The 70,642-nt window shown below is 35.9% G+C and overlaps 9 protein-coding genes across 10 annotated transcripts; 5 read left to right on the top strand and 4 right to left on the bottom strand.

The window, feature by feature from the left end:
• The first annotated feature begins 2,594 nt into the window (after window positions 1-2,594).
• On the top strand, window positions 2,595-4,036 carry LOC107606378 (glycine-rich protein). The gene is made up of 4 exons (XM_016308445.3): window positions 2,595-2,752; window positions 2,854-2,898; window positions 3,078-3,110; window positions 3,483-4,036. The coding sequence occupies exons 1-4, from the start codon at window positions 2,713-2,715 to the stop codon at window positions 3,653-3,655; spliced, it is 291 nt and encodes a 96-aa protein (XP_016163931.2). The 5' UTR covers window positions 2,595-2,712; the 3' UTR covers window positions 3,656-4,036.
• Window positions 4,037-4,266: 230 nt separating this feature from the next.
• LOC148554385 (cytochrome b5-like) lies at window positions 4,267-5,014 on the top strand. The gene is made up of 2 exons (XM_088493210.1): window positions 4,267-4,482; window positions 4,608-5,014. Exons 1-2 carry the CDS (start codon window positions 4,399-4,401, stop codon window positions 4,959-4,961), a joined length of 438 nt encoding a protein of 145 aa, XP_088349336.1. The 5' UTR covers window positions 4,267-4,398; the 3' UTR covers window positions 4,962-5,014.
• Window positions 5,015-5,270: 256 nt separating this feature from the next.
• On the bottom strand, window positions 5,271-8,046 carry LOC107606377 (uncharacterized). 2 transcript variants are annotated; one of them, XM_016308444.3, is made up of 5 exons: window positions 7,515-8,046; window positions 7,243-7,357; window positions 6,577-7,152; window positions 6,310-6,493; window positions 5,271-5,754 (listed from the first exon to the last, which is right to left on the bottom strand). In XM_016308444.3, exons 1-5 carry the CDS (start codon window positions 7,589-7,591, stop codon window positions 5,729-5,731), a joined length of 978 nt encoding a protein of 325 aa, XP_016163930.1. In that variant the 5' UTR covers window positions 7,592-8,046; the 3' UTR covers window positions 5,271-5,728. The 2 variants fall into 2 exon arrangements, with proteins under 2 accessions (XP_016163930.1, XP_016163929.1); XM_016308443.3 differs by lacking the exon at window positions 5,271-5,754 and having other exon boundaries at window positions 6,134-6,493; window positions 7,515-7,967.
• An 8,034-nt stretch (window positions 8,047-16,080) lies between these two features.
• Window positions 16,081-18,013, top strand: LOC107606376 (ankyrin repeat family protein). Its single transcript, XM_016308441.3, has 3 exons — window positions 16,081-16,467; window positions 16,722-17,117; window positions 17,548-18,013. The coding sequence occupies exons 1-3, from the start codon at window positions 16,194-16,196 to the stop codon at window positions 17,859-17,861; spliced, it is 984 nt and encodes a 327-aa protein (XP_016163927.1). The 5' UTR covers window positions 16,081-16,193; the 3' UTR covers window positions 17,862-18,013.
• Window positions 18,014-18,793: 780 nt separating this feature from the next.
• Window positions 18,794-21,565, bottom strand: LOC107606375 (subtilisin-like protease SBT1.7). Its single transcript, XM_016308440.3, has one exon. It carries the CDS (start codon window positions 21,351-21,353, stop codon window positions 19,047-19,049), a length of 2,307 nt encoding a protein of 768 aa, XP_016163926.1. The 5' UTR covers window positions 21,354-21,565; the 3' UTR covers window positions 18,794-19,046.
• Window positions 21,566-36,125: 14,560 nt separating this feature from the next.
• LOC148554384 (uncharacterized) lies at window positions 36,126-39,654 on the top strand. Its single transcript, XM_088495136.1, has 3 exons — window positions 36,126-36,191; window positions 36,372-38,243; window positions 38,335-39,654. The coding sequence occupies exons 1-3, from the start codon at window positions 36,126-36,128 to the stop codon at window positions 39,652-39,654; spliced, it is 3,258 nt and encodes a 1,085-aa protein (XP_088351262.1).
• Window positions 39,655-43,154: 3,500 nt separating this feature from the next.
• LOC107608524 (uncharacterized) lies at window positions 43,155-44,397 on the top strand. Its single transcript, XM_016310292.3, has 3 exons — window positions 43,155-43,374; window positions 43,672-43,733; window positions 44,011-44,397. The coding sequence occupies exons 1-3, from the start codon at window positions 43,275-43,277 to the stop codon at window positions 44,176-44,178; spliced, it is 330 nt and encodes a 109-aa protein (XP_016165778.1). The 5' UTR covers window positions 43,155-43,274; the 3' UTR covers window positions 44,179-44,397.
• A 1,821-nt stretch (window positions 44,398-46,218) lies between these two features.
• LOC107608523 (LOB domain-containing protein 39) lies at window positions 46,219-47,320 on the bottom strand. The gene is made up of 2 exons (XM_016310289.3): window positions 46,945-47,320; window positions 46,219-46,857 (listed from the first exon to the last, which is right to left on the bottom strand). The coding sequence occupies exons 1-2, from the start codon at window positions 47,291-47,293 to the stop codon at window positions 46,490-46,492; spliced, it is 717 nt and encodes a 238-aa protein (XP_016165775.2). The 5' UTR covers window positions 47,294-47,320; the 3' UTR covers window positions 46,219-46,489.
• Window positions 47,321-59,202: 11,882 nt separating this feature from the next.
• LOC107606374 (zinc finger protein ZAT10) lies at window positions 59,203-60,362 on the bottom strand. The gene has a single exon (XM_016308439.3). The coding sequence runs from the start codon at window positions 60,175-60,177 to the stop codon at window positions 59,392-59,394; it is 786 nt and encodes a 261-aa protein (XP_016163925.1). The 5' UTR covers window positions 60,178-60,362; the 3' UTR covers window positions 59,203-59,391.
• Window positions 60,363-70,642: the final 10,280 nt, after the last annotated feature.

Here is a 70,642-nt window from a genome sequence, read left to right as displayed (position 1 = left end):
ATCCAAACAAATGTAGAAAAACCTTTTAAGTCACTTGCTCAAAGTGTGGTCAGCTAGGACATTACTACAAGACTTGTACCAATGCATCTCAAGACCCGAATTGAAAACTCATGACAAAGAAGGAGAGAAGGGCAAAGAAAGGGCCTTTGCAATTTGTAGAGTTAAGCCAAGCTAACACTGAGCAGGTATAATTCAACAAGTGATGATTCAATTTCAAAATATATTTAATATGCTAACTGTCCTATAAATATATAGTTAAGCAATTAAGTGTCCTAATTGGTTGAGCCTTGTTGTGTTCCAATCTTGTGATTTGACGATTAAACAGGTTCAGCAAACAGGACAGAACAACTCAACTGCCAATGCTGAGAAAACTACATTAGATGCTGCTGTGAGTTTATGCTAATTTAGTGTCTTTATTTGGCATAACACTAATTTATTTGTTACCCTAACAGTTACCATTTCTGATAGGCTAAGACAAAGAAGAACAAAAAGAAGCTTCCCAAAACATCTGCAAGAGGACAATCAGTGAACCATAGTCAAGGGGAGAAAATTAATGTCTCTCAGTCTGCACCCCAAGCAAATGAGGTAAAAAATAGTCCTAAGTTAAATTTGTAATCTCTATTTAATTTAATTATGACCTTTGCTATGATCTTTTTGAGGATAGCCTGCAACAAAATTCAACACCAACTCTGCACCATACTTTAGAGAGAAGCAACCAATTGTGAGACCCACTGCTCCAATAGCATAAGGCTCAATCGAATGAACCTACGGCCAATCCTGTCTGTTGGTTCAGGTCAATCTACTTCAACTAACCAAGGTGTATCAACAGGAGTATTAATTGAGACCATGGCTACAACAACTTCAGAGATTAGGGCTCCCAACAAGAATTGAATTGTTGATCTAGTTTTAAAAGTTTGAGACTAGGAATAACAGATAATTTAGACAATAGCTTGTTAACACTGTGTCTATTTTAGTTATCAAATTACTTGCTACGACAACTATGTTGATTAGAGACCTTGTGTTGCCCTTGCTTTTGTTATAATATAATTAGATGCTAAGACATGTAACCAATGATATAGTTGGTTGAATACTCTTTTGGATAACTATATAAGTAAGGGTTGTTATGATGATTCCCTTATTCTATTATTATGGATGTGTTAAGTTTCAACTTTCAACAGATGGCTTCTTACTTTGTTCAACAAATTCATAATGCCTTATTTTATTACAAAATCATGTATACTACTGCATTCTTTAAAATTGAATAAACGAACATATAAAAATAAAAGCAGCTTAATTATATTTATATTCATTCATCAAAAGTGATCAATAGCAATAAATACCATAGCCTAAACAACTTAACAACCCTGATCTCCATGTTTCACAATACTCCAGAAGCAACATTTGATCTCTCTAAACTACACCACTAAACAGGTTTTCAACTACAATTCCAGCAACAAATGCCAACATAACACATTCAACACTAGTACATTTATTTTGCAAAAAATTCAATCTAGCTTTCTTCAAATGAATTTCTAAGCCAACCAATCTTTCCTCTAGCTCCCTAACTTTGTTATCATCTGCAGAAGAATAACCTTCTTTAAGATTCTGATTCAGCTTCAAACCTCCGAACAAAAGAGTCTTCGCAGCATCCTCATTGAATAATGCAACATAATCATCAAGCCAACAAAAGTATTTGCAATGAGGTGTTGGAGTTTACAAAATAATATTCTTTATTATGAATCTAAGGGAAAACAAAATTAACATAATTTTAATTTTTGATAAACCTGCCTTGAAATATGAGCATCAATGAAAAATAAAGTGAACAAAATTTTAATTGTTAATAAACCTACCTTAAAGTATGAGCATCGAAAGAATAGTCTGTTTGGGTTCATATCGGTTTCAGACATGAACAAAATTGCATAAATTCCTCAATTACACCCTGGGACAACCCACTTCTTCTTCCACTTTGATCCCACACTCCCAGTAACTTTCAAACTCCAACCTAATTCGTTTTCAACTCTCCCACTTCGCTGATTTGATATCGACCCACGTTCTTCACTATCAACCATGTCGTCCTAGGGTTTACAGTCGAACACATTGATACATTTTCAGAATATATAGTGAAGCAGTACAACATTTGAACCTCTCATCCCACTTAAAACGACAGCATTTTTGTTTGGGAGGCAGGAACAGATCGACCCCTATCTATTTTTAAATTGACAGATTGGCACTTAATGGACACCTGACAGCCAGCTCATCACCATTAAGTGAAACGTATACTTATTTCGTTTGTTTTTAACGCCGGAAAGCACAGAAGAGCCACCATGTCTCACGGAATACAAAGACAAGAGTGGGGACGTACCTTTTTTTTAGGCAGGAATCGCTTTGTCCTTCTGAAAAATGGACAGGGATCGAGTTTGGTGTTTACTCATTAGATGAGTAACTTGCCCTTTTTTGTTACGGGCAGGGCCGGAAACCCGACCCGAATGACCTTTTTCTTTTAGGTGCATCGATGCTAAAATGTTGTTCTCGTTTTTGGACACATGGTAATATGTTATTAAAGGATGAAGGACCAGCCTAGTATGAGAGTCCAAATGGGCTTTCCACTTTTGGTACATAACGGGCGGGTCGAAAAGAACCATATAGCAGTGATTTGATTTCATTGCTACGGTAGGTGCGGTGCTGTGCTAAGCCAGAAAGAAAGAAAGAAACATGGTCATCACTAATTTCAACGGAGTTGGCGTCGGATTTGGTATGCTAGATTTGTCTCTACGATTCTTCATGAATTCTTCATTGAATTTAGTTTTCACAAATTTCACTCACTCGAGCTGATCTTCATTGTTGGGTTTTCAGGTTTCGGAGTAGGTTGCGGTTTCGGTGTAGGATGGGGTTTCGGAGGTCCTTTCTTTTCACTCCTTCCAAAACCTCTGATTTCGCTAATCATTCTTTTAATTTCATGTGCTTTGATCGTAATATTGTTGTAACTTGATTATCTGAGATCCCTTTTTTGTAATTTTGTCAATTTCAAGTCTCAGTCTGCTAATTTATCTGATCTGTTTATTTTGTGTATTCATCAGGTATGCCATTGAACTTCTTGGGTCTTGGTGCAGGTATAATTAGTTAATTACCATCTCCCTCTTGCTTTTTTCTCGCTTTTTCAGTTTCAGTTTTCATTAGATGGAAATAGCATGCATACCCTTGCTGTTATACAGGTTCCTGTTATAATCTTGTTGCAAATGTTGATCCTTCTGGTTCTGGTTATTCATATTATATGACATTGATACAATCAAGTTATGTGACATGGTTTCTGTAATCCTGCCAGTGTTCCCAAGAGAAAAATTCATAATGATTTTTTAAGACATGAACATGGACAGCCTCAAAATTGTAACATTTTGGTTCCAAATTCATGACTTTTAGTTCTTGTGGTATCTGTACTTGGATTGTTCGTTCAATCTTTCAAGAACAATATTATTATTGGATAGGTGGAGGCTGTGGCGTTGGAGTAGGACTTGGTTGGGGGTTTGGTACTGCTTATGGTAGCAAGTATCGGTCATCACGGATCACATTTCAGGGAATGGAATTTGACAATAAGGTGGAGAAAGGCAACCCCAATGAGTTATCTAAAGCTAGCACAGAAATAAAAAGTTCTGGGTAGCCTCTGTTTCATTTCGTGTGTGTGCGTTCGCACGTGCTTCCCCGTTCAACTTAGTGTAGAGCTACCTAAAGCTGCTCAGCCATGGTCATCTATGGCATTTGCAATAACAAGAAGCATGTAGAGATTCAATGGTGTCTTAGTTTCGTCCTTTTCTTCCTTTTTGGTCCTTGCATTTCATAAATAGAAAATCATATTTAGTGTTAGTCTGTCTATTTATGAAATGAATTGATTGGTACGTGTGAGTAGTTTGGTTTAGGACGTTGTCAATATCATCTTCTGCAATTCTATTTTGTTTTTGTTTAAGAAAAGCGTGTATTAGTGTTAATGAACCATACTTTTGGTTGGAGGGAGTGAAATCAATCTCGACCATTCTTTTGACTATCAGTTAGCTAATATGTGTTTGGTTATCAATTGAATTTCTTTTTTTATATGGAAAACATATAAAGTTTAAGTTTCAATATATATCTTGTATGCATTTATTAAAATGAAAATAAAAATAAAAATTTTTTATTAATAATGAGCCTAACATATATCCCATGTCAGCTGAATCGTTTATTTAATATCTATGAAATTATTGACAAGCTACTTTCCTCTCCAACCCACGGATGAAGTGAAAAATGTGGTTGTAACTTGGAAGTAGCATCGGTGAGTGAAGCAATCAAATTAACACTCACCATGCTAAAAAGTTGGGAGTCTTGGAAAGTGTTTCAAACTACAGGAACTAGCCTCAAAACTCTTGAATCATGGAGAATCAGAGGGTTTTCACACGCTCACAGGTTGTCCAACACAAATCCAAGAAAGCTTGTTGGCTTGTGATCAATGGCAGAGTATATATTTCTATCCATGCCTCATTGCCTCTCTAATTTGACACTTCCAAAATTAATTTATTGTTGGTGCGAACAAAACTCTAACTTTAAACTGATTATATATATAACTTCATTTTCTTTTAAAGGTATTGGGTGTCACGAAGTTCTTGGAGGAACACCCCGGCGGCAAAGAGGTGTTGATGGAGTTAGCAGGCAAGGATGCAACGAAGGAGTTCGATGCAATTGGACACAGCAAAGGAGCACAGAACTTGGTCCTTAAGCACCAGGTGAGTGTCCTGCAAGGTGCCACCATAGAAGAGGTAGAAGCCAAGGACCATGTTGCGGATACGGAGTCCAAGAACAAAGAGATGAGTTCGTTCGTTATAAAAGAGGATCCCAAGTCCATGTCTGAGACACTTTACGAGTTCTTTGTTCCAGTTCTTGTTGCCACATTCTATTTTGGCTACCGATTACTTACCAGAGCAAACCCACACATTTAGTTATTTACTGGCTCATTTAATCCAAACACCACTCTCATTTTTCTAATTAAAAAGTTGGTCATGCATCGTATATTTTAATATTTTCCATAAGGAAATAAATATAATGGCAATAGTGAAGTAGACTCAATTTTGTTCTACAAACATCTTTCTGTCTTTCCCTTGCCATCCAAAATGAAAAGCAATACACCCTGACAGTATCAATTATCACTTTTTCTCTCCTAGATTGTAGACTTGACAGTTAGTTAATCAACTGCCTTGTATGATTGTATCCTCAAAAAAGGGAGCATCACATAAGCTGAAAGAAATATAGATAAGTCTACCCAGTTTTACTTCCATGGTTCCTTGTTACTTTCCAGCAATTTGATAGTATATGATCCTGAATTTTTACATGCAGGGCTAAAGCCTAAAAGCTTTGGTACACAATACAGTTCTCAATTCACTAGACAGACATACATGAAACGACATTTAGTAGGTTATTCCCCCTTTGTCTCGAACACACTTTAGTGAGACAAAATTGAAATGGAGGGGCTAGAGCAAATAGTACAAAAAGGTCAGGATGTGCTACTGCTGCCTAGGATTAAGGACCACTCTAAATACTACCTAGTGATATCAAACCACCTTGTACATCGACACGGGGTATGTTAGTGAACCAGAAAAAACTCTCACCTGCTTAAGCAACAACATATATGAGCTTGTACTGAAAGAATGTTTCTGTTCCCCTTGGCGCCAACCACAAATTGATAGATAATGTATCTAAATCTTCCTTACTACATTGTGCAAAAAGCAATTAAAACTGCAGAGAAATCAGCATTGTAAGCAAACATGTAGGTGTATTCACATTATAAAATGGAGGAGAAATAAAATGATAATTGAACAATAAGTCAATAACATTGGTATAAGCAACAATTGACACAATTACATCATCCTTTAGTCTATAAGGTGCGAGCACAACACAAAACTATATACACCAAGATATATGGTTGGATGCTCACAGAAACCCCATGATAAAAGCAGCCAACTACAGAAGTTTCCTACTGAAACTTAAAAACTGGAAACATTACAAAACCTCCCCACCTCAAATATGATTCTAGCACGATATTTGAGGTTCATCTTAAAAAAATGCATCTTATATAAAAAAGTTCTGTAAATTCGAAATAGCTTTGTGTCTATGTGTCAAATATACACAGCAACAAAATCACAAACAGGGAAAGCATGAAAAACTCAACAGAATCATGTACAGTTGTACAAAGCAGTGCCTAAGGCTAAGAAATTGCAGAACATGCAAATGCACACTTTTTTGTAGGAATAAAGTTTCATACATGCAAACAAAGAAAGATCCAGAGCTTACCTATCATGCAAAGGAGAATAGATATCCACACAGTTAACTGAACAGGCCTACTGTACTGCATTTGGTATTGAGATCTTTGAAGCTGTCTTTGAATAGCCCCATACCATCCATATAGTTGCTTATCATAACATTCATCACAGCTATCAAGGTAACTCTTACTTCTTTCATAGCATGAATTCAAGCCCTTTTTTCATCAACACAAAAGGTAGTATTAATGATTTGGTTAATTAATCGAAATACTCATACTAAATCAGACTCAAAACATACCCCATTCAATTGCGCTGATGGTAGCAGTGCATTATCACTTTCTTGATGATGATTTCCTGCTTTGAGCTTTTTATAACCATTCTTGGCCCACTTCAACTTAGAGACTGATTCCATGGAGCTAACAAACGCAGAGAGACTGGCTACCTTATGCATAGCACCAGAAGAACCGTCGGGGGTATTGCGTTGTTGAAGCTCATCAGAAACAGCAATTTTCCAAGAACTAACATGGGCATCAGCACTAGCCGCCCTGCGATGCCCAGGTGATTTGTCCTCCACTTCTAGTGTGGAGCCCCAGCCAGATGTTGACTGTGAATCCTCATGGTCTCTACCAACAGATTTTCCTTCAGCCTCTGGCATACCGGAAAGGAACAATGCGAGCTCGTCTCTTTCTCCTTCATCTAGCCGCACCCAAGGCAGAGGCACCTTGTTACCTGGATGAAGGGACTCATTTAAGGAATGTTCAACTTTTGTAATCTTGTCAACAATGGCAGAAATGAAATCTTGGTGCCTATTTCTTGCATCCTTAGTTGAGCTATTGTTATAACTCGATGTAACCGCTTTTTCAAATTCATCTAACTGCATTGGCCTCCCCAAAATGCAACCAAATGCTCAGCATCATGATCCAACAATCCAAATCACAATTACAACAAGAAGCTAAGCAATTACCTGCCATTTAGCAGTGCCAAGAGCAGTATGCACATCCCGGCATATTTCATCAGAGTTCCAAGGGCTGCACGCATCTTTCTTTGCATGAATCCATGCCCTAAACGCAGATTCCATCCTTCAAAACACCATCACAGCAAATCAATTACCCAAAAAAAAAATGGCAGATTCATGTGTAAACATATTAATTAATTATAAGGATTTTAATTTCCTATTTCCCCCGCCAGACAAGCTATGAATTCTTAAAGGGAAAAGAAAAAGGAATAGGGAAGTACCTGTCTGCGGACTCCTGAACTTGTTCGGCAGCGGTAAAGAAAGGATCTTTCTCCCATCGATTAAAAGTGGATGCCATGGATATTGAATAATAAAATCGATAATGGAGAAGAAGGATGAATCCGAGATATGGAATCTGTGTTGCAAGCTTGCAGCTATGGAAGTTGGCACACAGGAAGCTCGTTTGGTGGATCCGGTTACTTTACACCATACACGTGATCGCATTCACGAAGCTAATTAATTTTCTCTTTTGTTTCGCTAAATGTATTATTGGCGATTGGTAAAGCGAATTTATGGATTGGATATAGAACACGTGTCATAGCCATCATGCTTGTCGGGTGGTACGCCGTCGTTTTCCAGAAAGCTGCAACATGAAGCTACAACATGGCTTTTCCCTCAAAGTTGAAAGTAGAAGCTTCTCTGTGTTTTGACCTGGCCGAGATAATAAGATAAGCAGCATAGTTGTCAGAAGGAACCAGTAATTGAATCCATCGGATTATTAGTTGATTGATTTACTGGTTTAATGAGTAAATTATTGATTGAAACATAATTCAGTCCTATTTAAATAAAAAATATAAAATAATTAAAATTTAAAATAATTTAAAAAATTATTTTTAATTGTAATGATTATTATTTATTTTATAAATTCAATAATAATAATTAATTTATTTAAAATTTAAATTCATATTTTACTTATAAAAATTTTAATCAAACATAATAATCTATAATATTTTACTACATATCAAAGAACTATTTTGACCAAACTTACTAATAATTAATCTAATTACAGTCTCCGACTCAAAATATAATTAACCATGACTTTCGGCCCAAAACATAATCAACCATGCCTGCGACCCAAAACATAAATCAACTACGGCCTCCCGAAAATCTTTATCATTGTTATTCTATCATAAGTTATTGAGGTTTTCGCGACATTAATGTCTTAGGATTGAACTACGATTCTTGTATGTTGTGTTTAATGGCTGTTGCGGTTGCGGGGATGATCGGATTTTGACGTCGCTCCTATAAAATAAAAATAAAAGGGAGTTTGTCACGTAGTTAAGTCACGTTTAAGGTAGGAGCTTTTTCTTAAACCCATTTTATTTCTAAAAATTGTTATAAATCGATATTGATATGAAAAATATATATTTTGTGATTATGTGAGTCTTATGGATTAAACTGAGCTATTTTGAATGAATGTGATTGTTTACTTGATTGATTTATTAATTGATTGAGAAGGCTGAAAATCCTGATTTTAATTGATTATGTTTAGTTGGTTGTTGTTGAAATGGTTGCTTGATAACATTGTATTAGTCGTGAAATGAAAATATGATGAGTAATTAGTGAATGGAGTTGGGTTTTGTACTTGGTTCAGAGTTATTATGATGATGATTGGATTGCAGTTGTTTTCTGATTATTGAGACTGGGTGCTTGCTGTAAATTTTGGTTATATTAATAATATTACTTTGGTTAAATTGAATGGATTGAGAACCTTGTTGTTTTTATCGTTGTTGAGAAAAAGATCAGTCAATTGTTGTGATTGATGGAACCCTTGAAAGGTGGTAAAGTCCGAGTTTTAGGAAATGTGCTGTCGAAATTTTTATAAGTTTGGACTAAACTTAATAATAAGGAAAATGAGATTGGTTGTTGCCCCCTAAAGTTTAGAGACTTTGCCGTGGAGTCTAATTTAATAAATTCTTATTTAAGGTAATTTAAGTGATTAATTTAAGAATAAATGATTATGACATTTTATTAAAGTTGTAATTTGTGAATAGGATGATTTTTGAGTCTTTTGAAAGAAGTTTAAACTTGAAATGGTTTTGAAGTTAGTTTGAAAATTTTGGTTAAGTGAAAAATGAGTTTTATGAAAAAGAACTTGTTTTAAGTAAAGTTGCTTTAGAGGATTCCAGAAAATATTACAATTTAGAAGATTTTGGTTAAATTCGTCGGGCTATAACTTGGCCCTCAGATCTCAAAAATTTGTAAAACTTGATTTGAATGAAAACTGGGTTTGTCTAGTTTATGACGTTCGAAGAACGAACGAAAAATAATTTTTATAGCAAAAGTTATGAAGGTTTGAAAATTGGGCTTTAAAACTGAATTTCAGAATTTTGCAACATACTAGAGTTTTGTTGTTGTGCACATGCATAGAGGCGTGCGTGCGCACTAGACAGGGGTGTGTTGGAGGTTGTTTATATACACAAGGTGGTGCGCATGCATGCCAAGAAAAAGTTGCAAGTTGTGCGTACACACAGGGTAGTGCATACGCACCCGTCAGAAAATTGGTTCTGATCTGTGCATGCGTACAGAGTTGTGCGTGCGCACACGTTCTGTTTTCTTGAAAGAACTCTATTTTTGACTCTTTAGCCTTTTTGAGAAGCTTGTAACCCTCTGTAAACCCCATGTGATGCGTGATAACTAATTCATAAGCTTTGAAATGAGTGTGGAAAAATCCAATGAATTGAGTTTCTAAATGGTATGAGAATCAGACTGTGAAGTTTAGATTAAATGAGAAATCAATGTGATTCTTGGCATGATGTGAACTTAATATATATTGTTATTAAAGTAAATGGGTCAAGTATGATTCTTAAAAAGGAAAGGTTCCAATGTGTGATTTTGAATTGTAATACTTATTAGTTGCCTGACAAGGATGGTGGCACGGTCCTACTTGCTCAGTGCGTTGTAGATTCGTAGATATGGTGGTTTTGTCTCGCCCACGGTGAGGACGGTGGTGTTATCCTTCTCACGGTTTGAGGACGATTATCCTCGTGATAAATATGAATATAAAGACTTATGATTTCGATATTGATTTTGATTATGAATAAGATTGACTATGCTTATGATTGAAAAGTGTGACAGACACTATATCTCAAGAGTGTGCATGGACATTATATCCCAGATAGATTGTGATTATGATAAAAAAGTGTGCATGGCCTATATTCCAGACTAGGACCATCCTCTCGGATGAAAGGTAAGACGACACTCTTCATTGATGTGAGACAGCACTCTCCGTTGTTTGGCACGGTTAATACCTCCATGGAGAAGGTGAGACGGCACTCCCTATTGAGATAATGGTACTATGACTTGTATAATTTCCAAGGTTCTAAAAACCGAATCGGTCATCGAACCGCTCTAATTACTGGTTCATTAGTTTACTGGTCTAACCGGTTCAACTCTGGTTCAACCGAAAAAATTGTTTTATAATAAAATAATAAATAAATTATAAATAAACATACATCAGAAGAATAAAAAATGTTTCTCATATATTCTAATTGAATGAAAGTGTTTCTCATTCTATAGCAATTACACTCATGAATAAAAACCACATCAAAAGAACTAAAAATGGAATTATCTTACCCTAATAAGTTTGTACTTAGGCTCATACTTCTTAGCATTCTCAACAGTATCATAAATCAAACTAAAACCAGTGGATTTGCCCCCTCCGAAATGGGTGCGGAACTTGAACACGAACGCAGTGTTGGGGTCCTTAACATCATAGATTCTAGCAAGCTTCTCTTAAGCTCATTCTTCATATTCCAAACAGAACAAATTAAAAATCCTAAACACCATAATTGTCCAACCAATAATTACCAGACAAAAATCAATTAAATCTAAAGTTTTCACCTCACAAGCAATAATAATGTTCTCATAATTGTCCAACCAATAATACTCAGAATTGAATTTACTGATAATACCTGCTTCTTTTCTATTTCTTTGATTTTTTATTTTTGATTCCTGAGAAGCAAGAAATTAGGGTTAGTTTCAAAATCCAACATTAAAACTAAAGGAAATAACATTAACTTGCAATCCATTTACCAGGACATGGATAGCAACTCGCACAGACTTGAAAGCTCTGCTTTTATATCTGCTTCCTATTGAATTACCAAGATTAACAATGGAAGAAAATACTATTAAACAGCAAGTTTATTTTTAACCTATTGAATTACCCAAAAAAATAATCACAAACACAGTATAGAAATAGTACACAAACAAAGCAGAGCATCCAGTGCTAATCAAGAATCAAATAATCATTCAACAAAAACACAAAACATTTAATAATTTCTGAACAGAGCATAAAAAACCGAATTTAGGGGAGAAAAATAAAAAAATCACAGTTCACAGTTCACCGTTCACACTTCACAAAACTTCAAAGTAACCTTCGAACAGGCTTGAACAGAATTGAACTAACAATAATTATAAAAAATTATTCAATTAATCATCCTTCAACAATTAATCAATGCTTCAACAATTATTATTACAAAAATAAAAATTCATACCTAGGGTTAGAAGCTGAAAGTCTGGAAAAATGCAGAGCTGGCAGGGACAGGGACAGTGGCTAGCAAGAGGTGGCTGAAGGGGTGGCAGGGTTGAACAGAGCTAGCGCCGACGGTCCCTAACTGCGCGATGGAAAGTGGCGCTGGCAGTGGTTGCAATTTTTGAGGGCTGACTTGGCGATGGAGCGTGCCTGCACGAACAGTGGTGGTGGCTCCACGGACGTTGTGATAGCAGGCTAGATGGAAGTTGCGCCGGAAGCTCGAGGTGGAGACCGGAGACGTGAGAACTGAGAGCGAGAGGTGAGAGTGGACTATGGAGGCTCGAGAGGAGAGGTGTGAGTGGGTCTGTGGGTGAGACAAGGGTTCATTCTCCTTTGGCCCTTTCTTCAGCATGCAAAACGCAGCGGTTTGCTAGCCAATTTCAAAAAACCGGCCGGGTCACAGTTCGATTCGACCGACCGGTTTGGCAGTTCAACTCTGGTTTCTAAATTTGTCGGTTTTGCTGTCTATCCGAGACGTATTTGCTAACGGTTCACGGTTCGACCAGTTTGATCGGCCGGTTCGAACCGATTTTTAGAACATTGATAATTTCTCCTGGGGATGCGTATCGAAAGACCGATCCGGGGTGTTAACCAGATTCTGTGTCGAGTTTGGCAGATAACCGACACTGAGCTCATGACCAATAGGACAGTCATGCATCATACTGCATTTGTTTAAAATTATTTGGTTTATTTAATTAACATCCTGTTAATTGCTAATTCTACTACTTGTCATAATTGTTCTCTAAGTATGAGTGTTTGACTGTCTGTGTGATTTGTAACTCGTTGGTTTGGATTATAGTGGTTTGAGTGTTGGTTGATTTATGTTCTGGGCCAGAGGCCATGGTTGATTATGTTTTAGGCCGAAGGCTATGATTGGATTAATTATTGGTAAGTTTAGTTAGAATGGTTCTCTAGTATGTAGTGAAATATTATGGGTTATTATGTTTGATTGAAATTTTTATAAATAAAATATGAATTTGGATTTTGGATAATTAATTGTTGTTCGAAAAGGTTCACAAGGCGAGCGATGACCACTGCGGTTGAAAATAACTTTTTTTTATATATCCTCTTATGACAATTCAAAACTTCTCTAGTGAGACCGCGTAGTTAGGTTCTCACCCCCTACAGCCCTATGTTTTTCATAAAACGGACGAGAAAGCCTAAGAAGATTTTGCTAAATTTTTTAGCTATGCTGTATCTGTTTTAGATATCTTAGTTATTGTTTTCCTTCGCTATTATTATATTTTTGTACAGAGAGATAGGAGTCGTGATTGTAATGTTATAAGTTACTTGCATAAAGAATCTTTGTTTTTATATATGTACATGTGAAGTGTTGTGATCAATTTGTATGTATGCATGTTTGTAAAAAGAAAGAAAAAGTATTTCTAGTTTTTCAAAGAAAGCTCTACGTGTTTTTTAGCTAAAGACTCCTACTATGTAAAGATATATGTAAAGGATGTCGTAATATCCTCGCTATCAGAGTTGCACAATCGGAAGCGTGACATTCTGGTAGTAAGGGTGTCACAATATGGTATCAGAGTAGTATTTCCTGTAGAGCCTGAGAAATGGACTGTCTGTTCTCCAATTGTATACTCTGAGCGTCTATCATGTTGTAGGTCTTGTCCAGATGACGAGAGTTAGAGCTTTATGCACATGACCGTCTATTGATTAATGCTATTAGTCTACCATTGCATACCTCATGGTATTAAGTTTAGTCAACTTAATACTAATGGTTTATGTATACGAGAACACTAATGGATTATCATAGACGATATAGGAGTTATAGGTAATGCGAATCGTGAGCTTTGGGAAACGTTAGAAGTTGCTTCTCGAGGTTACTCGATTACGTATCTTGAACTCTACTGGTGTCATGTGACTTGTTCTTTCATGATTTGCCTTGAAGTTCTTGTTTGAGATTTCTTTCTTAAAAAATAATTTGATTATTTCCATCCTTATTCTTTTGTTCATATGCATTCTCATTTGATCTTAATTGTGTATGCCTATCTAAATTCCTTAGGATATTTGCTTTTTATTGTTTAAACTCTTTTTCTTGACTCATGTACTCTTTGATATAACTTTGAACTTGTTTGATTCATCAAAATGATCATTAAAATCTTTGAGAATTTACTATTGAATTGAGTTGTCTTTTTTTATGAGCTTTGTATTCCTTCGCATCAGCTGAAAACTTGTTTGATTTTACCTGCTTTATGAATCATCTTCGAATTCCCTTGATTTAAATTTTTTTCTCGAAATATGAATTGATTTCCTTTTTTAGAATATTTCAATATTGAATATCTTTATAAGGTTGTGGTCTTAAGTATCCTTTCGAAATTTTGTTTTAGACTTTTTTAAAGAAGTTTTAGTTTATTCCTATGTAAGGTTGTCCTTGACTTTGCATTCCTCTATAGATACAAGATAATCGGTAACATAACCGTTATTGTAATTCAAGAAACAACTTTAATAAAGAATAGAGGATGTGATTAGTGAAAAATAAGTTAACAATACAGCATAAAATTGATTAACAAAACGGTGACTAATATGCACAAATAAATAGATAAAAATTAACAATGAAGACAGAAATTTTAAACAGGTAGCAAATCAAACCTAAAATCAAACAAGAAGTATAAATCAAGCACAATGTCTAAATTAGACTTGAAATGGAGTGTTTGGGAGAAAAGAAATAGCAAAAAAATAAATAAATAAAAGGAGAAGAAGCTCATTGTGACTCAAAGCAAAAAAATGAGACCTAAAGTAGAAAACGCAAAAATAGCAAAATGAGATCTAAATCAAACAAAAAGTAGCAAGATAAAAAAAAAGAATAGCAAAAAACAAGCATACAGAAATCGAACAAGGAGAAGAAGGAAAAATTTACCTTGATGCAGAAAAGAAAATGCAGGAATCAGAGAGGGCAAAAGTAACAAAAATCAAACCTAAAATCAAACAAGAAATAGCAAAATCAAACACAAGTAGTAAAAATCAAACATGCAAAAATCGAAGAAGGAGAAGGAGTAGAAACTCACTTTAATTTAGAGATGAAAATGCCAAATCAAACTAGAAGAAAGAGAAAACAAGTAGCGAAAATCAGTTAAAGAACACGCATGAGAATTGCGGCGCTGTTGAAAATTACGCCTGGAGGAAGGAATCGCGCCTGTGAAGAGAGAAATAGGAGAGAATCATACACGAGAGAGAGGAAATAAGAGAGAATAGTGCGAGAAAAGGGAAAGGAGGCACATATAACCGAAATGGGAGAGTGTAGGGTGATGTTGAGTGAGAGTGGATTTGGTTTTCAATTTTTGAATTTATGTATTTGTATACGTATATGTATATATATATATATAGGTACTTGCTATGGTACGATGATAAATTCGTACTTACCGATATATTTAAAATATAGACAAGTAATAACAAGCAACATGAAATTTATTTTCTGCATCAGCATTTAATTTTTTCTTTTTTAAATATATATTATATCACCATTTTTATTAAAACACCCTTTTAATTAAATAAACATAAAAAATATTTATTATTTAATTTTATAAAAAGACTTAAATACCTTTTTTTTGTATATATTAGACAAAAATTACTCTTTTAGATTAATTAAATTGTTTAATTTTATAATTTTAGAATTTAAATGATTTAAAAAACAAAAACAAAAATACATTTAACAAAATCATTTGTCTCTTTATAAATCCTAATCAATTATTCATACCAAAAAAATTAAATAAATTTAAAAAGTACTAAACAAAATCACTTTATTCTTTGTTTGCTGGGTTCTCACGCAACCCTCATCTCTAATCGTTCATACAAAAAAAAATCATCTAAAAAATTAAGAAAAAAATAAAAAAACAGAGCTTCATATCTTCATCTTCTTGAATTTTTTATCAGCACACTTATGGTTAAAATTAGTAACTGAAATTAATGTACCCCTAACATAACTGACTACTTAATTTTCTTAAGAGAACCTAATTTTCAAATCCTCTTGTTTTAACCAAAAATAAAAAAAATATTCTAAACAAGATCATATATTATACTAAATTTTTTAAATAGAATTATATTTGATTTATATTTTCATATAATTTAGAGGATTTTTATTTTTCCTTTTCATTAATTAATATGCACTCTACAACTTTGAGTTTCTTAATTAAATATCTTATTCTTAGATGTAGTCATGTAGCCGTATTCTATTTTTATTTAGAAATGAATTACATCAATCTTTATTTATAGAAGTTTTAAAATTAGTGGTTGATTAACTGTAACTTCAATTTAAATAGAGAAAAGGAAAATAAAGAAGGAAATGAAAGATTTTGGAGCCTTGGAAGTTGGAAGGGAGGCCAAGTAGAGAGTAGGGTTTAAGCAGAGAGCAACCATGAACGAAGGGGAGCAACTATGCGACGCCGCCAGGAACGGCGACGCCGAAAAGCTGAAGTCCCTGATAGACTCCGGCGCCGACGTTAGCCACTTCGACGCGGAGGGCCTCACTCCTCTTATGCACGCTGCAAAGCAAGGGCACGCACACATCCTCTCCATCCTTCTCTCTGCTGGCGCCCCATGGAACGCCCTCTCTCCTTCCAACCTCTCCGCCGGTGACTTCGCCATGGAAGCAGGCCATCAGGACGCCTACGAGCTCCTCCTCAATGCCGGTGCGCACCCTCCTTTCTTTCTGTTATGACTTTACAGAATTTATAATTTATTAGTTAGTCTGTTATTCAAGTTAGTTAGTAGTTTATCTTAGCCGGCAAGTTAGTTACAAGTTAGTTCTTCATGTATATAAATACAACTTGTTTGGATACTGTAATACACAGAGTAATTTGATTCCATCGTTTTGCTTGAATTTGAGTCTGAATCCATAATTTAATACCATTGGGATCTGATTTCTATATATTCACTTTTCTAGGGATTCAGGCTGAACTGGTCCTGGGTACAATTGCAAGAAAAGCAAATAAAAATGCGGAATCCGGTCATGATTACTTGGAAGATAGGGTCAGTTTCAGCGAAGACAAACTTATGGACACTGATAGCAAGGCTGTGATGATGGCATGGGAGAAGCCCTTGATGGAGGCTCATGCTAAAGCTGTTTGTTCGGGTGGTGGTCACATACTCAATATTGGATTCGGAATGGGTCTTGTCGATACGGCCATTCAGCAGTATGCACCTGCCACTCACACCATTGTTGAGGCTCATCCGGAGGTTTATGAACGCATGCTTGGTACAGGTTGGGGGAAGAAGGAAAATGTGAAGATTGTTTTTGGTCGCTGGCAAGATGTTCTGTCTCAGCTTGAAACATATGATGGTAATTGCTAATTCTCAATCAGTCAATCTCAATCTCAATCTCATGAGCTTAAGCATCAATACTCACTACTCAGAAGGATTCTCTTTCAATTTGATGTCTAAAATACTGATAAGTGATAACTCCTAACTCTTTACTCATTTGCTTATTGTTGCTACTACTTTATGATGAATAATGATGTTTGGAATTCTATGAAAACTAATTGGTCTCCGATATATTCTAAGGCTGTATTGAAGTAAGTATTGATCAAGCCTTCAAAATTAGAGTAAAGTATATAGTGAACCTGGCCATTTCCCACCTTTATAACTGCTGATTCTGTTAAAAATATAGGAAACGTGTTTTGTTTTATCTATTTATTCATTCTTTTCTTATTCCTAGTGAATTGAGCTTTCTTAAATGTTACTTATGGTTCATTTACCGCTTCATGGTGTAGGAATTTTCTTCGATACCTATGGGGAGTACTATGAAGACCTGAGAGAGTTCCACCAACATCTTCCTGCACTGTTGAAGCCAGGTGGGATCTATTCATTCTTCAATGGCCTTTGTGGTGTTAATGCATTTTTTCATGTTGTGTATTGCCATTTGGTATCCCTTGAGCTCGAGAATTTGGGTTATTCCACACAGTTGATTCCTTTGCCCGTTAAGGATTGTTTGGGAGAAGAAGTTTGGGAAGGTGTAAAACACAGATATTGGCAGCTTGATACATACTACCTCCCTGTCTGTCAGTCTTTAGAGGATCCCGAGTGATGTTCATGCTAGGAGTGAGCCTTTATTTTAGTTACATATTCAAAATTATTCCAACACATCATAATTCATATGCTGTTGCTTGTGTAATTTACCAAACAGTTTTGTAATGTTACCATTAGTTTCATAATGAAATCTTGAGCTTTATTTGGAAATTTCATTACAATTCCTTTTGTTAAGATTTTGCGTATGAAGTTGCAGTTCAATTGAACCATTGATTTTCTTAGTTTCAACTTATTTAAATCTTAGTTCCCAAGTCCTATATAGCCATTTTGTTTTTTACAACTCTAGTCCTCTAGGAATTAAAACCGTAAATATTGATTATTCACTCAAAACAGGTAAAGAATTAAGGGTGGTACTGTTATAGGTAAAATTGTGAAGGATTAAAACACAAATAGATGGGGATAAATGTAGGAACTGAAATCATAATGATAGAGTAAAATACACAAGCCTGAGAAGAAATGCAAACGTATGAAGAGTTATCGTCCTCTCAAATGTTACTGGACATGTTCCCAATCAACAATGGATGGATAAAAGAAAAGAAGTCAAATATAATCAATGACGTGTGACTCTGAGGTTTCACACTTGGGATTCTGATCAAAAGACGGGCCCCTATTTTCTGATTAAGATAGGTGATTTTGATTCTTGGGATGGCTGTAATTTATTTCAAACGTAGTAGTTATTAGTCCCATCATCATTATGCCCTCGTTTGAAGTGATGATTTTTTTGACTTTAGTGTTGATAATATGATACCGAAATAGACTATTTTTGCATGGTCTTGATTCTGTCAATGTCTAAACTAGAATTTGTTTCGTAATGTTTTTGAGGAGTGAACGTATGATCCAAGGAATGTGATAAGACTATAGTATAGTTTCTGCTCAGTGATTGATTCGTATTCTTTTTTCTTTTTACCGAGCCAAGGAAAAATCCAAATAAGTTCAGAAGTACAATTATATAAGCTACATTAGAAAAGTGCCATTGCACAGTTATTTCTGTACAATTATTGTTTGACTAGCTTCAAATAGGAGCAACATAAGAGATACATTACATCATCATGAGTCATGAGCTGTTCTGTTAGGCCTACTTTGCTGGACCAAATACACAGCATCACATGAACCCTTGTACTCAACCATGTATGTATTGCTGCATATGTAATTCAGAGTTAGGGCCTTCAAATCTCACTCACTGTCAGGTCCAGCTGAAAGCAATGGGACTGGTAACATTATGTTTCCCATCAGACCATTGCAGAAAAGCGAAGCTGTTGGTGCCGGATGGCATTGAAGATGCTGTGAATGTGACAGTGTAGCCCTTCTTCTCGTTCACTTCCTTGAAACTAAGTATTTCTGGTTCAATCACAATCTTCACGGATGGAGACTTTGATGACACCGAAACCTTATATGTTGCTGGGGTGCCCATGTTGGTTAAAGTCCTCTTGTATTGGACAGTGGTTGGTGCGTTAGAACCGCCACCTATGCCTGAACTTGTGTCAAAAGGAACAGCAAAAGATGGGTAATTGAGATCTTCAACTCTATAGGTCTTTCTTTTGCTGCAGGTATATACTCTTCTTGTGGCAAGCTTTATTTGAGATGAAGTGTAGTTCAAGGCACAGAAGAAGCTCAGGTAATCATCCACGGTAGCATCATAGACAAGACCAGGATCAAGAGCAGCCACTGGATCCACATGCCCGGCACCATAATCAAATGGCGTAGCCGGCAGTCCGGTTGCAACATCTTTTATGGATTGTCCATTTTTGTAGGATGTGTAGGATGTGGTCATAAGGGCAGACCTTATGGCTGCAGGGCTCCATTCTGGGTGAGCTCCCTTAAGAAGGGCAGCTAGGCCACTAACATGGGGGCAGGACATGGAAGTGCCAGAGACGATGTTGAAGCTCACATGCCTTTTGTCAACAGACAAACCGGTTGGTCCAACTGCTCCGGTCCACCCAGCTAGGATGTTCACTCCAGGCGCTATCAAATCTGGTTTGAGTATTTTTGGAGTGAGCAAATTTGGTCCTCTGGAGCTGAATGCTGCCACCACTGGGGATGGCTGAACCCCTAAATGCGTGCCTCCGAATTCGATTTTGACAGTTGGATTTGGAGTTGAGGCTGCATACTTCTTGACTTCATTGCTCTCTTTCTGGCCTAATGCTGCTGCAGGGATGAGGAAAGAATCTGCAACTAGCTCTTCCCCATATTCTGCAGTGTTTGCTAGAATCATCCCAATTCCTCCAGCCTTCTTCACAACCAAACTCTTTTCCACTCTTGGATTTCCTCCGCGCTCGCACACCACGATTTTGCCCGAAACTTTACTGCTAATCAAACTATCCTTGGTGCATAGACGTCCACTGGATAAACTACTTACATTGCCGGCATAGACAAGTGGCACTGCAGAATTAGATGGTAGTTTTCCATTGTAAAGAGACACCCCCGCGTATTTCTTTCCATTTCCAAGGGTGATATAAGCAGGGAAATCACGGTCTATAGTTCCAGCACCAACGGTGGTTATCCATGGAGCCACGTTAGACACGGATGCTTCACTAGGCCCACTGTTTCCTGCAGAATTGGATACTAGAATTCCATGTGCTGTGGCTGCAAATGTTCCAATTGCAATAATGTCCCTGGAGTAATCAGTTACAGATCCCCCAATAGACATGGAAAGCACATTCACACCATCTTCAATGGCCCTGTCGATTGCAGCAGCGATATCTGAAGTGAAGCACCCTCCAACCCAACACACTTTGTAAACGGCCACGCGTGCTTGTGGGGCCATTCCTCTTGCTGTCCCTGAAGCATAACCAAAGAGGCTAGCTCCTGAAACAACAGATCCTGCTGCTGTAGTTGAAGTGTGACTTCCATGGCCATCATCATCCCTAGGCGATTTTGATTCTGTCTTCAAATCGATGGGTCCAAAGGCTGCTTCATATCCTTTGGCAAAGAATCTTGCACCAACGAGTTTCTTGTTACAATTTGACGAGTTGAAGTTGTTACCTGTCTCACAAGTGCCTCTCCAACTGCTTGGTACCGGTCCAAGCCCCGTGTCGTCGAAGCTTTTAAGTTCAGGCCATACTCCGGTGTCAAGCACTCCAACAATCACTTCGCTTTGTTTGTCAGAGGAAATTGCATGAGTTGATGTTTTTTCTGCCAACCCCAAGAACTCTGGTGTTCGAGTTGTGTGAAGCTCGTATCGAACTTCGGGGATAACAGAGAGGATTCCCGGTTGGTTGGCAAGTAATTCTGCTTCTTGAGCAGTTAGCTTTGTGGAGAATCCGTGAGCTACATGTTTGTAGGTGTAGAGCATCTCTGCAGATTCCGAAACTGCTTTGAGAGATGAATCATACCACTGAAGATGGTCATTGAAACTTGATGGCATGTTGAACTTGTCCATGTGAATTATATATGTGTTCTTTTTGGGGTACTCTGTTTTGGTTTCTGCTATGGTGTATCTGCAGGACAGAACCATAAGCAGAACACACTTGAAAATCAGTGAATTCATCATGTCACAGAACTCTCTCACTCTAACTCTCTGTGTCTAAGCCAATTTAGTCTATGGCTTCTTAGATGCAGGGATAGTAATAGTATGTAGCTGCTATTTATAATTAGATTTGAATTATTGAGTGCGCATAGTCAGCATAGATAAAGAAGATTCTTTTACTGCAAACACACATTCCAATTATTACTTATTTTTTAATTCTTTTGGGTCCTATTCCAATAATTACTTCAGTTTTCCCTTCTATAACTTTATAAAAGGAGGAGTTGGCCTAGGCCCTAGTGGTAATGGCAAATGGGACACTACTGTATGTCTGAGTAGATATGGTTTATTTTGCTGATATAGTGATATACCACTTTAATACATATGTATGTATGGGAGAATTAAAATACTCTTTCTCATGTGTTATATCATGCTTCAAGTTGCTTGAAAATGTTTCCTGTGCATTTGTATACAATAAAGTGGGAAACACTAAACTCGTGTACCACTATGACAAATTTTATATCTCTTCCGTAAAAGGTGTAGATATCACTTTCACTTTGATTTTAAAAATTATGAGAAGGAAAGTATGTGAAGGATCACATAAAATAGATAGCTTTTTTGGAATGACTGAATCACAATTATTCAGGTTGAAGATAGAGAAAATCGAAATTTTATGTGAAATCGAAAAGGTAAATTAAGAACATAAAACGTAAAATTTTAACAAGATTTAAATTTTAAAATCGTCAGACTTAATACAAATTTTATAAAATCGATAGACTCATTTAAAATCGTAATATCGGAAGATTTTAAAAATTAAATCGAGATTCTAGCTACTATGATTAACATCATCTTAGTGGGTTAGTGACATGAAATAATTATGTCGATACAAATATCTTATATTACCAGATTCTATGTGATTAGCAAAACCCCAACAAAGTTATTTAATTGGTATTATCCAATCAAAGAGAAATTAAATGGTAGCTTTTCGCTGGGGCTGGCTATATATTTTGTTTTATCAACAAATTCATCAGAATCACTTGTTATTTACAAATTCTTCCTAAAAAGAGTTGCTAACAAATACTTCAAGTTATTTATTAAGCAATAAAAAATATTCTTATGTGTACATTTATTGAATATAAATATATAACAAGTATTTTAAAGTGCAAACACTTGTTAAGAATAAATTATTCTAGATAGCCAAATTATATTGTAAAGAGTAGAGACAATGAAATAAGAGCAATGGTGAGATTAAGATAATGCTAATTAAGTATGAATTCGACAAATAAGGCCACTGAGATATTGCTACTTATCTTATGGTCCACAAAATTCTAGTGTTACAGCCACTACCGAGGTCTGAACAAAAGATGTATTAGGTTATTACCATCGTGCTTAACTCAAGAAAATGACAAATTCAGGGACCAAAGCAACAAAAATTGAAGAATGACGACATGTTGAATTTGCTGTATTCAATTTGTTGTAGGTAAGGAAGAAGCACCATGACAAAAGACAATCAGTGAGTGATGAAAATGCAACATAATGTGAACTTTCGACCTTCCTTACCTATTGAAATCCAAATCTTAGCTAATTGCTGCTTTCACAGTGGCCAATAGTTAATAGGTTTATCAGGTCAGCTTCACTCGTGACCAAGTGGATGTTCCATGCCACCCAAAATCAAATTACAACAAGAAGGACCCACCAATCACCTTTTTTTCCTTTTAGGCAACAAGTGGATACGGTAAGGATACAATTTGTTAAGGCTGTGTTTAGAAGGGAGATTGAGATTGGGAGATAGAGATTGAGGGAGAGATTAAATTAAGTTTTTGTATTATTTTTTGTGTAAAATGTATTGGACTGAGTCATGTTTAAGTATCATGTTTAGTTTAACATAAATATGAAAATTGATGAACAGATTTGGAATTTGAAAAATTAAACGGGAGTATCTTTTAAAAAAAAAGAGTGAATATCCATTCCGGTCTTTGATAATTTTTTCGAAGGGACTACGAGGTCTTTAAACAAAAAGAAATCCTTTCTAGCTCCCTAATTTTTACTTTTATGAGATTGATTAGTCCTGTATCAGTGATAAAAAATATTGATAGAGAGGCTAATCAGTCTCATAAAAGTAAAGATCAGGGGCCGAAAATAATATTTTTTTGTTGAAAGCCCCGTTGTCTTTCGAGGTAATTGTCAAAGGCCGTGGATTTTTTTCCAAAAAGAATATTATTTAAATTTTAGTCTTCAGTCCCTTCTGTCCCCACTTTCTGGAGGTACTGAAGAGACTGAAATTTTGTATTCCAAGATTAAAATTTTAGTTCTAATTTTTGACTACCAAATCCAATACTGAGTTTCAATTCTCTAGTCACAATTTCAGCTTCTAGAAAGAAACATTGCCTAAATGTTTAAGTTTAAAAAAATACTTTGCTATAGTCATATATATATATATATATATATATACACACACGTGTGTTCCAAAATGGGACTCGAAAGATTTTGACACTGACAAAAAGATCCAAAAAGAAGCGAAAGATAAAATAACTCCCAAAAAATTTTAAAATTTGATAAAAATACTAAAACATGAAAAATATGATGTCACAGTGAATGAAAATCGCTGACTTCACAACTAAAAGTATTGAGAGAGAACTCTGAATTCTAATTTTCCTAATCGCTGACGTCCTCTTTCTTCTTTATTACCTTTCTTATCGAACAATCATGGAAGGTTTTCATCATCACCATCACCATCCTTATCCTTTCTTACACCTTAGTTATCATCGGTGGCACCACTTCCGTCGTTGCACCTTCAACACCACATCATGGATGAACATCAGAATATGGAGCAAGCTTCCTGAGAGGCTCATCGATCGCATCCTCGTCCTCCTCTTGTTTTCTTTCGAGCTCATTCTATATGTAAGAGATGGTATGTCTTTTTTCAACAACTCTTTTATTGAATTGTACCTTCAAGTCTCACCAGATACCACTGGTTCATCTTCTTCAACCACAAAACCTGCAAAAGTTACATCTACAAGAACAAAAACAACAACAACAATGGCGCCGCTGCTACTTCCACCAACCACAACAACAAGGGTTCACTGATCTCATGGAAGACCTTCTCTTGGAGGAGCAAGCAATCATAGATTCTATGAAGCAAGACTGCCTTGCAAAGGTGCGAAAAGAATTTTGGATTGAAAGAAAAGGAGGAAAGTCATTGGAGCTCTCATGGTTGATGAATGAACGGGTATAAAAGAATTTTGGATTGGAAGAAAATGAGGAAAATGCCATCGAAGCTCTCTTTGCCACCGTCACTGAAGCTTTTCCGATTGATAGATCAGCATTTTTCATTCATTGCGACGTCATTCTTTTTACGTTTGGATTTTTTGTTAAATTTTAAAAATTTTCAAGGATTATTTGATCTTTCGCATCTTTCAAAATCTTTTTTATCAGTGTCAAAATCTTGCGAATATTATTTTGATAATTTACTTATATGTATATAAACATGTCAAAGAAGGATTGTTAAATGCAAATACTAATTAATTGTTTTTTATCATCACTTATTAAGTAACGTTTAATATATTTACCTTAAACTACCGTCTAATATCTAGAATATACTATTTAATTAAGGTAGTTATTTCAATGAAGATTTTATAATTTTCATTCTATGAAGATATTTTATTTTGATCATTGGATGATAAATTGTAGGACTTGCCTTAATTTTATTTAAAATGAGGCTAAACAAAAAAGTCACATTTTTTTGAATAAAAATCACAATAAAAAAATATTTTTAACATTTTTATTAGAGTAACTACCTTTAATTAATTAACATCGATTGATAAGCATTTATATATGTAACATCGTTTCACATTTGCACTAGTGAACTAGTAACAATAATGACAAGAAGAATTAATCCTATCAATTGTTTTGGGCTATTGCACAAAATCTGACTTTGTATGGCCTCTAAGCATTGGCGCATATACATCAAAGAAAATGACTCTTAAGTTCCAACCACGTTCCATGTTTGCAATTTCAAACCACAAAAATCGCTTATATATATGGATCAGTATTTAGCTTTTGCCAGCACGGTTTATGTACCACTGGATACCCCACTAAATCAGCGACCAAACTGTCAACAGAAAAAAACCGACTAATTGAAAATTACGCATTTGTTAATTCCATCAACTTAACTTTTGTATGAAATTATTAATTCACCCTTCATCATCTCCGTCTTCAACAAGTCCACAACTATATTGAAATAACAGTAACTAAATCTTCAAAATTTTATTTTACCATTTCTATACTTTAAAAAGTGTTTTATACAACTAGATTGTATATATGAATTATGATTAGTAAATGATTATACAATTCCATTATGTTACCAACAGCATTTTTGCTAATTTCCGCCAACTCTTATTTATAATTGTGTTTAATGGAAGTGTTTTTGTAGATGTGTCTAATAAAAATGTCTTTTTTACGACTGAATTTAATAAAAGTATCTTTATAGTATATTTTTTGAATGTGTCTCTTTATATATGTGTTTAAAATATAATAATTAATTATTATTGACAATAAATTAACAGATAATCTATTAGTACCGTATACTTTTCTATGATTATATATGCACTTTCTTTCATATGTTTTGTACGCGCATGGCGCACACACTATACGACTTTGAAAGATATACCACTAATCTGGAATATGATTAAAAACATAAAAGAAAAGAAAAGGGATTTTCAAGGGAAACATACGTCTAATGGAACAAGCATAATTTCGATATGGGAAGCAATTCAGCGGTTATGCTTGACAATTGAGCAGGTTGTCCTGTATTTTTTTTTTGTTTTTTTTTTTTAAAGTACTGTATTATTTTTAGTTAGACAGAGGCTAGAGGTAGCATTATTATGATATCCCTATTCAGGATGGATGAGATAAGTTTCGGATAAGATCCCACTATGGCACTATAAATTTATCTAAACCATTGACCTCTTTTATTCTTGTTGTTTTGTGGCTTGGGAGTTTTCTCCGCCGAAGTTGCTCTTTGTCTATTCTCTGAGTTTTGCAGAACTCTTCAATCTCTATTTGTTCAACAGTTTTTTTTCGAAATTCGACTAACGTCTTTAATTTTATTACTATTATAATCTCTTAAAATTTATCGGGACAAAGACCGTTTTTGATTGTATGTAAGTGTACATTCGGACTGAAGTCTAAAATTTTCATGATTACTTTGGCAAAGCGCGTCATATAATCTTTGAGACTTTTATACTGTCCTTATTTGATAGTACTAAGATAAACTTATCCATGTACGTATATTTTAGAAGTGGCAAAGTGGTTAGTAAAGACCTCCGCCAAGTCTTTAAAATTTGAAATGGACCCTACAGGCAACTTAGATAACAAAGTAAAACAACATCGTCTAAAAAAAATTAGAAAAGAGTGACAAAGTATAGGATTAGAAGCACCATTAAAAAAATCATCGTCTGAAATTTAGTGATGTGGATGTGTGGGTCTCCGAACCCCTCGTATGGTTTGAAAGTGGTAGGCAACGTAAAATTTTTCGGCAGATGAAATTTCATGATGCCCTATGAAAAGGGATTGGATATCGTCTTTTTCTCCTTCGGAGTGATTGTTTCTTTTGCACGAACTTTCAACACATGTTCATTATTTAAGTTTGTATTTTTGGGATCTCCCTTGTCTTTCTTTTCATTTTGGTGTTGGACTAGTAGGTCAATTACCCTCTGAACCTTCACTTGGAGTTCCGCATTTTGAGCCAGCAGCTCGAACTGAATCAGTTGCAGGATCCCGTTGTTAACCATTATTAATGTCCGTGCGAATAGAGTGTTCAATAAAAGAGATTTAATATGGTGGGGTTAGTATAACTCATCTCCACGATGGGCGCCAAATGCTCCATTTGTGATGGTCGTGCCGAACTATAGCTACTCCTATACCCAAAGGGCTGTTTCTGCTGGAAGAGCTATACGTCGGCCTGATTCAAACACTGCGGGTGAAACATCTACAAAAGATATTTCGTCGCTCAAGTCAGAAGTGAATCTTTAACTATAAAGGAAAGACAAGCAAAAGTGGGTAAAGAATATGAGTGTGTTTTGGTGCATTGCTTTTTTGTTTCTTATATAGAGTAAGCGTTTGTTGTGACATTTTGAGATTTGTCGAGAATCTTGGTCAGGCCAAGCATATATATCGCTATGTGAGTTCTGAAATTAAACCATTTTGCTTATTGTGATTAACTTGCATCCTACGTGTTCGAGCTTTTCGAATTTGGTTGCCGAGATTTTAGGTACGTATTATATACAATAATGGTATTTTAGAAAAATAATTATGCACTAAATTTCTCATATTCTCATTATATATTTTATAGATTATTTAATAATTATTCAATTATTTAATAAAAGAAAGGCAAAACATTAATTTCAAGTATAATAATAATAATAATAATAATAATAATAATAATAATTAGTTACTTAGATAGATAAAAGTATAAAATATGTTATATTTTAATTAATTTTTAAATAAATTTTAATCTAATTTATTTTTGAGAATTAATTATCAAAATACATGTCTTGTACAAAATTTTTCAAATTATTAGTAAATATTAAAATTGAGTAAAAAAAATTCAAGGATATAAATTTTAACTAAATAAATTCGTTGATTATTAAATAATGCTCCAATAATATTTTGTTTTTTATTAAATTAGTTTAATATATATTTTTATCTTATATTTATAGTTACTGATAATGTAAAATATTTTATACAATTGTCTAATTACGTCTATTTTTTAGATGATCATTTATGCGAATGTAATCAATATAAAAGATAATTATATTTTATGATATAGTGTTACGTAATTAGATACACATGTAAAATTATTTTACACTAATAGTATATTAAAATTTAATTCTAAAAGTTAAAAACATATAATAAATATTTTAAAACAAAATTTAATAAGTATTCTTTTTAATGTGACACAAATATAATTTTTCAATGAAACATATATATATTTGTACATATACTTTCTTACATTTTTTTCAAAATGTTAGTGAAGACGCTTGTTCCCACAAGCTATATGTCACGGTCTTGGACACACTCCAACGCTACCGTGCCGGCACTCGAACTTATTTAACCTCTTGAGCTAAGACCAAGTTAGCCTAACCCTCAATATTTAGCAAGAAAGCTAAGAACACAAGAGAACACAAAAGAAAGGAAGCTTTGGTGGAAAGAACATTGCATTGCTCACGTGTTTGTTACAAATCATTCACACATGACTCACACACCCAAACTCTAACTCTCAATCCTTATTTATAGCCATCCACCTCCTCAATGGATGGTTAGGATTAAATCTAATGAACGGTCCAGATTGATCATCTAGAACCTTCACTACAAATATCTATCCTACCATATTTTTCTAAATACTTCTAGATTGTTCCATACTATTCTTTATACTCCTATATACATCCACAATCTTCTAGAATACTCTACAGCCTTTCAGAGTCTTCTAGAACCTTCTAAGGTATTTCGGGACCTTCTAGGACATTCTAGAACGTTTCAAAACCATCTAGAGCATTTTCAAACACTCCAGAAAACTATACAAACACTATTAAATCTAACCTTCTAAAATTTAACGTGACATTCTCCCCCACCTAATGCGCAGACTTCCTCGTCGCATTTTGTTCATGATAGTGCTCTAGGTGTTCTTGGAATTGCCACAGATCTTCACGAGCTTCCCAGCTAGCTTCGGTTATCGGGAGTCCTTTCCACTTGATCAAGTATTGGATACTTGGTGGTACTCCTCTTTGTCACACGACGCGATTAGCTAAGATCTCTTCGATTTCTTTATCAAAGGATCTAATCACCACAGACGGATCACGACTCGTGTCACCTCTAATCGGTTCATCTTGGTCTTCATGATATGGTTTAAGCATACTCACATAGAAGACGGGATGGATCTTGTCTCCCACTTGATAGCTTGCATGCCTCCTCTTCTTATTTGCCCATTTCTTCATCCTCTTTGCAGCTTTGTCGAGGTAAGAACGAGTGACATCTGCTTGTTTTTCCCATGACTTAATCATATGATAAGCTCCAGGGCTCTTCCCTGAGTAAGAGGAAGAAAGAGATTGTGGTGTAAGCGGTTGTTGTCCAATCACAATCTCGAATGGACTTTTCCTGTGGACTCGCTCCTTTACAAATTTTATGAGAACTGAACAATGTCAAGGAGTTTTGTTCAATCATTCTTATTAGCGCTTACAAAATACCTCAAGTAACAAGCGAGTAAGACATTCACTCTCTCAGTCTGCCCATCGATTTGAGGATGGAAGCATGTTGAAAAATGAAGCTTCGACCCAAGGAATTTGAACAGCTCTGTCCATAGTCGTCCTGTGAAGCGTGTATCTCGATCACTAATGATAGTCTTAGGCAATCCATAGTACTTCACCACATTCTTAAAGAATAGTCGTACTATTTCCTCTGCAGTGCAGTCAGTAGGGATAGGTATAAAGGTAGCATACTTCAAAAATCGATCTACTACCACAAGAATAGATCCAAACCCCTCGGACTTCGGTAAAGTAGAGATGAAATTTAGAGAGACACTTTTCCACGGTCGCTCTGATGGAGGCAGAGGTTCCAACAACCCACTTGGTGTCTTATTTTCAATCTTATCTTGTTGGCACACAAGACAAGTCTTAACATAGCTCTCCACTTCATCTCTCATTTGAGGCCAATAATAAGAAGATTCAATGAGTGCCAAGGTCCTTCGCTGACCTTGATGACCAGCGCACTTGGTGTCGTGGCATTCTCTCATTAACTTTCTTTTTAGATTTTTTCCATTTAAGGACGTATAGTCTTCTTCCTTTGGTGTAGAGAAGGTCGTCTTCTAGCCAAAATCTTTTGGTCTTACCTTCTCTAGCCAACTCCACCAACTTTTTGGCCAATGGATCATGATGCAACCCTTTCTTGATTGTATGAACAATATCTCCTTCGACTATAGAAATGGCTGCCAACTCAGCCTTGTGATTCAGTGCATCTGCCACCACATTAGTCTTGCCTGACTTGTATTCAAATTCGAAATCAAACTCAGCTAAGAAATCTTGCCACCTAGCTTGTTTGGGACTTAACTTCTTCTGAGTTTGGAAGCAGCTTGTAGTCACATTGTCTGTCTTGACGATGAAGTGTGAACCAAGCAAGTAGTGACGCCAAGTTCTCAAACAATGTACTACCGTGGTTATCTCCTTCTCTTGGACGGTGTATCGCCTTTTTGTATCATTCAACTTGCGAATCTCAAAGGTAATAGGATGTCCTTCTTGCATCAAAACCCCTCCAATAGTGTAGTCAGAAGCATCAGTGTGGCCTTCAAACACCTTCGAGTAGTCGGGCAGTGCTAGTACTGGTCCTTCTGTAATAGCAGCCTTCAACTCATCAAAGGCTTTTTGACACTTCTTTGACCATTTCCAAGAGTAATTCTTCTTGAGAAGATCAGTTAATGGTGAAGCCTTGGCAAAGTATCCCTTGATAAGCCTCCGATAGTAATTAGTCAACCCAAAAAATGACCTCAATTCAGATGCTTTGTTTAGCGGCTTCCATTCTTTGATAGCCTTTACCTTTCCTTGATCCATGCAGAGAGTTCCATCTTTAATGATGTGTCTCAAGAAGCGGATTTCGTCCCTTACAAAGGAACACTTTTTCTTCTTCACATATAGGTTATTCTCTCGCAAGATCTTAAACACGTTTTGTAAGTGTTCTATATGTTCCTCCAAAGTATTGCTATAGACAACAATATCATCCAAGTAGACCACTACAAACCGATCAAGGCAAAGTCGAAAGATCTCGTTCATCAAGGTACAGAAGGTCGAAGGAGCATTGGTCAAGCTAAAAGGTATCACCAACCACTTATACGATCCATACCTCGTGACACACGTGGTCTTAGGCTCATCACCATCAGCAATTCTCACTTGGTGATATCCTGACCTCAAATCCAGTTTTGAGAACCACTTGGATCTACCAAGTTGATCAAACAAATCGGCTATCAAAGGAATAGGGTATTTATTCTTGATGGTTACCTTGTTAAGTGCTCGATAGTCGATGCATAGTCTCAACGAATCATCATGCTTCTTTTGGAACAAGACTGGTGCGCCATAAGGTGCCTTCGATGGACGGATGAATCCAGCATCTAGCAAATCCTTGAGTTGCTTCTTCAACTCCTCAAGTTCTGGCGGTGCCATCCTATAAGGTGTTGAGGCAGACGACTTTACTCCTAACTCCAATTCAACCTTGGGTTCACCTTCCTCCTAGGTAGTAGTTGTTTTAGCAACTCAGGAGGCATCACATCCTTATTTTCTTCAATGACTTCCTTAATTTTGAGAGGAATGTCTTCTCTTTCAGATGTTGACTTCTCTTATAATAGAGCCAAATATATAATCTCTCCCTACTTAAACCCTTTCTTGAGTTGCATAACAGAAAGTATTGGTAGTCCTCCAACTTTAGAGACTGTAGGGACCATGCATGGAGACCCTTTTCTCCATGACACATACTATGTCGTAGTATGGCATAGGTATTATATTTGCCTTTCTTTGCAAATCGAGCCCTATGACTATTTTGAAATCGTCTATAGGTGCTACTGAGAAATCCACAAGGCCCTTCCAAGAACCAAGAATCATTTCAACCCCTTTTGCTACTCCCTTAAGAGGTTCACCCTTGCATTCACGGGTTTGAACTAGCCATTGTTTTCGGTGATCTTCAACCTAAGCCTCTTTGCTTCATCAGGCGTGATGAAGTTTTGTGTAGCACTAGTGTCGATCATAGCCATGATGGGTTTTTCATTGATAAAGGCTTTTACATACATCAAGCCTTTCTTTTCTACAGTACTTGCCTCTTTGCCTTTCACAGCATTCATGAGTTGGATAGATCCAACACACTCAGTTACTTAAGATTGAGCCTCTCGTTCCTCGACGATAGATGCCAGAGTCCCTAGCTTAGGACAATCCTTCATTTGGTGTTATCCTTTCCACACGAAGCATCCTCTTTTGGGCACAAAAGCCTTCTTCTTTTCTTCGTACTCTTTCTTTGTATTTCCCTTCTTTCTTGGTTGAGAAACTCTTCCTCTTTAGGGATGTCAATGGGGCAGGGCGGGGGCGGGGGATGCCTCCCTGCTCCCCATCCCTGCCCTCAGATTTGCTCCCCATCCCCGCCCCCATTCCCCGTCGTGGGGGAATATTGCTCCCCATTCCCATTCCCCACAGGGCCCCATTCCCCGCGGGGACCCCATTCTTCATCTACATAATAGTTCTAACTAATTATTAATTTCCATATGAATAGAGCTGCAAGTATCTATCTTATACAAAAACTGCAAGATTTTATACAAAAAGTCTAAATGACACGATGGCGACTTCTTTCGAAATAACGCAATGGGGGGATGCAACGACGAGCCAAAGGACAAAGCAGTGGACGAGGTGGGAGAAGCGGCAACAGAGAGGAGAATGGACACGACGGAAGAGTTACGAAAAGGAACGCCGCAAATAGAAATTATGACACGGTAAGGGTGATGGCACAGTGAGGTGTGACGATGCGGTGAGAAGGGTGACGAGGGGGTGACTGCAGAGAGGTTGGATGGAGTATGGACAGTCTTAGGGATCTCTGAATTAAAGAAAGGTTATGCAAATAAAGATTAGGAGTTTTGGGTTTCTCTATATATGTGTGTGTGAGAAATGACTAAAAAACATATATGAGAAATAAACTATTAAGGATAATTCAACGAATTTATAAATTTCGGAGAATAGCGGGGACGGGGCGGGGATCCCCACTCGGGTCCCCGCGCCTGCTTCGGGGGAATTTTGTCCCCCATCCCCATCCCTGCGGGAAAAATTCTCCACAATCGGATCCCCATTCGGGGCAGTCCCCGCAGGGATCCCCGCGTCTCAGGGAATTTTGCCATCCCTATTCCTCTTGTCTCTCCCACCTTTAATAGAACTAGGCTTGGAGGAAAACTTGGGTTTAGAGTCTCTCCTATGATACTCAGTAAGTGATTCGGCCACCACGATGGCCTCATCGGTATCCTTAACATTCCGTCTTTGTAGTTCTTGTTTTGTCCAAGGTTGGAGTCCATCAATGAAGAAGAACAATGCATCCTCTGATGCTAAGTTGGGGATTTGAAGCGTGAGAGTAGTGAACTCCTTTACGTAATCGCTAATCGTACTCTTGTGCTTCAACTCCCTCAACTTCTTCCTTGCTTCATAAACCACATTCTCAGGGAAGAATTATCTTTTCAACTCTATTTTGAAATCTTCTCATGTGGCTATTTTGCAAGTACCCTTTTACATATTTACACACTTTTTCCTCCACCACAAAGTATCATTATCAGAAAGGTAGAGAGCTGCAGTGCGTACCTTTATTGCTTCTTCGACCACCCCTTGGCCTTCAAAGTACCTCTCCATTTGCCATAGAAAATTCTCCATCTCTTGAGTATCCCTCACGCCCTTGAACTCCTTTGACTTGGAAAAATCAATCTTTGTCGTCTCCCTTATAATGGTTGGTCGAGATTTTGCCTCTTCGAACCAAACTCAAACTTCCTCAAATAGCTTTATGGAATTCTCAAGTTTCTCTTTGATTTGGAGCATGCTTTCTTTAAAAGCATCTAGTTCTCCTAACACGTGAGTCTCGAGGGTCTCTTTGTCATGTTCTATCCTTTGGAAGCGCTCATCCATAGAGGATAGAACATTCTCCAACATAGAAACTCTCTCTTCTAAGAAGTTAGAGTCCTTACCTCTAAACTCACTTGAAGAACGGGCCTTCTTGCATCCCCATTGAGAAGGAATAGCATCTCTTCCCCTTTGAGACTCAACATACTCCATAGTTACACTAAAAGTCATACCCACAAACCACTTGTGCTCCCTCTCGAACCTTGCTCTAATGCCAAATTGTCACGGTCTTGGACACATTCCAATGCTACCGTGCTGGCATTCGGACTTACTCAACCTCTTGAGCTAAGACCAAGTCAGCCTAACCCTTAATATTTAGTAAGAAAGTTAAGAACACAAGAGAACACAAAAAAAAAGAAGCTTTGGTGGAAAGAATACTGTATTGTTCAAGTGTTTGTTACAAATCATTCACACATGACTCACACACCCAAACTCTAACTCTCACTCTCTATTTATAGCCATCCACCTTCTCAATGGATGGTTAGGATTAAATCTAATGAACGGTCCAGATTGATCATCTAGAACCTTCACTACAAATATCTATCCTACCATATTTCTCTAAATACTTTTAGACTGTTCCATACTATTCTTCATACTCCTATATACATCCACACTCTTCTAGAATACTCTACAACCTTTCAGAGTCTTCTAGAACCTTCTAAGGTATTCCAGGACCTTCTAGGACATTTTAGAACATTCCAGAATCATCTAGAGCATTCTCAAACACTCCAAAAAATTATACAAACACTGTTAAATCTAATCTTCTAAAATTTACCGTGACATATAGTATAGATTTGTTCCTATGGCAACCGCCATGTCCGTAAACCAATAAGGTGGCTTTGGTGGTGTGGTCGATTCACCCCTTCCTCCACCTTTGCTGGCTCAGGATCTGGTTCAGAGTTTACTTTTTCCTTTGTGACAGCGTTGTTCTTGATGCTGTGATTGGCCCTGCATTGCGTGCCACTACTCCTCAAAGGGGTTTTGTCGGCATGGAAGTCGTCGACTTCCTCAGCGGGGCCTATTCCACGCCACCCATGACTTCTGTCATCTAGAGAGCTTGTTTTTATATCCAGGGAGGTTGGTGCTTGATTCAAAAGCTCCGATTGTAGATCTAGAATTTCTATTTCTGAATTTGTTAATGGCTCTTAAATAGTTGAAATTATGAATATGAAAATGCTTGAGTTTTTGAATTGATTGTGATTTCGTATTCTGTTTTCTAAATTTGATGGATTTATGCTTGATTTGGTTGTTCTTCATCTTTCAATTTCAGTTCACATATTTTTGCACTAAGCTTTTAATATAGATTTCTCTTTGAATTTGAATTTTTAATCCATTGATGAAGCATGGAATAAATAATTCGGAGTCTGTAATATCAATATTTTATGTATAAACTATCATATAGTCATAATATTCTGAAATTGTATCGGATTATTTTCTAATTGAGTTTGACAAGCCACATTGCAAATTGGAAATATTAGTAAGTGAAAGTACCATTATAAAAAAAAAAAAAAAAGAATAAGTAAAGAATGAATCAATATAAAAAAAATTAGAGAAAAATCTATTCAAATTAGAGGGAGAAAAAGAGAAGATAATTCCAAAAAACAAATATATTAATTACTAATTTAATGTTCTCTAATTACATTCTTATTATATCTATTTATAATAATTCAATTAACTAATAAAATTATTTGGATTTTTTCTTTTGGTTCCCCACGGTATTTCCTAGCTCGATAGGCCAACGATTAATCCGTCGCGGTATTGAGTTTCATTTAAGGGTTTGCCGCTGACCAATATGGAAATTTGAAATTATTTGGATTTTACTAAGTAGACAATGACTTTTGTGAACAATGTAAACAATAGGCTCTAAAATTGACCCAATAAAATAAAAACACACTACACCCCCAAATTACCCACCTAAATCTTAATATTAGGATAACCATCGGCACACCCAATGAATTGACCATCCGATATATCTATTATTCACATTATTTAGTATTTTCATTGTCTATCTATACTTTTCTAAATTATTTTAATTGGACTTTGAACTCACTTCTACTCATTATATTTACCTGTTATCCAGTAATAATAAACACTCGAAACACAAGAACTAACGGTAAGTAACATGAGCAACGAGGAACCTCAAGCTTACATGGGTGACTTCAATGATATTTTAAGTCAAGATGAGAAGGTAGGTGTCCATCCTCAACCAAAAAAATGTTTAGAAACCTTTAGAAAGTTTGTTGATGATAATGGCTTAATGGATGTTGACCTTAAAGGTAGCAGATATACTTGGTTTAGTAATCCTAGAAATAATTTTGTTACTAGGGAGAGATTAGATAGGGTGTTAGTGAATTGAAAATGGTTGCAGATGTACCAGAATGTTACTCTTAAGGCTGCTCCTGCTATAACTTCGGACCACTGTGCGCTTATTTTGGAAACTCAGCCGCGAGGCCGGATAAAAAAAGAGTTTAAGTTTGAGGCATTTTGGCCAGACCATGAGAAATGCAAAGAGGTGATCAGAAATTGTTGGAAGCAGGAGGAGGGTAATAGGAATCGTTGGAGCCAATTCATAAGGAAAAGAAACAGATGCAAAAGGGAGTTAATAGAATGGAGTAGACAAAAATTCAAGAGGGCAGACAAAGAAATAGAAAAAATGAAAACTGAGCTACATCATATCCAAGAAGCTGATTTGATGGAAAGAGACCTAAGAAGAGAGAGAGATTTGAAAACCCAAATATCAGAACTTTGGAAACAAGAGGAAAAGTATTGGGGTCTCAGATCAAGGCTGAAATGGCTAAAATGGGGGGATAAAAATACTGCTTTCTTTCATGCTTCGACCATACAGAGAAGAATTAGGAACAGAATAGACAGAGTGAAAGATGGAACGGGTAAGTGGATACATGGGGAAGCAAACATAATGAGGGTAGTAGAAAGACATTATACTGAATTGTTTACTTCTGAAAGGGACAGGAACATGGAAGAGTGTGTAAAAGACATCCCAAGGAGAGTCACTAGAGAAATGAATGAGGAGCTCATGGCAGACATTAATGACGAGGAAATAAAGGAGGCAGTTTTTAGTATGGGAGGGTTAAAGGCTCCGAGACCAGATGGTTTAAATGGGTTATTTTTTCAACAACATTGGGATATTCTGAGCAAAGATATTTGTGCACTAGTGAAGCAAATCTTTGAAGATGGTGTGATACCTGAGGACTTAGGGGAAACAACGGTTGTTTTGATACCCAAAGTAAGCCGACCGGAAAGCCTCAATCAGCTCAGACTTATTAGTTGTTGTAACTTTGTATATAAGATTGTAACAAGAGTATTGGTGGGGAGACTAAGAAAAGTGCTTGACCTCATCATTTTCCCAGTCCAGAGTGCCTTTGTTAAAGGAAGACTCATACAAGATAATATAATCATAGTGCATGAAGCTTTTCATAAGCTAAACAGGAAAGGAAGCTTGGGAAGTCAGGATCTAGCTATAAAACTGGACATGAATAAGGTCTACGATAGATTGGAATGGAGCTTCTTGCAAAGGATCATGGAAGAGTTCGGTTTCAGTAATGATTGGGTGAGGCTGGTGATGAGCTGCGTGAAAAGTGCTAGTTACAGATTCAAATTAAATGAAAATCTGACAAACAAGATCTTCCCACAAAGAGGACTCGGGCAAGGAGATCCTCTATCACCCTACTTATTTATCTTGGCGGCTGAAAGCTTCACGGTTCTCATGGAAAAGGCGATCAGGGATAAACGTATTTCTGGAATTAAGCTAGCTCCATCAGCACCGGTTATTACTCATTTGTTATTCGCTGATGACTGTATAATTTTTGTAGGTGCACAGGAAGAAGAGATTTATCAACTCATTCATATTCTAAATATATACACTGAAGCATCAGGTCAAACAATCAACACTGAGAAGTTCGGGCTGATTTTTGGTAGTCAAGTATCTATTCAAATGAGGGTTAATATAGAGGAGATCACTGGAATGGCAACGTGGGAAGATCCTGGAAAATACCTAGGGCTACTAGCGAGTTGGGGCAGGTCCAAAAACAGGGCTTTGGAATGGATAAAGGAGAAGATATTAGATAAGATGCAAGGTTGGAAAGAGAAACTATTAAATCAAGCAGGAAAGGAGGTTTTGATAAAAGCGGTTGTACAAGCGATTCCAACCTATGCTATGAATGTCATTAAATTCCCCAAGTCTTTTTTGCAAGAGCATCGAAGGAGCAATTGCGAGATTCTGGTGGACAAATAATGGAAAGGAAAGGAGTATTCATTGGAAAGGGTGGTCAAAATTGACAAAGAGTAAATTAAATGGTGGATTGGGGTTTAAGGATGTAGAATGTCAGAACATTGCGCACTTGGCGAAACAAGCATGGAGATTACTAAAGGAGGAGGATGCAATCTGGGCTAGGACACTAAAGGCTATTTATTACCCAAACTGCAGCCTTTGGGAGGCTGGAAAAGGAAGGAACACGTCATGGATATGGAAGAGCTTGTTGGAGGGAAGAGACTTCCTTAGAAGAAGAGGTAGATGGAGCGTAGGGAGTGGAATAGAGATTGACATTTGGAAAGACAATTGGGTGGTTGGAATAGACAAACTGGGGAGACATGGTGAAGGACAAACCAGAAGGGTTAGCGAGTTAATAAAAGAGGGCGAAGGATGGGACGTGAACAGAATTCAGGAATTATTCCCGGAGAACATAGCTGAATTGATAAGAAGAACACCCATCAGCCTGATTAACAAGAGAGATCATTTTGTTTGGCCAGACAGATTGGATGGACAATATTCAGTGAAATCTGGTTACCACTCTGCGAAGGTGGAGAAAGATACAAAGAAGGAGATAAATCTGAGCAAAGCCTCAACAAGTCAGAATTTGAGGGAGGTGTGGAAAACTATTTGGAGATTACCAGTGCCACAAAAGGTAAAAATATTCTTATGGAAAGCAGTGCATATAATCTTGTCAGTGAACGTCAATTTGTACCAGCGTAGATGCGCAGTTAAACCATCATGCAGCATATGCCAGGTTGAGAACGAAACAGTTGAACATGCATTACTATTGTGTCCGTGGACTAGAGCAGTTTGGTTTGGTTCTAGCCTACAAATTGCGCCTACGACCAATAATGTGACATCTTTCGAAAAATGGATGATGGATACAGTTCGGAAGATAAAGAGTGGGACAGGGAAGGAACAGGACAGAATTTTGTGTAATCTGGGTAGTGTTTGTTGGTGCATATGGAAGGCTAGGAATCAGCACATTTACCAGCAAATAAAAATCAATCCAAAACAGGTAATTATCAACGCAGAGCAGCTAGCAACAGAATATCACAATACAACAAGGGGTAGCAGCACAGACAACATCCCAAGACAAGATAGGAGTGGTGAGAGGAAGAGGATTACCTGGAGGCCCCCGCCACAAAACAAGTTGAAGGTAAATACTGGCGCGACTTTCCATAGGGAATCTGGCATCGCAGCCACAGCAGTAGTCGTCAGAGATTGGCAGGGAAAGATCATTACTGGAACAACAACAAGGTTTACCACAACATCAGCAATAGCAGCAGAGGCTCAAGCATACAGAGAGGCACTTATTCTAATAAAGAATTTACAAATTGGCAACTGCATAATTGAATCTGATTGTTTACCTTTGGTTTAAGCCATCAAGGCTAGAACACCCATAGCAGACGCGGATGCAATCATCAGAGACATTCTCCAACTGCTGGACGAAGCTCCGGATGTGGGAGCTACCTGGACTCCAAGGGAAGGCAATAAAGTAGCTCATCAACTGGCAGCAATGGCAGCAGAGAATGAACTCAGGAGGCAGTGGATTTTTGATCCTCCTAATCAAATCAGGAACACAATCAGAACAGAAGCTGGATTCGCAATTCTTCAGCATAATCAGAGGATGCATAAACAAGTCAAAAGGGTCTCAGGTCCTATCAACCATCAAGGGCACCAATTAGAGAATGGGTTACCTGAGAGGGCGGAAACGGAGAGTCAAGACAAGCAACAAGCTGAAGAGGGGATGCAGCTGAGATCCACTGCAGTGCTTCGGCCAACCTCAGACAATAGCAACCACAGATTCCATTCATGGAGACGAGCACGTAGAGGGAGCACTGACGGACCCACAGCCTGGCAATCGAGCTCGAGGCAGAGAATTAGCGGCGCGGTGAATGCGAACAATGAAGGAAGTCCTTCACGGCGGTGCCATCACCCGGGGCGTCAACATCTGGGGTCGGCGACGGGCAGTGGAAATGGAGAACCCATGATGAATCCGGGCGGATTCAGTACGACAACAACATGGATAAACGATTGCGGCAGGCTTTAGATCCATGCATCAGGTTCTTCAACCCGTAATGGAGCTTCCGGCGACAATGGCACCCTCAGCCAGACAGCGTTTGAACACGATGAATTCTATCCTTAGAGTTGGGTTTTTCCGGAGTCGGGTCGGGCACTATCGGGTCGGGTCTGGGGTTTTATCATGTTCTGATTGTCTGGCTGGGTCAGTTCTCTGGCCCATGCTCTCGACCAAAAAAAAAAAAAAAAAACCTGTCTCTGTAACTAGAAGATATAGGCTATACCTCAATTACCTTTTTTAATGATTTTAAATAAATAAAGTCATTCAAGTTTGAAAATATTTTATCTTCATTGAAAAACTTATATTTAACTCGGTTTTTGAAAAATGTACTTCTGTTAGTAAATTCTTTGAAATATAACTCAGTCTTAGATGAAGTTGAATTTGTTTCTTTTTCAACAAATAAAATGTATTATAGTAGTAAAGAACTCCGTACCTGCAAAAACGCACTGTAATACTCAGGTGAACAAAAGAGAAGTATAACTCTATGAAATATATTACGGAGAAGAAATCATCTTGACCTTCTCAAAACCTTTTTTACAAACTTATTATTGGACATATAATTTTTATTTAAATCTTTGATTTATTTAATTATAATAAGAATAAGAGATTTATCTTTTCTTTTATATAAATTATAACCCTTACATGAATTATCGTAGTTTCTAAGTTATTTATCGGTTATCACAGAATTATAATGATTGGATCAGAAACATTCAACTTTTCTTTTGTTTTTTACAATTTTTTTTTAACTTAGTAGGCTAAGAACTAATTTGATATAGGTTTAAGTTCTATTTAAGAATTTATTATTGACCAATTCATTACTTAAGGGTGGCAATGGGACGGATAAGGGCAGGTTTTTGTCCTTCCTGATCTCGTCCACTAAAATAACCCATATAGAACCCGCTCCACTTCTATTTGTGGTAGTAAAAAGTTGAATTCTAACCCGCTTTTGCAGGTGTCCACCTCATTTTTACCTGCCTCTATAATTATTAAAATCCAATAAATAAAATTAAATTTTAAAATTTATATAATCATCATCACATACATACTATAAATTAAAATAAAATTTTAAATATAATATAATATTATTAATTAGTTTACTAATTATTTTACATATATCGTATATTAAAATTATATATATTATATATAAATCGGAGCAGGTAGAGACATATATTATCTAAATTCGGTTCCGTCTCGTCCCGTCTAAAATTCTACCTCGTAGAAAATCCGATCTACAGTAGAACATGTAATTATCCACTAATAAGGATAGAGTGGATACCCATAAATTCGAATAGTGTTGTCACTCTTAGCATTATCACGTACACAAGAAGAAATTCGAATCCAGGGACGGATCCAGAAATGATATTATGGGGGCCAATAACACATATAATATTAAAAATTATGTAAAAAAATTATATAATATAAGATGTATTATAAAAATATACGGATAGAGAATATATTTTAAAGTAAAAAAATATGTGTATACTTTTTACTAACGAAGTGGTCGATTTTTCGTATCATAAAATTCACCGATAATAGAATTTGTGTCAAAATTTTTAACAATTTTCTTTTCAATATAATTAAAAGACAATTAGCAAGAAATTCATCTTTTATTTTGTTTCTAAGTTATTTTTCACAATATTCATAATTGAGAAAAATCTCTTAATTGTAGCAGTTGAAATAGAGAGAATTAATACCAAACGAATAAAAAAAATGGCCACAACAAGAAAAAGAATTCACTTTATGAAATTTAAAAATTTTTATTTAATTAAAAAATATTAATAATATCTTTTTCAGATTTTTTTAATATTGTTACTTATTTTTTAGATATTAAAAATTATTAATATTTAAATTAGACAAAAAAATTTTTATATTAGACTAAATACTAAATATTTTTTAAAAAAAATTAAATTATACATAATAACTTATTACTATTAAAAAAAGTTGGGAGGCCGAGGCCGCCACTCGCCCCCCTTATGTCCGTCCTTGTTCGAATCTTTGGCATTTTTTAAACGGGCTAAGAAGCTGATCAATTAACTAAGATAAGCTGATCATGCATTTGAATTGGCGGGTTGACTTTCGTTTGATTATGAGAGATGCAAACACGGTGGTAAATACTATGACAAAGATGGCGATGAAGTTACAACTTTCGCATGTGGAGCTTCTTTCACCTTAGGAGGAGTTTAAGAATAGTCTTAAATGGGACTGTCCTCTATTTAGACAGTTCCTTATTTTGTTTATTTTATTTTTCTTTGTTTAATTTATTTCGGCCACAAAAAAAAAAAAAACTAAGATAAGTTGGTTAAAAACATTCATCTTTGATCCTACTTTGAACTTCCAATGCTAGTGGGCAGTGAGCCTTTGTCAGAAATCGGCATGAAACCATGAAATGGTTATTGTTGCATTGGACCCGATAAAAATACAATAGCTAACCCGATGGTCTAGAGTCAATGACTAATCCCTAATAGCAGAAACCTTTTACTTAAACATATGGTAAGTAGGTTTTAAGATCTCCAACACCGCATGCAAAATCTTGATCTAATACTCATCTTCTATGTTTTATAATAAATGCATTCGGATACAAAATTTAGATGATGCCAAATAATGAATAGAATTTAAAAAAAAAAAATAGTAATGTAATTAAGGGGAGCATTAAATTGTGGTTGGTTAGTGGTTACCCACTGTTTACACAACTGGATACACACATACAAAGATTCCATAATCAGTTAATCACTCATTTCCGCGTCTCCCACAGCAACTAATTACTACTAATCACTACTTTTTCATCCACCCATGACCCATGCCTTCATTTATTGCTTCACTTACCGCATTTAAAATCCACATTCTCAATAAATATACATCACCATTTGTTTACGAATTGAATTGACTACTTGATTGTTTCGTGTCGGTCATAACTCATCATGCAAGTTTCTGCCTTCCGGTCTTTAACGTTCTTCCTCTTTCTCGGTGCCGCAACTTTTATGCTATTCTTCAACTTCTCAACTCCCATTGTTCACCATGGTAATTTTACTTTCCTCCCCTTTATCCCCATTTCCATGTGTTGACTGCAATTTTTCATTTCATTATATCTTCTACCTAGCTTTCAATTACGACCATGTTCATACTCTTCCAGTAACTTCTAACCAAACACCATATATAACACTGCTCTCTTTACATTATTACTACTTTAGTATTCGGATACTAAGAAAAGTATTATTCATTATCTGCGTTATTTATTTCTTCTTCGTTCTTGTACAATATAGTCCATTAACCATAGCACTACTGAAGTTCTTACCACAGTTTTTAATGCCATCTCAGATAACGGTGGTGATACTGATGCAACAACACTGATTGCTGTTGGTGTAAGCAGGAAACTTAAGGTATATATATATATATTGATTCTTTTATTAATGGTGAATTATACGATAAAGATGTAAGTTTAAAGATATTTTTTTTATAGAATCAAATAGTATTATTAACAAGTTTAATTCCTAAAAGAAAGTTTTTCGTACAATAAAAAATAGCCACAAAAAGAATCTATACTTTTTCTATACAACTTTGATCTCTACTGTAGAATGCACCTTTATTAATACTTGAATGCACTTTAATCAGCTCTCAAAAATACTGTAGTTGTTGATGGAATGTAATAAATTTCAGGAAAATGAGAGCGAGAGAGTGATAGGTGGTTGGGTGTCGGTAGATGAAGATTATAGTGATGCAAATCCACCGCCAAATGGCTCAAGGGACAAAGTGAGTCATGGATCTATTGAGCGTGCGGAATTTAACCCAAAGGCTCCTCCTCCTCCTCCTGGTATCTATTATTAACAATAATACTATTCTTCCACTTTGCTACCTTAGCTTGTAATAACAATCCTAGTCATATATATATATATGGTCCTATGAGAGAAATGGCTTTGTATAAGTTCTTGGAAGCAAATTAAAGTGTGCCTCTGCAACTCTGTTCCATAACCATTAGTTAAGTATCAAACGTTAATCTATGTATTTATTATTGAGATGACTAACGAAAGAGATAGGATTACTCCTCGTTTCAAACTCGAATAATCTTTTGAGTACTTTGCTTCAAAAGTAGAATACAAATTAGTCACAGGCGATGGCAATTGAAATGTCAGATCCAAAGGTCTTGAAAGCTAATTGTCCGGTTGCAATTAACATGCTTATATAGAAGATAACATGTTTTGAGAATTTTGTACCAAATTCAAAAAGTAGTTTTCTTTTTCTTATATTTATATATTTTTGTTTGTCAGATGACTATCCCATTTGTCCATTTCAGTTTATTTGTGTTTGGATTTTGGTGTATGTGAATTGGAGTTTATTCATATTTGGAGATGAGAATAAATGAGTATCATGCAATCACATAAAGCACTTCCTTTATCATATTTTTGTTAACGTTTCTTTTAAGTAAAGAGGGAGAATTTCAAGCATGTGAACAACCATAATGAAATTTTCTCTACTTCCCTTCATTTCCTAATAAACCTACATGGCACTGTAAAAATGGAGCCGAAAAAAATGTTAAATTGAATTGAATACCAATTTAGTGCATAAACAAAATGAAAAAAAAAAAATGCTATTTGCCTTGACAGATAAAGTACGAAAATCATATAAATTACACAAGCTTTTCTTCTAATTTTGCTAGTAAAAATAAGCTATTTCATTTTACTGGGAGAAACTTTTATTATTGAAAATATAATATACCTTAATTATCGAATGACGTACCTTTGTTTTTCATTCATAATAATATTGAAGATTCTATAACATCATATCCAATGCAAACATGCTAAATATATATTAAAATTAGTTATTAAAATAAAATATATATTAAAATATAAAATAAATATTAAAAATAAATTAAATTATACATATATTTATATATAAATACATAATAATTAATTTTAAAAAATTATTTTAATATGCAAAAAACGCATCATATGTATCGCCATGTATTAATAATTTGCATTGTCGCCATATGAAAACCACAGGGCATAATAAAATTTTATTCATACTCTATCCGCGAGTACCCAACAAAATAGGTATATAGTAAAGGAAGTAAGAGTTGAACCTATAACTTACAATAAGTAAACAACCACTAAACTAGTTAGTTAATTTAGTAATTTAAAGCATTAGTTTTTTATTTTTTATGTTATTAATATATATAAAATTTGAAATGATTGAATTTTATATTTACTTTAAAAAAATTTGATATTTCTGCGGGGTAGAGTAAAGTAGGGTTTAGAACTTTAGCGTATGGGTAGAGTTAGGGTTGAGAGATTCTCAACCCGCATATAGGATATGATAGAATTTTAATAAAATTTTCAACCCGCGAGTAGGGTTATGGTAGAATCCAAACCTTACCCTACTCTACCCATTGCCCGCCCTACTTATAAACCAGGGCGCGTGTTAGGTTGATTTGAGTTGACAGGTTAATTGTGAGATGAAAATTGCATTCAATTTCAGGTGGAATTAATAATTACCGGAATTTTCATCTAATTGTGAATAGGAAGGGAGCCGCATTGAGAAAAAAATAAGTAGAGGGACGCGGCGAAAGGTATACGTTAGAAGCAGCTAAGGATTAGGATTGGGAGAATAATAATATGCGTGTCTTATTCCCCTTTTCTGAATACGGTGGCTTTTGCCGTGGAACTCACTTCTAGCGGAGACATGCATGCCTCATCTGATGCCTTCATGACGTGCACCGCACTATTTTTCTTTTTTCTTTTCCTCTTACTTCATTTATTCTTTGCTCTTTATTTCAATTCTTCATTTATCTTATTACTAACTATGTGCCTCGCAGAAACTCAAATTTCTCGAACTAACATGAAAGTATTAGCAGATTTTACCCTGATAAAGGATATGCAATATGACGATACATAAGTTATAGTTAAGAAATAAGGTATTTATATGTACAGAGCTATAGCTAGCAGATTAAATGAAAATAAAACACAATGGCTTCCGAGATACCATACCTTTGTTATAGTAATTAAGAACAATAACAGTAAAAAGCTGTGTCAAAATTTCCGCACAAAGGAATGGAGTCTATTTGCGTCTCTCTATCATCTCTTCTATGCAATTGCATTATTATTTTCCTTATTATTATTAGAGTTTAGCTAGCACGTAACTCTTACACGAAAAGATTCAAGAGTTTTCTCTGGTTGTGACTGCAAATGCCATCATCAAAGCTCATCTCCGATGGTTCTCCCGAAACAACTGACACAGCGGGTGGCGTTGAAACACCGCTAACGCTACGCCTCTTGGACGCCTCTGATAAGCTTGTGTTGTTGAAATGAAGAGCAGCATGAGAAGCGGAAGAGTCGTCCAAGACTGGCATGATGACCTCCTCCGGCAACGCGGTGAGGACGCCGCCGGTAAGGACAGTGCGGAGGGCAGCCTCGCAGAGGTGCCAGTTACCAGTGGAGAGCAGGCCCACGGCGCCATTGACGGGATTGATGGTTCGTCCGCAAGCTTCATAAAGCAGAGACTGAAACAACTCTGAGATAGAAATAATAGAATAAAAATGAAGGAAATAAATAATAAAAGAGTAATTAAGAAAGGAAGAAGAGTACGTAGTGAAGATACCGGGCCTGTTGTTGTGTGGGACAGAGGAAATGAAGGAGAAGAGATCGGAGCGGCCAAAGAACTTAGCGAGGAAGAGAGTGGCGTGAGCTTGTGCCTGAGGGGATGGAATCCAGTGGAGGCATGTCCTCAGGGGGCACATGTCGCTGCATCCCTTGCGGAGCACCCGGCAACCGTTGCAGCTCATTTCAGAGTGGGGTCCAACTCTAGTCAGACTGCCTCTATTTATATTAACACAAACAAACAAGATTTTCCAAAGTCTGCCCAACACCGCCTCCGTCTTTCCGCGGCCCTTCCATCTCTTTTCACTTTTCCCACCCGATATTCTTCTTACCTCCTTTTTCAGCACCATTACATTGGTAAATTTTTTACCTTGACATTTTATACCGGTGAATTCTATTTAAGTATCTCTAAAATAAAAGATAAATTAATTCTTATGACATATTTAATGATTAGAAAAAGTATAGGTAGACAATGAAAATATTAAACAATATAAACCATAAATATATGGAATGTTCATTTTACTATGTGTGCGAATAATTATTCTAATAAAGAAATTAGCATAGTCATAGTGCCCCACCAAATTTCGCTTCTGTCTCTTTGTAACACAATGGACTGAATGGAGAGCAATAATGTCACTATTATTAATCAAGATAAATCAATTCATTTAATTCAATTTTAGTGGGACGGATACTAAAGACCACTTTAATAGACTGCGTGGAAAGGAAGTAGAAACAGTTAAGCATCTTATGGTTACTTGTGCCTTTGGTAGATATGGTGTGTTAGGATTCAAAAGTTTGGGAGATGTTAGTCGCTACTGTGAAATATGAAAAAACAGTTTTAGAGTTGGGGTTGTGGTTTCAATAAGAATATATATATATAATAATAATAATTTGTTAGATAACTGATTTTTTATAAATAATTAACTTTTTTTTGGTTATTTTTATGTACATTTAGTGAATCTATGGCCAGGGAATGGGGCATTTCAGTCGTCCTAACATAATACACTTCAAAACACAAAGAAATACATTTGGCATTGAATGAAAAATGTGACCACCACCATACTACATCATGTGAAATCTTCGCCACAACAGACATCAAATATTACTTATTTATGTAAAAAAGATAGAGCATTGAACCACTTTACACAATAACATATAGAATCTTCTTTTTGAAGGTTTTATAAATCTTCTAAATTTTGAATTACTCTTTTTTAAAGAGTAAAATGTGATCTCTCACATTTATTTTATAGATAAAATCAAGAGAGAGAAATTATTCAAGCGTAAGAGATCACACTTTACCTTCTAAAATAAAAATTCAAAATTTTAAAGTATCCAAATTTCTTTTTGAAAGTATGAAAAACACCAGATGTAAACATCATGATAATCTGGTTCCCTGGCGGAACTGGTGGAGTGTTGGATCTAATCATATAGTGAAGAAGCTATTGAGCATGGATTCCACTGTCTCCGTTTGGCACATTGCACAACTCGGTGTAGTACCCTCTAAGGATGGCTGTATTACTTCAGGTGTAAATGTGTAATAATGCAACAGAATTTAAAGATCCACAAGTTTGAATGCTGCTGAATTATTACAACCCTGTCATAGTGTCACTCAATGTTTTTTCGATTTGCCAATATCTAATATTCTAATTAGTCATATGCTTTTGTTGTTCAGGTAATTTTTATTTTTTTAGATCAGTAGTGAACAATTCGACTTTTTTAGGAAGTATAGAATACTAATGTCAAGACCAAAATCAACCACAAAAAAAAAGACAGATTAGACGATAAACATAAATTAATAAACAAGTAAACAATACATACAGATTCAAATATTTAGTATTCACAAATATTTTGGTTCTCTTCCAATGGGCATTAAAGCTAAACTACTGAAGATGTCACTTAAACCATCCACTGTTAATAAAAGCCTATGGATTGTCAGAAATTCAATTAATACATAAAAGCGATATTTTCTATTCTGTTTCTCAAGAAGAGCAAAACGTTGGCATATGATCGACATTAATCCTTTCTGTATGGACACTCATGTTTTGAGCTGTTCATGTAGGCTAAGTCTGGTGGCTGTGTTTTCCATATATTAGGCTCACATGTGGAATGGTGGAATAGAGTCTATAGTAGTGCATGTTAAATGTCAAACTGTCACAGTGTGTTAACAATGGTTAGTGATTTACTGTTTTAAAAAGTAAATAATTATTTTTAACCATTAAAAATTTAGATGTCGACAAAATTAACCTTAAGAAAAATAAAACTAGCTAGTATTGTAACTATAAAAAATTAATTTTTTTATAATATTATCTCACTGTTAAATTCTTAAATTCTCTCTTATATTATCCTTTTTGTTTCAACCATTTATCTCTTTAAGGATCAAAACTAAAATCAACCCTCAATTATGGAAGCTCTTTTTAAAATCAAAACTAAAATTAATTCTAAATTATGAAAATCTTTTCAAAATCAAAACCACATTAAACCTTAAACCATGAAAATTCTCCTAGAATCAAAATCACAATTATTCCTAAACTATGAAAATCTTTTCAAAATTATTAGAACCAGAATCAATTCTAAATCGTGGAAACCCTTCCAGAATTAAAATCAAAATCAAACCTGTTCGGTTCGTCGTGTCCTGAACGGGTCAGATCCGGTGAGTGCCGGGGTTGAGGGTTGTGGAAAACTGGTCCTGAATGGGTACTGGTGATGAAGTCCCTTCGGCCGGCGAGTTGAGAAAGCGGTGGAGCCACTTGCAAGGACTCCAACGCTCAAGTCAGGGTCCGTACAAAGGGCGGCTATTAGGGTTAGGGTAGGTGACGTACCTCTGGAGAGGAGTAGGTCCCTCCCCTCTTATAGTTCATACTTGGGTGGGCCCCTTGTGGTCAGGCCTACCTTCCTGGAAGCTTCTGCGTACCATTGTCTAAAATCACGACTTCCGGGATTCCGAACCCGGAAACCACCTGTCTCCACATGAACTTTCGGCAGTTTGTCGACGATATATTGGCCAATGGTTCTGCCTCAACCCATTTGGTGTAGTAGTCGACGGCTACAATTAAATACTTAACTTGCTCGGGACCCACTGGGAATGGACCTAGAAGGTTGACTCCCCATTGAGCGAAAGGTCGGGAGGTTAACATTGAGCCTAGTTCCACTGCTGGGGACTTGTGGAAGTTGGCGTTCTCATGGCATTTCCTACATTTTTTCACGAACTCCTATGCATCCGACATCATTGAGGGCCAATAATATCCAGCTCTGACAAGCTTCCTGGCCAGTGCTTTCCCCCGATATGGTGGCTGCAGCACCCCTCATGAACCTCACTCAAGACGTAGTCCGCTTGGTCGGGGCGCAGGCATTTCAATAAAGGCTGCTTGAACCCTTGCTTGTATAGCTGGCCTTGTATCACTACATACTTGACCGCCTCCCTTCTTAATATTCTTGCTTCCTTCTCGTCTTCAGGAAGTTCACCGCCTTCCAAGAAATGAAGAATCGGGTCTATCCATGAGGGGGAACTCATTGCTTGTGTCACACACAGGGTTACCGACGGCTCCTTTACCAATCCCTGAATCAAAGATCAGTTTCCCGCGCCTAGCTTCGTGCTTGCCAGCTTTGATAGGAGGTCAGCTCTGGCATTCCTTTCCCTGGGCAAATGCTGAACCGTGACCTCTTCAAAATCTTCGCACAACTTTTTCACCCTTTCTAGGTACTTCTGGAGCAGGAAATCTCTAGTTTGGTAAGTCCCATTAATCTGGGAAGTCACGATTTGTGAGTCACTGTTGACCTCGACCCACGAAGCTCCGACCTCTTTGGCTAAGAGTAGGACCCCTATTAAGGCTTCGTACTCCGCCTGGTTGTTGGAAATCGATAAGTCGAACTGATTGACTGCTCATAAATAATCCCAGCCGAGCTTTCAAGAATTATTCCTGCCCGACCGAACGCTTGGTTGGAGGCTCCGTCGACATGGAGCTTCCACCAAGAGTTCGGGTTTTCAGGGGAGTCCCCAGTGACTTCTACTAGGAAATCTGCCATCGTCTGGGCTTTGATCGCATGCTTGGGTTCGTACTGCAAGTTATATTGGGATAATTCAATCGCCCACGTCATCATGCGACCCGCCAGGTTAGGCTTTTGTAAAACTTAGCGAATGGCTTGGTCGGTTCTTACAGTGATCGGGTGCCCTTGGAAGTATTGCCGCAGCCTCCGAGACGAGATCAGCAAAGCATTGGCCAGCTTCTCCAGCTTGGTGTATCTTAACTCTGCTCCTTGTAGAACCTTGCTAACAAAATAGATCGGCTGTTGGATCTTGTTTTCTTCTCAGATGAGGACAGCCGCCATGGCTTGATCCGTCACCGCAATGTATAAGAACAGTGTCTCACTTTCTTTTGGCTTACCGAGGATAGGTGGAGCCGAGAGTATCCTTTTGAAGTGGTTGAACGCTTCTTCGCAGGCCGGGGTCCATTTGAAGGTTATTCCCTTTCCCATCAGATTGAAAAAGGGGAGAGTCTTCGCTGCCGATGCCTCGAGAAAACGAGATAAAGTCGTAAGTCTTCCGGCTAGCCTCTGCATATCCTTAACGCAGCCTGGGCTCGTCATCCGCAGGACGGCCTTACACTTTTCCGGGTTAGCCTCCACCCCCCCCCCTTTATGCTATCATGAAGTAGAGAAACTTCCTGGCCTCCAAGGCAAAAGCACACTTGAGGGGGTTGAGCCTCATATTGTGTTTACGGAGAGACTTAAAAATGGCCTCTAGATCGCCGACTAGGTCGCTTGGCTTGCTAGTTTTCATCAAAATATCGTTGACATAAACCTCGACTGATGTCCCGATAAGATCACTAAAAATCTTGTTCATCAGCCTTTGGTAGGTGGCTCTGGCATTCTTGAATCCAAACGGCATTTACTTTGTAGCAGTAGGTTCCGGCTGGCGTTATGAACGCCATTTTTCCTCATCGGATCGGTGCATTGGTATTTGGTTATAACCAAAGTACGCATCCATAAAACTTAGGAACCGATATCCCGCTGCTGCATCGACTAGTGTGTCAATGTTTGGCAAGGGAAATGAGTCCTTCGGACACGTTTTGTTGAGATCCAAGTAATTGACGCACATCCTCCATTTTCCGTTGGCTTTCTTCACGAGAACCACATTCGACAACCACGTCAAGTACTTGAGTTTCCTTACGAATCCTGCTTCTAATAAGCTGGCCGTCTGCTTGGCCACCTCGTTAGCCCTTTCCTGCGATATTTTCTTCCGTTGCTGTGCTACCGGTTTAGCATCAGGTTTTACGGCAAGCCGGAGAAACATAAACTCGGGGTCTACCCTTGGCATATCGGCTGGAGTCCAGGTGAAGAGGTTGTCGTTTGCTCTGATCGCTTCCATGAGGGGATTTTTTAGGTTGTGGGGGAGGTTTCTATTCACGAAGGTGAACTTTTCCTCCGTTTCCCTAGAGATCCGGCCTAGGCTTATCGTCTACTATTGCATCCAGATCGGCTAGGAAAACCCCATATGCCTCTTTCAATTTCTTCCTCAAGGAGAGACTGGCATTATTGCATGCGACTGCCGTCTCCAGATGTCCCCTGATGGAACTGATAGTTCCATCATCTGTGACGAACTTCATAGTAAAAAACTTGGTATATATTACAGCTGAGAACTCATTGATTGTCTTCCTTTCTAGGATGACATTGTAGGCTGTGGAGTCTCTCAAGACAACAAACTCTACCATTACCGACCTTTTTTCTTCGCCTGACCCTATGCAGATAGGGAGGGTAACAATCCTGTCGGATTTTATGTAGTTGTCTCCAAGGCCCACGACCCCATGTTGGTGGGTCTTGAGGTTGGCTTCCCAGAGTCTCAGGGCGTCAAACATGTTTCTTAACATGATATTGGAGTAGGCGCCAGTTTCGACAAGAATCCATGTGACTAGGCCCATCCCAATTCTCGCCGTGACCACCATGGGTGGGTTTTTCGGGAGGTCATGAAACCATTGATCTTCTAGGACGAAGGATATCTTCAGGGGTTCTTTGGATTGAGTCTTATGGCTTCCTGACGACACAGCTAGGACTTTGGCGTCCTTTTTCACCTCCGATTTAGAATTGGGGAGTGCGTCTCGTCCAACCACGATGTTAATAACTACTGTGGGGGCATTGTCTGCATTTTCAATGGGTCCTTGTCTTGGCTTGACGGCCCGGCTGTGATCCTGCTCAGAACGTTCGCGCTCCCTCCTCCTAGGATTCCTTATGAACTGGGAGAACTCGTTCAGCTTACCCTCGCAAATGGCTTGCTCTAAGGTGTCCTTCAAGTCAAAGCAATCTTAGGTTTTATGGCCAAAGCCTTTGTGATAATCACAGTACACGCTCTTGTTCCCGCCTGTCCTGTCTTTCAGTTGTCAGGGCTTTGACAGAATGCCCTTATCCACGATTTGTTAGTAAACTTCTACGATGGGAGTCGTAAGAGGGGTATATTTTGTGAAATTTCCCACGCAGGGAAATGACTTGAATGGTTTCCCGGATGCCCCCTCTATGGGAGGCTCTCTCGCTTTCTCGGGGTATCCAGGCTGGCGGGCAGGAGGATTGGTCGGCTGCCGTTTGTTGGTTGCCACCACCTAGCTAACTTCCTCGTCATTGATGTATTCTCTTGCCATGCTCTGGATCTCTTGCATGGTCCATACGGGTTCGGTAGTGAGATGCTTCCTAAAATCTTCGTTTAATAAGTCATTTGTCAGGCATAGGCTGGCCACTAAGTCAGTCAAACCGTCGATTTTCAAGAACTCATCGTTAAATCTATCCAGGAAGTTCCTGGTCGGTTCCCTAGTTTTTTGGGTGACTCCCAATAGGTTAATTAGATGTTTAGCCTTAGCGATGCGGTTGGTGAACTGTGCTAAAAAACTACGGGTTATATCCGAGAAGGCCGTAATGGACCCTTACAGAAGTGCATTGAACCACCGGATCGCGAGGCCTGCTAACGTCACCGGGAGGGCTTGGCATCTAACTGCGTCGTCGATGCCTTCAAGGTTTATTCTGGCCTCAATGGCCGTCAGGTGCTCCTGGGGGTCTTGGGTCCCATCATACCTCATGTCTGTCGGCTTGTCGAAGTGTTTCGGCAGCCGGACTTTGAGGATAGAGGGGTGGAAAGGGGTTGCTCCCATGATGACGGGATCTCGTCGTCTTCTTGGTCTCTCTCTGTGGGTCTTCCCCAGCCCTTCTGACCTGTCCTGAGTCGTGTGCGACCAAACGTCAGTTTGCTGTCTGTCGTTGTTTCTCCAGGGGCTCCTGCCTCGTGCTTCCAACCTCTTTGGAGGAGATCGAGTACGAAAGAGACTCGGACTAGGTCAGTAGCAGTCCCTCACCGCCAGTTCTCTCTCGAGGCTTTGCACCCGATGGCGTAGCTCCTGCATGATTTTCGCATTGTCGTCACCTGTACCCCCCCGAATGGGCGTCTCTCATGGGAGCTGAAGGGTGGGTTGTTTCTACGGGAGGGGGTTTTCGTGTGCTCCCGGGAGGAAGCAACGGAGGCTATCCTACTCATTAAGCGGTTCCCTCTTCCTCGCGTACCTCCTCCTCTTGCTCGTCGAACGGGCCTAACAAGAAGTCCATTCACGCCAGTCTCCACAGACAGCGAGAATGTTCGGTTCGTCGTGTCCTGAATAGGTCAGATTTGGCGAGTGCCGGGGTTGAGGGTTACGGGAAACTAGTCCTGAAGGGGTACCAGTGAGGAAGTCCCTTCGGCCGGCGAGTTGAGGAAGCAGAGGGGCCACCTGCAAGGATTCTAACGCTCAAGTCAGGGTCCGTACAAAGGGCAGCTATTAGGGTTAGGGTAGGTGACGTACCTCTGGGGAAGGGTAGGTCCCTCCCCTCTTATAGCCTGTACTCGGGTGGGCCCCTTATGGTCAGGTCCACCTTCTTGGAAGCTTCTGCTAGCTGTCCAGGTTTCACGTGGTGAGGAGTAGAAGGCGGATCCCCTATTGGTCTGGGTGGTGTGTCCCGTTGGGTTAGCCGCTCGGGCCAGGACCCAGGTCGCTGACGGGTCGGGCTGGAAAAACCAACTTTTTTTTTTTGCAAAAGAGATAAAATGATCTGGTGTACGTACAGACTAGCACCCTGTACTGCGGCAATGATATCATTCTTGTCGCCCCTCCATTTCCGACGCTGTGCATCCCAATGGAGGGTTCACAACTATTATGGTGTAATGACAATGAGTTCGAATCGAATAGAAAGGGAAGTGAAGGGATTGATGTGGATGTCCTTGGTGGCGACGCTGTCGATAAACGAAAGGTTGGTTACGTCGACGGAATATTTAGATCAATATTGACTCAAATGCGTGGAAGTTTTTGGGTTGGGATCTAATGGAGTCGTGGTGGTTGGTATCAGTACGGGAAATGATGATGGAAAGGTGGCGGTTAAGGGTATTAAAGGAGGAAGGGGAGATCTCTCTCTGACTTGAGCTTGTTGTGAGAGGAAGTTGGGAGAGTGGGAGTGTACAATAAGAGAGAGAGAGAGAGAGAGAGAGAGAGAGCACGTAGTGAAGGGTTTAAGAGAGGAAGCAGAGAAGATCAAAGAAGGAAGAGTCAATTAGTGGCTAGACGAAAAAAAAGGAAGAATAAGAGATGCTCTTTAATTTTTGTGGCAATGAGTTAGATAATGATTGTGGAAGATGAAAAAGGGGTTAGAACTCAAAAGATGAAGTCAAGGATAATTTAGAGATTTTGAAAAAATTTTAATAGAGTCAACTCTAAATTTAACAATTTAGTAGTATTACAAAAAAAAAAAAAAATCTTTTATAGTTATAATATTTGTTTCATTATTTTGTGGTTTATTTTGTTAACATCTAAATTTTTATTTGTTAATGGTCAAAAATGATTATTTAGTCACAATCTGTGCAATCCAGATTATTTTTTCAATACAAAGAAACAAACCTAAGATATAATTGAAGCTTATTTAAATCTTTTTGAGTGTTAATTCCTGCACTGCCTCCACACCATGAAATAGGCGGAGAGTGCTGTTCTTCCTTATCAGAATTAGACGAGTTGAGTAAATCTTTATAATGGTTCCTGAGATTCATGCAATTACTCAATTTGGTCCCTAAGATTCTAATTTCACCATAATGGTCTCTCAGATAGAGTTCTAGACACCATAGTTATCTCTGTTATTCTTTTCGGTGCTGAGTCAATTGTCGGAAGCTAATGTGACCATCTTTTATCACATTGGACAGTCCCAACAATAAAGTGACATGGATACATTTCAATTTGGACCCAATTAAGTCCTTCTCTCAATATATAACCCTAATCCTAAATGTGCATAGCGCTTTCTCTTTCTAGCTCTCTGCTCCCATTTCGGCACCATGTCAGCACGCCATCCAATTTTTTATCATTACACTATTATTTTTTACTGTCTTTAGGATCTGTGACGCGAGAGCAAGTAGAGTTAGTAGGTTAATTATATTAGTTAATTGTAAGAAGGGAACACAAGTCCCATATTGTTTAGAACAGTGAACTTTGTGTTATGTATTAGTCTCACATCGTCCAAGTTATGAAGGTTTTTCCTTCTCCTACTAGTATAAATAACTAATGTATCTTTTATTTATGAAATAGAGTTGAAGTTGATTTGAATATGAAATAAGCTGTGTGCTTATTTTTCTCTAGGCTCTTTGAGAATAAGAGATGCATCCTTGGCTTGGCCAACCAAGATAAGTTTATGGCTATTTCCACCATAATACAGTGGCTAATCTTGCTAAGATTGGTGACCCAAGCGACGTTTCGACATCAATCTGCTTCTTTTCTTTGAATATCAGTCATGAATTTTGGTTGACTCTTGATACTATATGAGCAAGTATACAGACAAACAAAAGAGAAAAGAGGAACGAAAGAGAGAAAAAGAGATAGGGCAAAAATAGTGAGGGGTTATTGGATAGAGAATAGTCTCTGTGTGTGTATGAGTTACTCATATTTATACAAAGGTAGCCTTAACTTGGACAAATAGAGAACATACGAAAATAAATTATTTTTACCTCTCTCTTTACTAACTATATACATTTACAAATATGAATAATAGCGTCACACATTACAACTCTATTTGTATAAGTGTTAGTTTAATATCACATGTGAAATATAATTTACTATATGTCATCTAATATATGTTATCGTTTCAAATACCGAATCAAATTGATCATTGAATTTGTATACTAAATGATTTATCTTAGTTCATGAAATTAAAGTTCATAAATCAAATTAATCATTGAATCAATCTATCTCATTTAATTTGTTGCTTTATAAATTTAAAATTTTTAATTTTTAAATTCCCTGATTTTTTTTCTTCCATGTTTCTAAAAATTCTAGTTTTAAAAGATTAAGAAACAAGCTGTTGAAAAGAAAAAGAAAGAGAACGAAAAAAAAGAAGTTACAACAACAAAAACAAAAAGAAAAACCCAAATAACATAAGAATCCTTAATTATTTTCTTTTGAATCACTTAATTAAAAATTTAATCTAAAAGATATTTTATTCACCCAACAAATAATAATTATACATGTGATATGTTACATGTGATTTGATTCTTGCTCTTGGACTTATAATTATTTTTATCATGAAAAATATATAATGGTTGATTATTATATCTGAAAACTTATTGCGTCGTTATATATTATTCCAAATTAAAGAATAAGGTCGCCGCCTTTAGCAAGTAGCGGTAGAAGATTCCAAGAACCTGGACATGCCAAGAAAAGATTCTTCGAAGGATTGAAGCATTATCCGCATGAAATAACTATTTATTTTGACATTTTTACTAACAAATAACATATGTCCTAATTAAGACATTGGTTCTTTTAAGATAAAAATAAAAAACCCTTCTTATTAAATAACTTGTCCAACTAGAAATTATGACATAACATGTACACTATGTGTTAGCTGTTAGTTACCATAGAGAATAACTTAGCATTCTAATATGAACATTAATAATGAACGACTCACTTCAATTATTCATGTAAATTATTATTCCTCTTGAACAAGCTAAATGATATGAGATGACAAAATAAGTTAGAGTTGGGAAAAGTTTAAGAAAACAGGTTCAATTAACTCGAATCTACGACACTTCACCAGAATATAATTTGGCATAAAATTTGGTGAATTCCCTTGAATTCCTTTCCCCAACCAAAATATGCTTACTTTTAGCTTGTGAGTACGGGCGTGGCAATTGTGAGAACTAAGAGAGTGATGAATATTCATCCAAACAGGATCAAAAGCATGACATGTGTGCAATCAAATTCAAGGTATCACGGCAAGAAGAAGTTCAATTCAATTTCATCTTCATTTTTCATTTGTTACACGCGTAGAAGGAAGTTTCAACTTTGAATCATTTTCATACGCCATATAAAATACATTTAAAGGAAACACACGTGTAAAACGCATCAACGCCAAAACCAGCACCGCAGTCTTAGCTAGGACCATTCAATGACGCGTCATAAGACTACTCCAACACAAAGGAAAGTATTACTAAATCATGTAAGAATAACCAATCTTCCACGTGGCATTATCATCGAAACGTGTAAAACACCAAACGCAATCAAACCTTCATTCTTATCCGCACATCAAACACGAAACATCCTCCATGTTCCTCAAAATGTCATCTACCCAGCCCACTAAGTTACTAGTAAACAGTAATCTACACAAAAAACTCACCGCGTATTTTGATTTTAGGCTAAAAAGTTTAAATAAAAAAGTGAGATGAGTGATATATTTTAATATTGTAATTTTTAATATTTTTAAAAAATATAAAAAATATATAAAAAATTTTTAATTTAGATTTTAAAAATTAAAAAAATTTAAAATATACAAATCGAACCTTTCGATTTGTATTTAAAAAATTTAAACTACATAAATCAGTTCAATTTATGTACTCAAAATTTTTGTAATTTTGCAAGAGGCTGAGTACAAAAATTAAAAGGTCAAGCATTTATAGGCTCCATACCTAAATTAAAAAGTGTTGATTTTATCATCCTGCAAACAAATCAAAACCTTTTAATTATTAATTTAATCAATTAATTTTAATTTTACGTGTAGATCCAGCTAGAAAACACGCCTTTGCATAGAGCCAGTAGGGTATAGGACGCACGTACTGCAGTTAATTAATTAAGGTTAACAGTTCCAACAGTAAAAATAAGCGCCAGACACAGAGAAAAGAAACACGCAGTTTTACTGTGATGACTATTTCACACGCGGAGGCATAGATGATTATATCACAGGAAAAACTATACATAAATATCCGATAAATTTAAAGAAATTAAAATTTAACAAATAAAGAAATTAAATTGAATTGAATTGACACGGTCAAGATACAATATTTCTAAGAACTAGCTAACGAGGTCTAAGTACTATGTATGTACATCAACAAATTTAATAAACCATCCTTAAAAAAACGCAACTAATTAAAGAAAAAAAAACTAAGAACTGAAGTAATAATTTGGAGAAATTGGATTCAATGGAATTGAGGGATTTCAATCTTCGGTAGGGTCAAGAGACGGGGCTTCTTCACCGGCAGAGGGCTGGAAACCTCGTCCTCCACGAAGAACTTGTTGGACAAATCTGGAAAAGCAGGCAGGTTGAGATCGAAGTCGCGATGGCTAACAGTGTGAGTAGACCCAACCCCTTCTGAAGCGGTAACGGCACTACCAGCAGCGGCCGATGCAGATGCAGCAGCGCCGCCATCGTAGTGGCAACGCTTGTGTCCTCCCAAAGCCTGTCCCGTTGGAAAAGACTTATGGCAGATGGAACACTCGTGAGCCTTGCCTCCGCCGTTGGATGCTTTGGAAACGGAACTGGTGGTGACGGCAGAGGAGGTTGAGTGATGGTCTTCGCCGCCAACGGTGGCAGCAGCGAACTTGCGGTGGCTGGCCTTGTGTCCACCGAGCGCCTGATAAGATGAGAAAGCTTTGTTGCAGACAGAGCACTTGTAGATGAGATTGGCGGTTGAAATTGGAGCCGACTCATCAACAGATGGAGCAGGAGAGGAGTGGGGCTTGGATGGGATGGCAGTGGCGGTGGCTGTGATTGTGGGGACGGTGGTGGTGCCGCGAGCAAGCATGATGAGGCAGAGAGCTAGGTACTCTTCCTCCGAGCAGTTTTGGGGCAGTTCCATTCTGTTGGCACGCTTCGAACGCTTTCTCTTAGCCCATGGTGCTTCCAAGTAGCTGAGATTATTGGTTTCTTCAAAGCTGAAGGAAGGTCCTGCAGCGGTGGGGGATTTTAGAGCTTCTAGTGCCATCTGAGCGAATGAAACAGAAATAGAAATAGAAATTGGTGATGAGAGAGGAGTTAGGTTGTTAGCCTTATAGTTCTAGTTGTTGCTCTTGTGTGGTTTGAATTTGAAGTGAGAATAGAATCGGGTAAATAACTATATATAAAGAGAGGGGGTGAGAGTTGGAGCTGAGAGAGGAAGTTGCGTGACGAGTGATGAGAAAGTAGGCGTACTGCCCAACTTATAATTGTACAATGAATTTGTTCAAGTAAGTGAGTTTTTAATAAAAGATTTTTTCAAAAGTTATTTTTTTAAGATATTTTATAAAAAATAAGAATAATTTTATATTTAAATATTTTATATAAAATATATTTTTATTTATTAATTATATTTAATTATAATTATATAAAAATATTTTTTATTTATTTATTATATAAAAAATATTTTTTTTTTAAAAAAATTTAAAAAAAATATAAATTGTAATCTTTTAAAAAATATTTTTTATTTTTTTAATATTTTTATTTTTATTATTAAAAATTTATTAAATACGTAAAAAATAAAAATATTTTTTATTAATTTAATTGTACTTAAATAAGTATAATATTTAATTAATTAAATTAAGTTAAATTAAAATTGAGCTACTAACAGATACATACACAGTTGGAGGAGAGTAGAGCACGTTTTAAAGCGTAAGAGATGACAAGAGTTAGCTTAGTTCACTACTGACCGTGGCCCCCTCAAGTCGGTCAAACAAAGTGCACCAAACTGCAACTGCAACTGGCATTCTATTTATTTTTATTGTATTAACGAAAATAATAATGCAAGTGACAGAAAGACCAAGTGCAAATTCTACAAGACTGGTTCTAAGTTCTTAGTCAATCTTTTTAAAGGTAGAGCCAAAAACAAATTAGAGTGGTTGTTCTTTTTTGTTTATCTAATGTGTTAATAATGGTGTGTTTGGCAAATGCATTGAAAAAAAAGAAGCACGTTTAAATTTTACTAATGAGTTTTCATCAATATTAAATTTTTATCTATTTTTTACTAATTTTATTTTTTACGTATATTATTATATTATTTATGAAATTTTTATTATTTTTATTTATATGAATTCTTTTTTTATTATTTATTATTTTTATTTTTTATAACTATTTATTTGACATTATATGTTTTTATAATTATAATTTTAGTATATTATTTTTTATTATTTTTTTATAATATAATTTATTGATCCCATTAGATAAAATAAATTAAATAAAAATTAATTATAAATAATAATAATAATAATAAATTATAGCATACTAAAAAAAGTATTAAGAGTACAAAAAATATATTATATAAAAAAATATTATCAAAAAATTTTTTGATTTATTTCAATCACTACGAAAATAAATATTTAATTTTTTATTATTTTTAGTACTCTCTAAAATTTATATTTTTTTAATTAAAAATATATTTTGTCAATTTTTATGTTATTTTTATTTTAATAAATAAATATTAATTTTATTTTAAAATTAATTAATAAGATCTATTTAAATATCTAAATTAAAATAATAAGATAATATATAAAAATTATTTAAATTAATGTCTATTTTAGTAATTTTTTATTTAAAAGTGATTTTGAATAATGTAATCTAAATATTTATTTTATTATAATCTATTTTAATATAAAAATTATCAAATATAAATTATTTTAATGCAAATTTATTTTTTATTAAAATTAAATTTATAAAATTAATTTTTTACAAATTTTTTTATAAACAGTAATCTAAACACACATTAAATTAGTAAAAGAACATGGTCTAAACTAAATTAAAAATTAAAATTAGAGTTGGTCCACGGCAGCTAATATAAAAAAAAAAGACTTATCTTGGGTCAATATAAATCTTTGGAGCCGACATATAAGTTTGAGCGAAACCACTGTGAAGCAACTTGAAAGTAAGTCATTCATCACATCATCAATTTATTATCATTCATTCATGGTGCTACTATCTACTTGTATGCACAGCAAAATTATTTTTGCAAGATAACAAATAATATTAATTTAATATTAATAAAAATGGGGCACACAGCCGCTTGGTTTGTTATATATGAGGTGGGTGATTGGGAGAGGAATCAAGTTAATTAAGCAGCCAGATCATATGTCACTGATCAGGAACGACTTTTCTTCTTGTGGTGTACAAATCACTTCACTAACAAGTGGTCACTCACTATGTGGAGTGGATGACTACTCAATATTATCACTATTTTTTTAAAATAAAAGTTTGTTATACATAAAATAATTTTATAGACATTTTTTATTATTATTCAAAATTTTATCTTTTTTTTTACTTGGGTTTTAAGTTTTAAATTTAAATTTTTAAAATTTTATAAAAAATTTAGCTAAAAACTATTATTAAAATTAAATAGATTTAATTCAATTTCAAAATTAATTAATGAAACGAGTGATATTATTTCACACTTATAAATTATTTGTGGATGTTATTTTTGAAAAATATGAAACTTGTAATAATTATTATAAGGACATTTGTTAAGAAGATAATAATTTTTTAAAATTTTTATATATTTAATACATTAAAAATATAAACAACTTATTTTTTAATACATTTTTTAATGATATTTTTAGGATGAGTTTTACTAACTAAGATCCTAAAAACACATTTTAAAAATACCATAAAAAATATTTAACTAAAAATTATTAAATTTTTTTATATTTTTAATACATTAAATATAATTAAAACTTAAAATTTTTTAAACACAAGTTAGATAAATCTTATTTTTAATTAATAAGTATAATATTAAAAAAATAAAAAAAATCTAAACTTATTTTATTTAATATTTATTTATTACAGAATATATTAAATAAAATAAAAAATAGTAAATTTTAACAATTTTTTACTAATATTTATTAGTTATCAAATATTTTCGTTTTAGTAACCACATTTGTTATTAATATCCTTTAATTATTTCCTTAGAAAATAAGTAAGGTGATTAGAATTCACCAATAAATAAAGCTTAAAATTCAGACTCGTTTCATTATCGTAAAGCTGAAGATTATTTATTCTGTCATTAAAACTTTCCTGTGTATGTGAAGATACTTAATTAATTCTAACTTTTAGGTATTTAATTTAAGCGAGTGGGGCACATTGCACCCGTTCCTTTTAAGAAAGCAGACTTTTAAGCACTTGTGAGAGTGTGTATTGTTTACTGCCATTTTTATTTTTTGCATCTCTTTTATTATCTAAATTAGTAATGACTAATATTATTTGAAGTCTAATCAATTATATATTTATTAATTTGACTTTTCTTATATTAATATGATTTTATTAGAAAGGTAACCAAATATCTTAAAACATAAAATAATGATAAAATACTTAGGGTTTAAGGAATGGTTTAGGTTCATTTACAATATTTTGTCAATTTTGAAGATGAAATGTAAATTCATATATCTATTATGATTACTTTGATTAGCATACTTCCAAAAATAAAAATATTATGTACATAACAATATTATATTTTGTTAAATGTGTTGAAGATATTGAAAAGTTTTTTTTTTAATAAAAAATACAAGTTAATTTTTTTAAGCTTCTTATATATATGCAATGCATTGGAAAAAAAAAAAAAATCCTTTATACTCTTTTAATAACTATCCTTTAAGATAGTCTTAGCTTTAGGTAAATCCAATCTTATTTTATTTGTTGTTTTTCTCTGTCTTCGTCTCTCTAAAGCAATTCAAACAATACTATTCATGAAGGAATATTAGTAATAAAACGTGAGAATAATTAAGCTGAAATACAAACGTGGTGTATATAAGTTTAGTTTTGTTCACATTATTTTTGGGCTTGTTTGGATATTATTTTAAAATATATATTTTTTTAATAATATTTTTTAAAATATTTTTTATAAAAATAAAAATAATTTTATATTTGAATATTTCATATAAATTTTTTTTATTTATCAATTATGTTTAAATATTTTAAAAAAAATCTAAATTATAACTTTTTAAAAAAAATATTTTTTATTTTTTAATATTTTTATTTTTATTATTAAAAATTTGCCAAATACACTAAAAAATTATTAAAAAAAGATCTTTTTTATCGATTTAATGACACCAAACAAACACTTTTTTTTTGCAATTAAAACAAACATAATTTGTGATTCTTTTTATTAAAGACAAATGTATATGAAACAAAAATAATTAAGTCATTTTAAAAATAAATAAATTTCATAAAAATCAGTATTATCCTTTAGATGATAGAAGTTTCGTAATGGAGGGCGCAGGTGAAGTTGAGTTTTGTTTGGATTAGGGTATTGACTCGTGCGTGGTAACTAGTCCAAGGTTTGGATCAGATTTTTTATTTTGAACTTTGAAGAATGGGAAAGGTTGATTCATAAGCACCAAGTTCATGAACGTGTGAATGACTGAATTCCTTCCTTTTAAAGAAAGTCTAGAAACTACGGCAGTTGAATTTGGAAAGCTACGCGAAGCATCCGTGTTAAGTTAATTTAAGCACGTGCATTCGTCAACCCCATTTTGCTTTGAGTAATCATGAGTAAAGGAATTGGGTACTCTTTCTGGATTGGTCCCGATTCAATGTCATGCATGTCCTTCTATTTTGTAAACTTCGTTGACTTTAAATTAGTAGTTTTAATTAACTGAATTTTCTCAATTTAATTTCTTTATATTAAATTATATTTTCTTCCAACAATGCTACAATGAATCAGCCAATGAGACTAAGTTAATCGTTATCTTTGGGTGAATTTTTTTCAATTAGCAAATCTTTATAGTTTTGATAGAGATTTTTTAACCAATAATAATTAACTAATAAAACAGTAAAACGGAGTAAAAATTAAAATTTTTTTTTAATAAACAACGGGATAAAATATTTAAAAAAAAGTCTAGATTACATAGCCACTAGTTCTAACTGAATCTGTAAAGAAATTAAGAAAAATATAAGAAGGTAAAAGAAAATATGACAATAATATTGTAAATTATATTTATGTAATGTCAGTTTATCCATACAAGACAGAATTTGTTTTTCTAAATTATAGAAATTCCAGCTCTTCAATCTGTTGCAATGGTTTTTGATGACAAAGACCAAAAGACCCGTGAAATGAGGATCGATTGAAACTTGAAGACACAAAGCTATATCAACTTTTTGAGTCCAGAAGTTATCAAACATCACTGTACAGGTGCACAAGTTAGCACTATTGGATGCTAATAATTTTTCTTCATGATTCCTGGGGATTTTTAACTTGGGCTAGGTGTAGTTTTTAGCCAAATATAGAGCCAGTTTATGAATCTTACCTTCATCGAGGGTTATATTTCTTTTAAAAATGAACTTATTCCAACAAAATTATAGTGAATTCATAGTGTTTTGTCGATTTTTAGTAAATTAACGGTGGTTCGATTCTAATGGTCTAAGAGCGAAATCTACTATTCTTTTGCAGGTATCAGTTTTCTATAAGTGTATCAAAGGTCTTCGAATTAGACGAGCATTACGATAGGAAATGAGTTCAAAAAGTGCAAAAGACTAAAAGAAATGTAAAATAAAGGATTCGAAAAGTAAAAGTGACTGAAATCGAAATGGTTTGCATTGAATTTTAAAGAAAGCGATTAAAATGCCTTCGATTGAATCAAAGGACTTTAGACACAAAAATTAAAGGGGCTGAAATATAAATTCGACATAGAAATTAAAGTTGCTTGAAAGATATATAAATTGAATATAAAAAGTAAAGTTTACTGAAAATCATAAATTGAAAGATAAAGACATGGAAGGAACCCTACATAAATTAAACTCGAATGCAAAGGACTTTAGACACAAAAATTAAAGGGGCTGAAATATAAATTCGACATAGAAATTAAAGTTGCTTGAAAGATAAATTGAATAGGAAAAGTAAAGTTTACTGAAAATCATAAATTGAAAGATAAAGACATGGAAGGAACCTACATAAATCAAACTCGAATGCAGACTCAGGAATTCGCTAGAATATGAGTGTGTTTGAGTGTATTTCTGAAAAGAAGTTCCAACCCTGATTTTCTAAGACTCACTAATATTTATAACTCACTTCCATAACCGACCATTAATTGCACAATGCTGCCTTGCATGCAGATTCTTGGTTAACTGTTCCCGCTCTTTTGCTCATGAGCCTTACCAATAAATCCCTAACTTAAAGAAAATCTTCAACTTCCCTATTCGTGTAACCGCTCGATTCTCCATTCGAAAAACTATTCGATTCTTCATTCGAGTAATTGCTCAATTTGTTAAGGTATTGAAATGGAGTCCGTGTCGAATAATTTCCACTTAACGCTTGCATGTGTGTCTTTTCGGCCTCTACTCCCTTCCTGACACTTCACCAGCATTCCGAATCAGCTTAATTTTTCAAAAGTAATTATTTCGACTAACACATAGTGCTATCAAAATAGAGGGGTCATGGGAGATGTGGGTCTGAGAAGATAAATTCACCAATAACCAAGGAACTAAGGATAAAGTAAAAACATTACCTCAGCTCAGCCTTCCTCTATGCTTTTTCACATTTTATGTGCAATACTGTAGTCATGGAGAACGTGGAGAAAAGACTTAGATGAAAATCCACAAATACTAAACAAATTATCCAGGGCCATATGTCTTCTAAAGCGGAGCTTATTAATCAGCAGCGTCTCTTTAGAAACTAACGAGCAAAAATTTTGAATTTTTTAGGATACTTTAAGCCTCCAAATTTTAGATTTAAGTTCAACCTTTTCAGTGTCTAAAGGGTTTAGATAGAGACTACAAGCTAATTTAATAGTTAATAAACTATTTAAATTCAGAAGCCACGTAACTATATCCTCCTCCAAACATGGCTCTAGGACCTTTAAGATAGTGAAAATAGGTTGTCAGTTCTCTTGTAGAACATAATGTACTCTAAATCCCATTCATTTTCAACAACATAATCACAAACTCTCTCATCAAGTTTGTCCTCAGTAAATTTCACAAAGCAAATTAATTTTTATTTTTTTTATGTACTCCAAACAAAAAATTGGTTTGCATATTTAACCAATTCTAATTCTAAATGGCTCCAAGCACATAGTAATAGATTATTTTTAGGAATAAAATATTATTTTGATTCTAAAATATTTAAGTTGTGGTAAAATGATTATCGTAAGAAAAAAAAGACTTTTTGACTTTAAATATGATCTCAATTTGACAATGCACAAAATATTTGGATACATACTCCAAAAAGAATTTTAGATATTAGATTTTGATATAGTAATTTTTTTAGGTTTTTTCTTTTTTTTTTTTTAATTGTTGGAGCCTAATTCTCAATCATATCCTTGTTGATATTGGGGCAATTTATCATAATAAATAAAGTGGCTTCGAATATTACCAATATACACAATTTGCAAAACGGATACCAAAATGCATTTTTTTCCATAAACTATGTAAACCGCGACAGGGGACCCGCGATTTACAAATACACGTAAACCACTACAGGGGTGTCGCGGTTTACGTTCTAGGCCAAAATTAACATAATCCGTGATAGGGGTGTCGCGATTTATGTGTGAATGAGTAGTGTGCATAAACCATGACAGGGGTCCAGCAGTTTATGCGTGAATGAGCAGTGTGCAGAAACATAAAATAAACTAAGTCCATGGTAAATAAAAACATACGTAATACATACAAAAGTCCATGGAAATAAACTAAGTATCATCACATAATACAAAAGTACACGACAAATCAGACATACATAGGTATCATCAATGAAAACATAAAATAAACAGCTACGCCTCCTGCCTGTCCTCATCCTCCTCATGAGAGTCATCCCCGAATGCGCCTAGAAGATGCGACCATGTACCACATCGAGCGGCCTGTCTTACTCTGGCTGGCCTCTGGCGCTGCTGTGCTGGAGGATCGACGGGCATCCCGCACCATATGCACACGGAGGCGGCCCTCCCATGCTGAACCAACTGTCATACGAGATGCTAGCAGGCTCATTCAGGTCTACATGAAACTGTGGCTGGGGCTGGTACCCCTGAGGGTTGGACATCTGCGACTGGTACCGCTGAATCTCCTCCATATATGGGTGGTACCCCTGCACAACGTCCATCTGGGGCTGGGACTCCGGCACCTGATCTTGTGGGGTCTGATGCTGAAAATGCGGAGAGTTGTCATCCCGGATGAGATATGCAAAGTCGGAATAGAACTATGAACTGCCGAAAATCCATGACTGCAGTAGCTGCAGGGGGCCTGCCAAGTTTGTCACGTTTCTGTTGGCCACCTGACACATGCAACGATATAGCCAAGCCAACGTTGCCGACCCCCAACTATAACTACCCATATCATCAAGCCTCGCCACAAAGGGCAACCACCGTATATGAACCCGATTTCCACTCTTGTCACCAAACAACTGAGTGGAAAGCAGTATCATAATATAAGCCCGTGTATATATGCGTACGGTGTCCTCTGTAGCATCATCTGGCAGCACCCTGAACCTCTCATGAAACCAGGTGAATTGGACTATATACTGCTTTACCTTATTCTGTGGTGGAAGCTCACCAAACAGTTCCTGAAACTACTCTCACGCCGGTTTGCCTTCTTCCATAAGCTTCTCAAAATCTGTAAGGCACCCGAATACAGGTAAACCATCCACGGGCAGCCCCAGCTGGTATGCTACATCCTGCAGCGTGATAGTGTACTCTCCAAAAGGCATATGAAAGGTATGCGTCTCAGGACGCCACCTCTCAATGAAAGCGCTGACTAAGGGCTCGTCCAACCGGAAGTCCTACCATGAAGACCACTTATAGACAATCAAACATAATCTGTTTATTGCCTATTAGAAAACATAGATCAATACCATAAAACTCTACTACTTTCATTCTGTTTATTGATCATTTTTCTCCAATTGTTGATGAATTTGAACTCCTTGTATAAAGCATATTGAACCTTGATATTATTGAAATGTTACAGAAAATTTTTTTTTCAATAGTTGTCACCTTGTCCTTTGGCCCATATCACTAAGACTACATTACTGGTTTTGAAAACCACGCGGTCTAGAGCCAAACTATACTCTTCCAACAAGAACTAGACGGATGTTTCAATGCACTCCATCAAAGCATTAACTCTAGAATCTGCATTCAAAAACTCATATAAAAGCACAAAATTATTATTTTCGGCATTCACAAGATAGCTATCAACTGCCATACATTGTTTTAAAGTAACATATTCAGCACAAATCTACCAAGAACATTCATTTTCAATGTTCACAGCGGGTCTTAGACTACTACTAGTCCCTTGAATAGTAGTTGACTGTACTTGTTTCTTTTTTTTTTATAGATATTTTCCATTTTTTTAGCTGATGCATAACAAACTTCCATGCATCCTCCCACGATGTATCATTTCTTTTAAAAATAAATTAGTTTCTAATCCTCTATATCACCCATACTATTGCAAACCAGAAATTTATCCATCTTCTCTTCTCCCTATCACCCCATCTTTGTAAAATCCCAATAAATATTGAATAATTAATTAATAAATTAGTTATAAGCAAAAAGGATTAGGAAATTAAAAATTTATAATTTGGGAAGTTACATGTGGGAATTTAATTTAGAAAATGAAATTGAGTGCAAAAATATAGATAATTACGGAAAAATGCATACTGACGTTAAAATTGGCTATACCGGATTTTGTTATTTTTAGATACAAGACATGACGTACCTTGTTGAGCGTTCTAGACTCTCTGTGGAAAGCGAAGACTGCTTTTTTTTTAATTTTATTTTGTACTTAGTATATTTACATTCTCCACTTTTGAACACATACTTGTATATCACTTTTAGAGGTTGATATATAGAGAAACATGTTGTATTTTATTTACTTCTAGGTTGTATTATACCATCTAGCTGGCATTGTCTTCACAAGTCGATATTAGTGCGTGCTATGTATTTCTTTTGGAATCGTGTGTGTGTGTGTGTATCCATCTCTTCTATTTTCTGTATATCGATGCATTATATCTTTAACGTTTCAAGTGCGATGCGATTATTTGTTCTGTCATCTTTTCTTCACAGGCTCATAGATATATCATTATTCTTCAAATAATATGTACGTACTTTCAAGTTTTAGATATCATAATACCACACCACCTTTGATTTACGACTATAGCATAAGGCTTTGTGTGGTAGGGTGTTACATTATGGTATCAGAACAGTTCGTTTCCATAGAGCCTGAGGGATGGACTGACTATGCTTCTGAACATACTCTGGATTGTGTGTACATGCTACTTAGGATGTCTGATTGACAAATATAGCATAATTGTTCATGAGCACTTTGGGGATTTAAAGCACTATACTTGAGATATTAAGACTGATCACCTTAATATCAATTGTTTAGTATGGACAAGACTCAAATAGCATATCGTGTACGTAGACGAGGTCGAGGGCGAGGACGAAGCGGTGATAAGAAAACCGTCCTGTAGGATAATTCGACCAATTTTGTGGCTGAAACGATGGACATAGCTGCTG

Source organism: Arachis ipaensis, chromosome B7 (genome assembly GCF_059453495.1).
Source record: "Arachis ipaensis isolate K30076 ecotype BB chromosome B7, ASM5945349v1, whole genome shotgun sequence".
NCBI lineage: Eukaryota > Viridiplantae > Streptophyta > Magnoliopsida > Fabales > Fabaceae > Arachis > Arachis ipaensis.
Note: the sequence above shows the minus strand (reverse complement) of the source record. Positions and strands in the feature narration are given on the sequence as shown.

Coding starts and splice junctions, on each gene's coding strand:
- LOC107606378 (XM_016308445.3), top strand. CDS start 2,713: ATGGTCATCACTAATTTCAACGGAGTTGGCGTCGGATTTG. Junction 2,753..2,853: donor CGGAGTTGGCGTCGGATTTG/GTATGCTAGATT, acceptor TTGGGTTTTCAG/GTTTCGGAGTAGGTTGCGGT. Junction 2,899..3,077: donor TGTAGGATGGGGTTTCGGAG/GTCCTTTCTTTT, acceptor TGTATTCATCAG/GTATGCCATTGAACTTCTTG.
- LOC107606376 (XM_016308441.3), top strand. CDS start 16,194: ATGAACGAAGGGGAGCAACTATGCGACGCCGCCAGGAACGGCGACGCC. Junction 16,468..16,721: donor CGAGCTCCTCCTCAATGCCG/GTGCGCACCCTC, acceptor TCACTTTTCTAG/GGATTCAGGCTGAACTGGTC. Junction 17,118..17,547: donor TCAGCTTGAAACATATGATG/GTAATTGCTAAT, acceptor TTCATGGTGTAG/GAATTTTCTTCGATACCTAT.
- LOC107606375 (XM_016308440.3), bottom strand. CDS start 21,353: ATGATGAATTCACTGATTTTCAAGTGTGTTCTGCTTATGGTTCTGTCC.
- LOC107606377 (XM_016308443.3), bottom strand. CDS start 7,591: ATGGCATCCACTTTTAATCGATGGGAGAAAGATCCTTTCTTTACCGCT. Junction 7,358..7,514: donor GTTCAGGAGTCCGCAGACAG/GTACTTCCCTAT, acceptor GGTGTTTTGAAG/GATGGAATCTGCGTTTAGGG. Junction 6,494..6,576: donor CATCAGCGCAATTGAATGGG/GTATGTTTTGAG, acceptor TGATGAAAAAAG/GGCTTGAATTCATGCTATGA.
- LOC107608523 (XM_016310289.3), bottom strand. CDS start 47,293: ATGGTGCTGAAAAAGGAGGTAAGAAGAATATCGGGTGGGAAAAGTGAA. Junction 46,858..46,944: donor CCCACACAACAACAGGCCCG/GTATCTTCACTA, acceptor TTTCTATCTCAG/AGTTGTTTCAGTCTCTGCTT.
- LOC148554384 (XM_088495136.1), top strand. CDS start 36,126: ATGAGCAACGAGGAACCTCAAGCTTACATGGGTGACTTCAATGATATT. Junction 36,192..36,371: donor TTTTAAGTCAAGATGAGAAG/GTAGGTGTCCAT, acceptor AAATGGTTGCAG/ATGTACCAGAATGTTACTCT. Junction 38,244..38,334: donor GGAGCAATTGCGAGATTCTG/GTGGACAAATAA, acceptor TTGGGGTTTAAG/GATGTAGAATGTCAGAACAT.
- LOC148554385 (XM_088493210.1), top strand. CDS start 4,399: ATGGAGAATCAGAGGGTTTTCACACGCTCACAGGTTGTCCAACACAAA. Junction 4,483..4,607: donor GGCTTGTGATCAATGGCAGA/GTATATATTTCT, acceptor TTTCTTTTAAAG/GTATTGGGTGTCACGAAGTT.
- LOC107606374 (XM_016308439.3), bottom strand. CDS start 60,177: ATGGCACTAGAAGCTCTAAAATCCCCCACCGCTGCAGGACCTTCCTTC.
- LOC107608524 (XM_016310292.3), top strand. CDS start 43,275: ATGCAAGTTTCTGCCTTCCGGTCTTTAACGTTCTTCCTCTTTCTCGGT. Junction 43,375..43,671: donor AACTCCCATTGTTCACCATG/GTAATTTTACTT, acceptor ATGCCATCTCAG/ATAACGGTGGTGATACTGAT. Junction 43,734..44,010: donor GTGTAAGCAGGAAACTTAAG/GTATATATATAT, acceptor AATAAATTTCAG/GAAAATGAGAGCGAGAGAGT.